A 68,263-nucleotide genomic window follows, 5' to 3' on the forward strand; every position below is an offset into this window, starting at 1 on the left:
TAATTAGCCTCCAACTAATAAAAATAAATGAAAAAAAAAAAGAAGTAAAAAAAAAAAAAGAAAAAAAAAAACCTCTATGGAGGGGGGGGATAAAACCTACGGATGAGGTTAATAGCAGATTAAACTCAAACAGAATCAGTGAGATGGAAGCCAGAAGTGGAAAAATTACCCAGAATACAGCACACAGAGAGAAAAATCTTCAAAGTATTGAGAAAAAAAAATTTTGTCAATTTAGCATTCTACACTGGCTAAATTATCACTCAAAATAAGGGTGAAATAAGACATTTCAAAGTCACTACTTTGTCACTACTTTCGGGAAGAAGAAAATTCAAGTCAGAAGGAAAGTGAGTGAAGGGTGGGCTGACATGTGACTCCACAGCAACCACACAGACTGGAGGTGAGAACAATGTGGACACAGGCCTGAGGCCAAAGCTGAACTCCCGTTAGTGCAGGGGAGGTGGGGGGGGGGCAGTTTTACTTTAGGCTGTGTTAATCTCACGTGTTACAAATTTAAGTGTATTTATGAAAATGATAGAAAGAATGTTTAACTCCAAAAACAAAGGGAGTTGAGGGAAAGAGGAATAAAGATAACATGATCAATCAGAGGAAGAGCCCAAAGGGAGAAAAAAGCAGCTAGACAAAAAAACAAAACAATACTGACTGACAACCAGAGTGAGAGGCGAAAATCAGGTAAAGCATATCAGTACTTGTAACAAAACACCATCAGAGACTAACCTAAAAAACGGCTACACATACTATTTACCAGAAGCACATCTAACAATATAAAATGTAGAAAGAATAAAAGGAGAATGAGGGGAAAAGATATATGAGGTCAATACTCACAAAATAGTGCCATGCCTAGACTAAACACTGAAAAAAATTAAGGCAAAAAGCATCATTAAGAATAAATAAGGTACCATATAATGATACAAGGAATAATTTATCAGAAAGCTATAATAATTCTAAATCTGTTAGCATTAAAAATAAAGCCTGAAAAGACATATAAATCCCAAATTGGCAAAATTTCATGGAGAGGCTGCTAAAGTGGAATTTTATCCCACTTCTTTTAGTAACTTATACATCAAGCAAAGGGAACATTAGAAAAGACATAGAATATTTGAATAACACAATTAACAAACTTGATACAATGGAGGTATGATCTTATGCATGTGTGTATATTGTTGGATATGTATATATATGTATATATGTGTGTGTGTGTGTATATATACACACACATACATATCTCCTTGTATCCAATAATTCCTATTGAACCACACACATGGCAACCAGAAAGTCTTTTATTCAAATATACTCAAATATATTTATATTTGTATTTGTATTTTTTACATTTATTTTTTTACAAATAAATTATATTTGTATTTGTACTCAAATATACTCAAAGATCAGTATTATGCAGATCATCTTCTCTGACCATAATAAAATAATAAAGAAATCAGTAGCTAAGGGGGAGTCCTTCCTCAAAAATAAATAAATAAATACCAAGAAAGAAACCTAGTATACATTTGAAAGCTGTTAAAGTAAGCATACTTTTCAGTAATCCCTAAAGCAAACAATACAATGGATATCAGAAAATCAACAAGGTGAAATTAAAAATACTACTTATTAAGACTTAATGGGGGACTTCCCTGGTGGTCCTTTGGCCAAGAGTTCCCAATGTAGGGGCCTGGGTTCAATCCCTTCAGGGAACTAGATTCCACATGCCACAACTAAGGGCTGACTTAACGGACATAACTAAAGTGGAACTTGAAAATGTATAACCTTAAACACTCATTGTCAGAGAAAAGAAAGACTAAAAATTGAATTCAGTACCCAGCTGAAGAAATTAGAAAAAGGATCCTAACAACAATCAAAGCAGTAGAAAGAATTAAACAGAAGAAAACAAAATAGAAATAGATTAGCAGAATGAAAAGTTTTTAGAAAAAGATTTGTATTCCTAGAAAAATAAAACTTAACATATCAGTCTTAGGATGAAATAGATGTGAAATAACTAGAAGCAAACAAAACAAAACAAAACCCTACCCAGAAAAATTGCACCAGGCCTAGACAGTCAGAATACTCAGGTATTCTGCCCCTACAAGCTGCTCTGAGTTTGGAGAGGGTCTGCCCTGAACAGAGAAAGTTGGGTGTGAACAGTTTGTAGATGAAACTTCAGCAAATGTCCACTGAGCACGGACTTAAGCCTGGGGCCTTGGACATAGCACTGAACCAAATCAGGAAAGCTTCCTCTCCATGGGGAGCCTGCATCCTGGGGGGGAGAAGACAGGTCCTAGACAATAAGCAACAAGTGATTTCAGGGCAGGCAGACACCAGGGTGCTGTGTAGGAAAGAGCAGAGTGGGGGCAGAGGAATAGTACAGGCGGGAGAGTGGGCCCCGGGGGAGGGTCAGACAGCAGGACTCTCCCTGCCCCCCACCCCACCCCGTCTTGGAAACCAGGGCGTGAGGCTCGCAGGACACACAGCAGGCCTGCGGGGTTTGCAGTAAGAGGGGGGCTGTGGGCCAGGCCTCTGTAGGCTAACTGCGAGAGGGAGGGAAAGGCTGGGATGTGGGTGAGGAAGTGGCCCAGGAGTGTGAAAGGAGGGCGTGGTGCGGGAGGGGGATGCAGCCTCACCAGGAAGGGCCGCCAGGATGCTGCAGGTGGGGGTGCTCTGCTGGCTGCGGGGCGGGGGGTGCTTAGGACCTTGAGGGTGCGGGCACAATCGGCCTCTGCAGTGGCTGGGGGGCCTGGGGGGCCACGGAGTGGTGGGCAGTGTTCCACCGGAGAGGTCTGACCCTGTGCCAGGCACGCTCATGCTTTGCCCACATGAGCTTCCACAGGCCCTGGGCTTTCGAACCTGTATTGGGAGGAAGTGGGGATGGGAGAACCATGGGTCTTTCTGGAACCTTAGCCCTGATGGAAGGGCTGTGGGGTCTGGGGACTCCTTGCCTTCAGGGACTAATTCAGGAGGGCAGAGAGGCAGGGCTGGGCTAGGAGCTGCTGAGGAGCCTGGTGTCTTATTCTCAACAAAATAGCCTGTCCCTGGGCTTCCTGCTCCATCAACCCATCAGGCTGCAGGGCCAGGAGGACATTCTGTGGGAAAGGTGCTTCTGGGGGTTGGGATTTCTGCCGTTTGCCAGAGTGGTGGTGGGTTGCGGAGTGGTGCCAGCTTGAAATTTGTTCATCATGTGCCCATTCTTTGGGCTGGGTGCTCTGTGGACCTGGCCCTGGCAGGGCAGGCCCAGTTGGGCCTGGAGACCAGGGTGTTGGTTGCTTCTCAGACGTGAGGTTTTCTCCTGAAAGCGCGGCATTCATGGTGCTGGGTGAACCAAGTACAGTGGGCCCCTAGGGAGGCTGAAGGGGTCCCCATGAGGTTGTCTCTGTGGACAGGTGGGTGTCTGGCCTCTCAGGTCAAGGGCAGGGTTGCAGGGAGAGCCCAGAGGCCTGGGGCTGCTCTGAGGCTGGTTGTGGGGAGATGCAGCCTCCTCCTTCAGTCCCATCACGACTCGGGGACTCTGGTGAATGTGGCCACGGCCACACAGCTGCCACAGCAGGAGCGGGGAGGGACACGGGGAGGGGCAGGAAGACGGTGGAGACAGTGGGGCCAGCAAGCACTCGTTTCCTCTCCAGGGTTGGGCCACATGCTTCCCAAGGTGCTTCCTGCAGATAAGTGGGCTTCCGACAGCCCCTTCCTGCTTCCCCACTCCCCTACCCCTCCCATCCGCCCCAGCCTCTGGGGACCCTCAGCTCCCTCACTCAGGCCAGGCCTGTGGCCTTGGGAAGAGCCTGAACATCCTGAGGTCACACTCAGGCAGGGAGGGTCCGCCTAGGCCTGGGAAGAAAGCAGGAGCAGACTGCAGACAGCGCTGGACACAGTGGGGTCAGTGGAGTCCTGGGAGGCAGAGATTTTTCGTGGAGGGGTGGTGGCTGGGGAGGGAGAGAGCCCGGTTTCCCTCAGGGGTCAGGGCTGGTCCTGGGGAAGTGGGTCTCGCTCTGGGGTGACCAGAGGCTGTTCCAGGGGCAGAAGGGCGGGTACTGTGGGGCTCTTTGGGGTGGGGGTTGTTCTCCAACGGGGTGTCAAGAACTGGTCTGTGTGGGGGTAGGGTGCTTCTAGGATGTCAGGGAAGGGTAGGGAGGTTTTCTGTGTGTGTGTTGCGGGGGGGTGGTGCGGTTCATTCAAGTTTATTCCTGGGAGGCTCAGCGGATCCAGGGCTGCTCTTGGAGAAGGTGGGTGAGGCTGGGGTATTTTCTGCCAGGACCAGAAGCTGTTCCCAAGCTGGGTTGCTCTGTGAAGGATAGCAAGTGTGTCTTGTGAGAAGGGGAGCGGCCATGGGGGTCAGGGCCTGTTCTTTGGGGAGGCGTCCAGCACGGTGGGGGAGCTTTGTGGGAGTCAGAAGCTGTTTCTCGGGAAATCAGGGCTGTTTCAACGTGAAGGGATTGCTCCTTGCTTTTTAAGAACCTTGAGGGCTCGGGTTTCCCAGCTCTGGGGTAGTTCTGTGAGGCTGACGAGTATTGGGGGGGGGGGGGTAGCTAGTGTGCTCCAATGGGGCGGTGGTGCCTGAGCTAGTTTCTTTACTGCGCTCCCCTCTTCTCCGCCTACTCATCACCCCCTCCCGCGTTGCCACGACAACGTGTAAAACTAAAATTCACTTCCCGGTTGCAGGTGGAGACTAGTAGCGCCCCCTCCCCTAAGCCCTTCCTCTTAGGTCGCGCCCCCATCTTGTTGTCGCTAAGGTGACCGGGAGGGGGTGACAGGCGTCGGAGCTAGGCGAACCAGGGGACCTGGGGAGGGGGCTGGAGGAGGGGCGGGCCTCAGAGTCCGGAGCGAACTCCCCAAACTCCGGGAGCTGTGAGCTGCGCTGAACACAGTTCGGCGAGGTTCTAAGGGTTAAGTTGGAGGGTTAAATGGTTCTGGCTGTGGGAGAGACCCCGGTGCTCTGAGGTCCCTACCGTCCCACCCCCAGGATTGGGACCGGATTGGTCCCTGTCATCCCCGGGTCTTGAGTAGGGTGGGGAGAGGGGGTCGGTAGAGTGGGGAGAAGCTGCCACCCCCGGAAATTAATTCTCCAGTTTTTCTCTCCCCTTCCTGCCCTGCCTCTGGTCCCAGTGCCCAAAGCGGCCCCCATCCCAGCTCCAAGACCCCCTCCTCGCCGCATCTTCCCCGGTGGTCCACGGATGCTCTTCCGCAGCCGAAGGGCGGCGCGGTCCTCGCTGCTCAGCCACTCCCCCCACACAGAGGCCTAGGAGTCCCCAAACCCCCAGCACAGCCCCCAGGGTCCCCACCCTGCTGTGCGGCCCTCGCCTTTCGCACGGACCCCACTACCCACCCCGGAACCCCAGACAGTCCCCTTCGCCCTCGCCGGCCCTGAGCGTCCCGGCCCCCGCCTCCGGCTCAGCCCCCTGCCACCCCCGCTTCCCTCCCGGCTCAGGCCCCCTCCCCCCGCCGCCCCCGCCCCCGGGGAAGGCAGGCGCCGAGCGGAGCCGGGGCCGATGCAGCTGAGCCGCGCCGCCGCCGCCGCCGCCGCCGCCGCCGCCCCTGCGGAGCCCTCGGAGCCGCTGTCCCCGGCGCCGGCCCCGGCCCCGGCTCCCCCCGGGCCCCTCCCGCGCAGCGCGGCCGACGGGGCTCCGGTGGGGGGCCGGGGGGGGCCGGGGCGCGGCGAGGAGCCCCGGGGCGCCCAGCTCCTGGCCGCTAGCGGCCCCGGCCCGGGCGCGGGGATGGACGGCCCCGGGGCCAGCGCCGTGATCGTGCGCGTCGGCATCCCAGACCTGCAGCAGACGGTGAGCCTCGCCGCCCGGGTCCCGGCGGCACCCTAGCCCGGCTCTCGCGGGCCCCCACCCGCGCGCCGCGAGCGGTGCGCAGGAGACCCCGGCCCCGGCCACTCGCCCCTCCCCCGCGGCCTCCTCCCGGACCCTCCCCGCGGCCGGGCGGGGGCGGGGCCCGGGGAAGCACCGCCCCCGGGGCGAGGCCTCGCGAGCGGGGCGCAGAGGCGGGGGTCCGCGGCCTCCGCTCCCGCGCGGGGACTCGGGCGGCGCCCCGGGCCTCCGTGCCACGCGCTGGCCGTGCCGCCCGATCAGCTCACGACCGCGCTCCGCTGCAGAAGTGCCTGCGCCTGGACCCGGCCGCGCCCGTTTGGGCTGCCAAGCAGCGCGTGCTCTGCGCCCTCAACCACAGCCTCCAGGACGCGCTCAACTACGGGCTCTTCCAGCCGCCCTCTCGGGGCCGCGCCGGCAAGTTCCTGGACGAGGAGAGGCTTCTGCAGGAATACCCGCCCAACCTAGACACGCCCCTGCCCTACCTGGAGGTGAGCAGCCGCCGGGGACGGGCAGAGCCCCGAGCTCCAGAGGGTGCGGCAGCGAGGGGCACGGACGCGGGGAGTTAGTGTATGCGGGGCGAGTGAGGAGTGAGCCGCGTGCAGGCGCGCGGTCAGCAGCACGTGCGACGGGGTGTGAGCGGGCGTGACTGCCCAGAGCGCCGCGTGGAGTACGCCCGCCGCGGGCTGTGTGCACATCTGTGTCTTGTCTTCCTGCCACCGCCCGTGCAGTTTTCCTAAGGACAGTCTAAGTCTTCCTCTTTGCTCACCTGTTCATGATGTAAAGGCCGTTGAGCACCCTGTGAGCAAGAGGGCCAGATCCAGTTTGGAGGTGGGGGTGGCAAGTGCAGTGGGCTTTGGAACAAGCGTTATGGTCTCTGAGCTCAGCTGACTGGGCCTCCCTGGTGGCACAGGCCAGTAGGCACAGTTCTGTGCAGAGAAGGGTGTCTAGGAAGGTAGGCCTGGAACCTGGTCTTGGAAGAGTACTGAGGTTTCCAGGGAATCCTGGGAGTGGGGGTGAGACAGGAAGGGCGCAGCAGGCAGAGGGACTGCTGGGCGTGCAGCACACCTGTCCTCGGTGCAGGTCGTGTCCATGGTGTGTGCATGGGCTGGTGAGGCCGGCCGGCAGGAGCTTTGTTGTGGGGGCGATGAGCCGTGGGGCCCTGGCCACACAGCAGTGGGCAGGACTCCATTCTGTGCCTGCTTTCACTTACTCAGTCCAGGTGGGTGCCTTTTTCTGCCTTGTCTTTACCTGAGCAGTTTCGATACAAGAGGCGAGTTTATGCCCAGAACCTCATTGATGATAAGCAGTTTGCAAAGCTTCACACAAAGGTAAGGAGGCAGCCACAGCGAGGGGACTCCAAGGTGACCTTCTGCACTCCCTCCAGTCCCCTCCCCGCCATGGCCAATGCTCCCCTAGCTCAGCCGTAGCTGGATTTTGTGATGTCAAAAATGTCCTTGAAAAATTCCCTTTTTGAGGCCTTCCCAGAATGGCCACTCCAGCTTGGTTGGGCTGGCCAGCTTTGGCTCAGGCTGCTTTCTCCTGTCATCAGGGACCCAGTGTGGGTGTTGGGGGTGGCTAGAGGGCCGGATGCAGACTCTGGGCACCATGACTTTGGGGTGGTTGGTCTGGTGATGGGTTCCACTCAGGTCAGACTCTCACTGACCCCTCTGGTGGGTCCCTGGCTAAGGGGTGGAGTGCAGTAGGGTGCAGTGTCTTTGTGGGGGCTATGTGAGCGGATGTGGTTGTTGAGGGGAGCTGGGTTGGGGTGGGGAGAACAGGGCATCTGGGACTTAGTGGTCATCCAGTGCTAGGCACTTGAAATTAGGCATCTTGTTATTTTTTTTTTTCTGGGATAGACTATTTATTAACCCATTTAATAGATGAAGATACTGAGTCGTAGAGAATTTAAGTGACTTGCTTATAGCTCTGCATCCAGTGATGTTGGGATTGAACCCAGATCTTCTGACTCTGGGCCCCTAGGCATACCTATGGGGTCTTTACTCCTGGGTACTGTTGCTAGGAGGGTCTGACCCCACATGCTCTTTGGGGGGCACCTCCCTGCCTTTTCTGAATGTAGGAGGGGCAGGGTGGGTACCCTGGCCCTTTCCATAGGCAGACTCCCTGAGTTCCCACCCCAGGCTCCTGTGGGCCAGTGGACATTTGCTTGCTGGACACTTCGTTGACAGTCTCTGGGGACTAAGAGAGGGACCTATGCACTCACCCCTGTGCCCCCGTGACCCCCTTGTGACCCTGGAGTCTCCATGCCAGACTCCTCTGCTGCCTTGGTTCTGTGGCTAGGCAGAGACTCCCTCACTGGTCTTGGTCTAACCCATCACCCTGGATTCCTCCCATAGTTACCTCTCCTCCAAAGCTGACCTCAGTGACCTGCAGGGCACCAATGACTCTTGACCTTCAGTGAGTCTCACTTGTTTTTAGGATGAGTTTCAACTCCGTGCCACAGTCCTGGCCTCTGACCGCCCCCCAGCACCACATTAGGCCTCCCCCCCGCCCCCCCCCACACACCCCCACACTGGTGGGGCCGAGGTCTTTCCTCTCAGCTTTGAACATCCTTCCTCCTGTCTCATTGTCCTAACCCGCCAGAGGGTGCCCCCACGGCACCTTGTCCTATTTCTGATGCGTTTTGTTTCTAGAGGGCCTGGGTAACTGGGGCCTCAGGCCAGGGTACCTTGCCTGCTGCAGGCAGCACTGTAGCACCAGCGGGAGCTTAGTGAGGCTTTGCTGAGTGAATTGACCCATAACCGGGTGAGTGAAGGAAAAGCAGTCAGAGTCACGTCACAGGAGGGGACACCTGGTAGGAGAGGAGGGCCCTGGAGCTGGAATCTGTCGTGGGGTGAGCATGTGAGAAAGATGCACTGGAGAAGGAGCAGGCTACCTGGGGAGCAGAGGTGCAGGCTGCCCCGGGCTGGCTCCTGCCCATGTGGCTTCAGGCTTTTCCAGGCTGGACAGGTTGGGGCATCAGGGCCAAGAAGAGAAGCCAGGGCAGAGGCTGAAGCTGAGGGAGGGAACTGGGGGGGAAGCTGGGCTTGGGGGGCGATGAAGGATCTGGAGCAGCATGCGGATCCAGCGGAGCTGGAATTGGGGCCACAGTGGGAGTGCAAGGTTAGGGTAACACGGGAAAGGGAGAAGGTCATGGTGGAGGCTGATGGGTCAGACTGAAGGGTGTGGTAGTTCCCTGGGGAACGTGGGTGATGGTCAGATGATGGTCGTCAAGTGTGGGCTGATCAGGATGGCTGGCTCTTCCAGGCGAACCTGAAGAAGTTTATGGAATACGTCCAGCTGCACAGCACAGACAAGGTGGCCCGCCTGCTGGACAAGGGGCTGGACCCCAATTTCCACGATCCTGACTCAGGAGGTGAGAAGCAGATCAGGGAGGGGCATGGTCTGGGAATGGCCAGGACTGTGACCTCTGCCTGTCCCTTGCACCTAGAGTGTCCGCTGAGCCTTGCCGCCCAGCTGGACGATGCCACCGACCTGCTGAAGGTGCTGAAGAACGGCGGCGCTCACCTGGACTTCCGCACGCGAGACGGGCTCACGGCCGTGCACTGTGCCACGCGCCAGCGGAACGCGGCTGCCTTGACGGTCAGTGCAGGCCCAGCCCTCGCTGGAGCGTCATGTGACTCCGGAGCGGAAAGAGGCTGGCATGGCATGAATACTGAGGTTCTTGCCCTCAGACCCTGCTGGACCTGGGCGCCTCACCGGACTACAAGGACAGCCGCGGTCTGACGCCCTTGTACCATAGCGCCCTGGGCGGGGGGGATGCCCTCTGCTGCGAGCTGCTCCTGCACGACCATGCTCAGCTGGGGACCACCGACGAGAACGGTTGGCAGGAAGTCCACCAGGTAGGCGGGGGCACGGGGGCAGGGCCCCGGGCTCGGCCTGTGGGTCTGGGCCGTGTCCAGGGCCCAGCAGTAACCTCCCCTCCCCCAGGCCTGCCGCTTCGGGCACGTGCAGCACCTGGAGCACCTGCTGTTCTACGGAGCTGACATGGGGGCTCAGAATGCCTCTGGGAACACAGCCCTGCACATCTGCGCCCTCTACAACCAGGTCGGTCTGCACGCTTGCACACATGTGTGCACACAGGTGACACTGTACAGTGACTACGTGTGTGTGCATGTCTGACCCTATGTATCACACCACAGTTGCGTGTTCTGCCTCTTGCAGCGAGCTGTGGCCTTGAAGGTCTATGTGTGCCTATCGTTTCCCTGAACACATGTGTCACACATGTGTGTTCTGAACAACCACATGTGCATTGTATGCATGTGGACCCTCTGTGCTAGCTAGGACCTACACACTTACACCTGACCTGCCCCCCCCATGCTACACGTGTGTGTGTTGAACACGTAGCCCTGGGCCCTGTGTGTGCATGTGTTGTCACCCAGCTGTGACCCCTCCTCCAATCTTCCCCCAGGAGAGCTGTGCCCGTGTCCTGCTTTTCCGCGGAGCCAACAAGGATGTCCGCAATTACAACAGCCAGACAGCCTTCCAGGTACGTGAATGTCTGCAGGAGCGTGGGGCTCCCCGGGGCACGTCTCTCCACCTCTGTGTGGCTTGGTCTTTCTGGACCTTGGTCTATTCCCTATAAAGCAGTGAGGGAGCTCTGGGCCCAGGGGCGCCCCAGGGTGAGGTGGGGGAAGGGGGTGAGCCAGGGCAGTGCCTGGCTCTTATGAGGGGTGCCCACTGAGGATGGCTCCCTCGGTCCCCCTTCCAGGGAGAACAGAGGAGGGTCAGAGGGCTCTGGGGCTAGGGGAGAACAGGTGTGGGCTGTGCCTGTCCATTCAGGGGCCTTCACAGGTCACGTGGGGAGACCAGGTGTGTGGGGGGGCCATTCCGAGAATGGGCAGGGTGGCCAGTGTGTTCCAGCTTTAGCTCTGAGAGTCTTGTGTCCCAGGAGACCCCTCAGTCCCACACAGACTGGGGTGGTGGGTGAGACAGGGGCCAAGGTCTGAGCCTGGGGCCCGCGACTGAGGATGACCCCGCTCGGGCATTCAGGGAGCCCCCAGGGCTGAGGGGAGGTGAGTCTGTGCTGCTGAGCCTCCCTCCTCCACCCCGCACCACCCCCCCCCCCAGGTGGCCATCATAGCGGGGAACTTTGAGCTCGCGGAGGTCATCAAGACCCACAAAGATTCGGACGTTGGTGAGTTCTGCCCACCGAGGGCCCTGCCGATGTGGATTTGTGGGGGTTGTTGGGGCCCACTCGGGCAAGAGTGAGTGGGGTTGTTACAGGGGAGCCCCTAACCCGGAGCCCTTTCTTCCTATTCTCCCAGTGGTCCCATTAGTGGGCTCCGTAGGCATAGGGAATGTGCTGAGGGGAGGGCCTGTGCAGGTGGACAGAGTCAGGTTAGGGTCACGGTTAGGTGAAGGCTGTGGATTGCGGTTAGAGTCAGGTCAGCATTAAGGGTATGGTTCTAATTGTTCAATTCAGTCACTCGGTCGTGTCCGACTCTTTGCGACCCCATGGACTGCAGCACGCCAGGCCTCCCTGTCCGTCACCAACTCCCGGAGTTTACCCAAACTCATGTCCATGGAGTCAGTGATGCCATCCAACTATCTCATCCTCTGTCGTCCCCTTCTCCTCCTGCCTTCAATCGTAATTGTTACTACTGTGGATTTAGGGATCAGCTTAGGTTGGAAGCAGGAGTAGAGTTAGGTCAAGGTTTGTTTTCCTGTGAGGTCGTGTGAAGGACCAGCAGGGGACATGTGGCAGTGTAGCTCCACCGCAGATGCTCAGCATTTCACTTCAGCTGGAAACGTAAAACAGTTTAAGTGGCCCATAGTCAGCTTCCTTGCATGACAAGACCACCTGTGTGCTTGTGTGAAGACATCAAAACGAAGTGGTAGGGATGTGTCTGGGGAAGGGGGCAGCCATCTCAGGCAAGGGGCTCTGAGCTCTCGGCAGCCAGCGCTTTGGGGGGAACCAGCACGTGCCGCAGAGGGAACCCAGGAGCTGCTGTCTAGTCTGAACCTCAGGGGCCACCCTCTCCCAGGGCAGTGTTGGCTGTGGGTCTGCCCAGGAACCTGTCCTGCAAATCCTGAGCCTCCCCTCCCCATGTGGAGTGGCTGGGGGTGGGCCTCTCCTCCTGAAAGGAGTATTTTCTGGCCAGAGGCTGCCCCTTCCAGCCACCTGGCCACAGAGCGAGCCCCATCTCTGCTCCCTCTGTCCTGGGCAGACAAAGCTTTCTGCCCACAGCTCTCCTGGGAACAGACTCCTAGGCTTCCCTCTCTGTTGGGACTGCAGTATCTGATGCCTCCATTTTTACAAAGTTTAAAGTGACAGTGGACAGCAAAGGGCTAAGGCTGGTCCCAGGGTCTGAGTCCTTGTTGGTTCTAATGTGAGGTTATGGTAGGCTACGGTTAGGATAAGGTCAAGTTCATGTTTAAGGAGTCTTCGTATATAGTCTCCCCTGAACAGACCTGCCGGCAGTGAGGCTTGGTTGTGAGCCCCTTGTTCCCAAGCAGGGTCAGGGGTCTGCGACAGTGGGCAGACCCTGTACCCCCCAGCGGCAGCAGCTGATGCATGTTGAGCACGTAACTGAGCCAATGAAATGGTGCTGGCTTGCGGTCCAGGTCCTGCTTGGGAGAGAACTGTGGTGAAGCCTGAGGTCTGAACTGGGGTAAGAGGCAGAGCAGGCGCTCCAGTTATGGTCTGGTTGGGGCTGCTACTTGTTTTGGAGGAGGTCGTCAGCCTGGGACAAGCTTGGTTTCTGGATGTGTGGGGCTCTATCTTCTGCTTGTGATGTCACCTTGGGAAAGTGGCTTGGGACTTCTGTGCCTCAGTTTCCTTAGGTAAAATAAAGTCTTTTGTGGTTCTTTACTCCTTCCCCCACTGACCTTATGCAGTATTGGATTCCATGGGTCTGGACTCTGGCAGGTAGCTTTGGTCTAGCTGGTTGGATGGAGGGTAGGGGCTTGTCTGTGGTCCAGGCTGAGTCAGGAAGGCCTCAGCTACCCCTCATCTTCGGACAGAGATGCTGGGGCTCCTGGGGTCACCATTATCAGCTTCTGTCTGGCTGATCCAGGGTGCGCTTACCTGGCTGGGGTCAGGCATTTGTGGCTGAGCTGAGGGGTCACGTCATTTAGTCCCATTGTTGGCACCAGTTCTGCTGGCCACGCACCCTTACCTGCTCAGAAGTCACACATACACTCAGATGACACAGCCAGATGCGCCTGAGTTACAGGGGAGTATATTCTGAGCATTTATGATAACCCTCTCAACAGGCCCCCAGTGAGTGATTGCTGTTAGTCCATTTTTACAGAGGAGGAAACCCCAGGCACAGAGGAATTAATAGCAGAGCCTGTCTTCAGACCAGAGCGACCCAGAGGTCCACCCTTGTTCCCCCACTCCCTTGGCACACGCTCCCTCTGGGAGTCAGTGGTCACGTCTCACCTCAGCTTGGGGACCCAGGTGGGGCCTGTGCACAGAGGAGGAGCAGCAGGGAGGCTCTGCCCAGCCATCCTTCCTTTTCCTCTGGCACAAAGCCGCCTGGAGGGATCTTGTAGGCTGAGCCCTGTCATCACTCTTCAGGGGACAGGTCACCTGGAAGCCTCTTGGCAGCCCCCCTGCCACCCCTAGACTGACCCGCAGGAAGCAGGGACCGTGGCTGGGAGCAGCCACCTCTGCTTCCTCACCTGCTGCCTCGGGCTGCCTCTGTGTCCTCAGGCCCTCCGCCCATCTCTTGTGGATACTCTGAAGCACACTTCTCACTGACTTGTCCCAGAGTGCTTTTGAAGAGTGCCCTAGGGAAGTGCTTCTCACTTTGTAGTGTACATTTGAGTCACCCAGGGATCTAGTTAAATGTAGATTCTGACTCAGAGGGTCTGGGTGGAGCCTCAGATTTCCTAAGGAGCTGGAGGTGAGGCTGCTGGTCTGCATACCGGAGTCTAGAACAGGGCTTGGCAAACAATGCCCCCAGGCCAAGTCCAGCCCTCTGTCTGTTGTTTATTTTAATTGAGGCTTTAAAATCAAAGATTTAAATTTCAGTTAAAATCAGATTCATGTAACATAAAATTAGCTATTTTAAATTGAATAATTTAGTGGTATTTAAGACATTCACAACCAACTCTATTGAATTCCATAACATTTTCATCATCGCAAATGGAAACTCTGTATATATTAAGCAATTATTCCACATTCCGCTCTCTCTCAGCCGCTGTCAACCATTAACATACTTTCTGTCTATATAGATTTACCTATTCTGGATATTTCATGTAAGTGGAATGATGCTTGGTGTTTGGCTTCCTTCAACAAACTGAAGCATGTTTTCCAACTTAATCCATATTGCAGGATGTATCACTACTTCATTACTTTTTATGGCTGAATAATATTCCACTGTTTGTATCTGTGACATTTTGTTTATCCATTCATCCTTTGGTAGACATTTAAGTGGTTTCCAGCCATTGGCTCTTGTGAATATTGCTGTATGGACATGTGTGAAATGTATTTGTTTGAATACTATTTTCAGTCATTTTGGGTGCATACTTAGAGTAGAATTGCTGTGTCATACGATAATTCTATATTTAATTTTTCAAGGAACTGCTAAATTGTTTTTCACCATTTTACATTCCCACCAGAAATGCATGATGGTTCCAAATTCTTCAAAGCCTCACCAACACTTGTTATTACCTTAAAAAAAAAAAAATTATAGCCATTCTAGTCCAAGTGAAGAGGTATCTCATTGAGGTTTTGATTTGCATTTTCTTAACAGCTATTGATGCATCTTTTCATGTGCTTATTGGATGTTTGTATATCTTCTTTGGAGAAATGTCAAGTTCTTTGATCATTTTTAAATTGCTCATAGAATACATTAGAAAGTGTTCCTTCCTCTTCTATTTTTTTGGGAAGAGTTTCAGAAGGATTTTGCTAATTCCTCTTTAAATGTTTAGAAGAATTCATTAGTGATGCCATCTGATGCTGGACTTTTCTTTGTTGGGAGATGTGATTACTGATCCAATCTCCTTGCTTTTTATAGGTCTGTTTATATTTTCTATTTCTTCTTGAGTCAGTTTTGGTAATTTGCGTTTTCCTAAAAACTTGTCCATCTTATCTAGTTTATCTAATTTGTTGGCATACAATTATTCATAGTATTCTCTTATATTCCTTTTTAATTGTGTAACATCAGGTAGTAACACTTCAATTTTAATTTCTGTTTTCATTTATTTGTGTCCTCTTCTCTAATTTTTTTCCTTAGTCTAGTTAAAGGTTTGTCAATTGTATTGATATTTTTTAAGGAACAAATTTTGGTGTCATTGATTCCCTGTGTATTTCTAATCTCTATTTTGTTTATCTCATGCAGTCTTTACTATTTCCTTCCTTTGGGTTTGGTTTGCTTCTCTTTTTCTAGTTTTTTAAATAGGTTCCTCCCCCTCCCTTTTTTTTGAGACTTCCCTTTTTAATGTAGGTGTTACAGCTATAAATTTCCCTTTTAGTACCGCTTTTGCTGCATCTCATAAGTTTTGGTATGTTCTATTTTTGTTTTTATTTTCTCAAAATGTTTTCAATTTTCCTTATGATTTCTATTTTGACATATTGGTTGTTTAAGAGTGTTTAAGTTTTCACATATTTGGGAATTTTCCAGGTTTTTTTCCTCCCTGCTGTTTATTTTGAGCTTCATTCCATTGTCTCTGCAGAAAATACTTTTGTATAATTTCAGTCTTTTTAAATTTATTGAGACTTTTTTGGTGACCTCACAAATGATCTATCCTGGAGAATGTTTCACGTGCACTTGAGAATAATGTGTATTCTGCTTTTGTTTTGTGGAGTGTCCTATGTATATCTGTTAGGTCTAACTGGTTCAAGTCTTCTATATTCTTACTGATCTTCTCTCTAGATGCTCTATCCATTATTGAAAGCAGGGTGTTGAAGTTTTAAATATTATTGTAGAACTGTCTATTTCTCCAAATATATCAATGTTTGTTTCTATATATTTTGATGCTTTGTTGTTTGTTACATATATGTTAATAATTGTTAATCTAGTTGACAAATTGACACTTTTATCAAATATAATGTCCTCTGTCTCTCTTAATACTTTTTAAGTCTATTTTGTTTGATATTAATGTAGCTATGTAGATCTCTTTTGGTTACTATTTACATGAAATATTTTCTTTTATCCTTTTATTTTAAGCCTACTTGTGTCTTTGGATCTAAAGTGATTCTTTTGTAAAAACATATAGTTGGATCATGTTTTAATCACCATCTGCTATTTAAATAAAGTTTTATTGGAACTCAGCCACACCCATTTGCTCATATATATTATTTGAGGCTGTTTTCACACTGCAGTGGCTGGGCTGAGTCCTTGCAACAGAGACTGAATGGCTTACAAAATCTGAAATGTTTACTATCTTGTTCTTTACAGATGTTTGCCAACCCCTGGTCTAGAATATCTCTTTTACAATTTCTCAGGTGATAGTCAACTGCAAATAGTTCCATATAGTGGTAGTCTGGTGAGGTTTGTCACGTGTGGCCGGTTTTTTGTCTCTCTGGAAGCCTGTGCGATGGGCAGTTCCAAGAGCAGATCTAAGCAGTCCCGAGGCCTCATCTGGCTGACAGGAAGGGCAGGCTTTTACCTCTGAAGCTAGAGTTAGAGGCAGCTTGGTATGTGACCCTGTCCTCTCCCGCCCATCCCAGCTTCAGCCATAGGGTGATCAACTGACCTGTTTTGCCTGGGACTGAGGCAGTCCCTGGGACAGAGGATTTTCCTTTTGAAATCTGGAAATACCAGACAAAACAGGACAAGTTGTTTCCCTAATCTGGCCACCCAGAGTCTCACCTGTTCCCCCCCCCCACCCCAGTGCCATTCAGGGAAACCCCCAGCTACGCGAAGCGGCGGCGGCTGGCCGGCCCGAGCACCCTGGCCTCGCCTCGGCCCCTGCAGCGCTCAGCCAGTGACATCAACCTGAAGGGCGAGGTGCAGCCGGCAGCTTCTCCTGGACCTTCACTGCGAAGCCTCCCCCACCAGCTGCTGCTCCAGCGACTGCAGGAGGAGAAAGACCGGGACCGGGATGGGGACCCGCAGAATGACGGCAGCCCTGCCACAGGCAGGGGCAGCCAGAGCAAGATCAGGTAGGAGGCGGTGGGCCTGAGCCGGGAAGAGCCAGCACGGGGCGGGCGAGCGGCGGGGACAGGCCTGCCGGTGTGGCTCTGCAGGGTTGAGCTGAGGTTTGGGTGGGGGCCTCCCCGGGTGGGAAAGGGAAAACGGTGAGGTCCCCTGGCCTGGGGCAGGCTCCCCTACACTGAGCTCTGGAGTCAGACTTGTGCTGAGGGCAGTGGATAGCTGCGGGAGGATGCTGGGAGGAGAGGGTCTGGTCAGACCTGTGGTTTAGAAAGGTTCATGCCATGCCAGGGAGGAGGACGAGGGCTGGGATGAGGCAGGGTTGGGTGAGCTGTGCTAAGAGGTTAGGGGCTGGCGCGTCCTCTCCACGAGGGCTCCAAATCCATAGGCGGACCCCAACCCTGTTCCCAAAGGAGAGTCTTGGTGTTTTCCCAACTCCTCTGGCCCTGTATAAACACAGGTTTCCATGGTTCTTCTCTTTACCCTTCACTGTGAGTGCTGGGATCCTGAGAACCAAGAACTTATAACAAAAAGCCTGTGCAGGAGCCCCACTAGACTCTTGGGCTGGAACCCTACTGAGCCGAGAAGTGGGAGTGAAAGGTGGTTACTGGCTCTGCAGACAGATGGTCGGAGTCCAGTGCACTCCTTGCATCCACTGCCTGTGTGGCCTTGGGCACATTAGCCAGCCACTCTGTGCCTGGGTTTCTCATCATTTAGGCATGACTGGTCCTACCCAAAACATTTCCTTTGGGAAGACTTCTGGAGCCTGGCAGTGAAGGCTCCCTCCTTGGACCCCTGGCCCACAGCACAAGCCAGCGCCGCTGATGAAGGCCTCTGTTCTCCCCGCACCTTCAAGGCAGGAGCTGTCTCTCTTGTTTCCTGCAGTTGCTCCTGAGCCAGTCACATACAAGGTGCTCCAGAGGCATGTTGAATGAAAGAGTTACATAAATAGCACTTTGTTTTCACAGTGACAGCTGGGCTGAACAGTATAGTGTGTATCATCTCACTTAACCTTGACCTTGTATGAGGCTGTACTCTATTTTACAGATGAGGGTCCTAACACTCAGGTGGGGTAAATGACTTGGCCAAGGCCACACAGCTAGGAAGCAGCTTAACTTGCCCCCAGGTAGACCTCATTCCCAAACTTGCTAAGTGTGAGCATTCAGCAGAGGGCTTGGGTTGCAACAGGAGCTTATAAAAGCCATTTCTTCCTCTGCTGTTGTCCCTGCTCATGCAGTCTTGACCTTGATGTCTTCTCTGTCTTTCTGTGTCCCTACCCAGACTGCAAGGCTATTTGCCCTGCCCCGAATCACTTCAATTCTCCCCCCAAATTTTGCATAGCCTGTGGCTAAAAGAACAAACTTTGCTATGTTTCACTTCTGCAGAGGCTACTCCTGAGTTGGAGCTGTGTGGAAGCTCTGCTTTCATTTGGTTCTTGTATATTCACTCATCCTTTTAGCAAACACAAACTAAGACTTGCTCTGGGTGGGGCTCCAGCTCACTGCTCTGTGGGGAGAAAGAATTTTTATTACTCTTTTTTCGACAAACATTTAGTAGGTGCCTAGGGTGGTGCCAACTCGGAGAAGGCAATGGCATCCCACTCCAGTACTCTTGCCTGGAGAATTCCAGGGATGGGGGAGTCTCGTGGGCTGCCGTCTATGGGGTTGCACAGAGTCGGACGCGACTGAAGTGACTTAGCAGCAGCAGCAGCAGCAGGGTGCCAGCTGTGGTGGGGGCTAATAGCAGAGAGTTCTAAAAGTCTCAGGACACTGACAGCTGGGGCCCAGGGCTCAGAAGCAATTAAGTGGGGAGTGATCCAGGTAAGGGAGCCTCCCAGTGAGCGGCCAGGAGGGGGCTGAGGAAGTTTGGCGCACTCTGGAGGGAGAGGGCCTCAGTGGGAGATCACCTTTGGTTGCAGGAGAGGAAGTGTCTTGAGTTGGAGCTGCTGTCGGTGGGGGTGGCATAGAGGTGGGGGAGGTGGCGCCCCCTCTTGGCAAAGCCTGGCCTGAAATGTCAGAGTCCCCACCAGCAAGCATCACAGAGCAGGGCAGAGAAGGCTGTGTTCGAAGCTGAGGGGTAACTTCACAGTCGGCCAGAGGAGCAGGACTGGGATAGTTGAGGTGCTGGGAATGGCCAGGGCAGAGAAAGGAAGGCACCAACGTATTACTGAAGTGCAGCTAATTCTCGCCTCCCAGAGCCTGGCTATTGGCGAAGACTGTGGACGTGGTCCGCCCAGGTGCTAGGGAGACGGTGCAGGCCTCTGAGTAGGCAAAGGCTGAGGACTGAGGCCTCGGGCTTGGTGCCCAGGCGCCCAGCGTGGAGAGGGTATGAGCATCCGAGGCGGATGTCCGGGAGGAGAGGACCCAGGTCCAGAGGGGGATTCGGGCGCCCAGCATACGCGGCGGTCACAGTGTGAGGTGGCCAAGGCCCTAGCTGGAGGTGGGGGGGAGGGAGGATGCGGACCCGCCGGGGAGCCCCTCCTGGAGGCTAGGCGAACCCTGAACCGTTTCTGAGACGCTCTTCTCCAGTCCGAAGCCCCTTCGGACTTCCTCTCCTGGCCGGCCTCGCCTCCCGGTTTCCCGGCGCTCCTCCGTCGGACCGACCCCTCCTCAGCCTTCTCCTCCGCGCACCGTAGTCCTCCTCGGCCCGGTGGCCTCTCCCGCGTCCGGGCCGCGGCGACCGGGCCGCAGGGGGAGAGGAGGGAGCCCGGCCCGCCGCCCGCAGAGGGAGGAGCCGGGCCGCGGAGGAGGCGGGGCGCGCGGAGCGGCCGCGGCATGGAGCGAGCCCGGCGCGCCCGGGAGCGCAGCCCCGCGGCCCCGGAGCCCTGAGCGGGCGCGGCTCGTGCGCTGGCGGGAGCGGGCCGGGCGCGGCGGCGCGGCCCATGGAGCGGCCCCGGGCCGGGCCCCCGGCGGGCGGGCGGGCGGCGGCGGGCGGCGGGCGGCGGGCGCTGCGGCGGCGGCTGCGGTGAGGCCGGCGGCGGGGCCGGGCCGCGCGCCATGGAGGCCCCGGGCGCCGGCTTCGCGTGCCCGCTGCCCCCCGGCATCGCGTCCGTCACCTACGTGTTCGTCTACAGCCCGAGCGGGCCCGGCGGCCCGGGCGGCCCTGGCCCCGCGCCCGGCCCCGGCCCGGCGCCCCCCGCGCCCCCCGCGCCGCCGCCCCGGGGCCCGAAGCGGAAACTTTACAGCGCAGTCCCCGGCCGCAAGTTCATCGCCGTGAAGGCGCACAGCCCGCAGGGCGAGGGCGAGATCCCGCTGCACCGCGGCGAGGCCGTGAAGGGTGAGGGGGCGCGGGGGGCGGGGTCGCGGGGGGCGCGGCGCCGGGCCTCCTGGGGTTCGCGGGCGCCACTCTGGGCGCCCGCCCCGCTTCTCGGCGACCGTGGAGGGTCTGTCATCAGGGGTGTCCCTGGGAACTCTGAGCCGCCGCGGTCATTATGGGATGTCTGTGCCACTGGGGATCCCTTGTGTCACTGTGAAGGGAGGGCTGTTTGTCTTTCCGGGGCTTCTGTCATGTGGGTTTCTCTCCATCCTCTGTCATCTTGGGCTCCCCAAAATGTCACCACAGGGGCGCCTCTTCTCATGGGGGTGTTTCTGTGTCGTTCTGGGGGCTGGTGGTGTTGGGGTTCTCATGTTCGTAGGACCCTATCCTGTTACAGAGCTTCCTTGAATTATGGGGTTCCTGTGTCACTTCTGGGACTTTCTTCATTGGAAACGCTTGTGATGTGTGGAATTCTCTGCCATTCTAAGGGGTATCTCTGACAGTCATGTGGGTGCCTGTAATGAGGGGATCCTGTGCTGTGACAAGCTCCTCCCATTACGGGGTCTCCCTTATCACTGGGGTCCTCCCCTCAATGAGTGCCCTCTGTCCAGGGAGCCTTAGGAAGAAGCAGTTGGGTTGGTCAGCTCTCCATGGTCCATCATGGGGCCCAATCTCCTGGCCACAGCACAGTGACCCTCAGCTCTTGGCAGTGACCCCTGGGATGGGTACCAGAGCAAGGATGAGAGTTGGTTCAAGAGCAGGGAGGAGAGCGGGCAGAAGCAGGACTGTGGCCCCTGCCTCTGCCTCCTGTCCCCCCTCGAGTGTGTCCATCTGTGCATCTCTTTGTCCCTCACATGCCCATCCTGTGCTGTGCCCATCTGTTCTTTTCTCTCTTCCATGTGGATCCCAAAATTTTCCCAGGGAAAAAGCCAGGCAGATGAAGGGAGGGAAGGGAAGAGAAGGAGAGAGAGGTGAAGGTTGGGTGGTGATAGTGGAGATGGTGGTCGGGGGCGGAGGGCGGCCAGGTGGGCTCTGGCTGCGCCCCTCTGCTCTGACAGCCTGTCTGGCTTCTGTCCCCCCAGTGCTCAGCATTGGGGAGGGCGGTTTTTGGGAGGGGACCGTGAAAGGCCGCACGGGCTGGTTCCCGGCTGACTGCGTGGAGGAGGTGCAGATGAGACAGTATGACACCCGGCACGGTGAGTGACCCCTGCTTCCCCTGGATGGCTCCTGAGGGTACCTCTTCTTCCAGCTTCCCATTGCTCTTGCTTGGAGGCACATCCACTTTATATTCACAGAGAAAAGACTAGAACAAATTCAAACACACAGAAGTAGATGCAAACTCATGTACATGACAGACATGCCACATACCCCACACTTACCAACACACACGTGTACATCTGGATCCTGGACAGCTGTGGAGACACTTGTGACATGCCCACAGAATGCACTCGTGTGAATGTGCACCAGTCTGGGATCCCCCATGTGGCTCTCATGATCACAATCCTCCCTAGACAAGGTTCTTCCATCAACGCTGGATACTTGGGAGTGTGTGACTGCTGTGTGGCTGGCAAGCAAGTAAAGAGGTCAGTGTGAGAAAAGAGGCGTCATTCCAAAGTGGACAGATTGTCCAAGTGGGCAGTGCAGGGAGGCCTGGGCCAGCCAAGAGGAAACGAGGCCAGCTGGGCCCAGAGGGGCTGTCATGGGTGCCCCGGGGCCAGGATGGTCTAAAGGCAGCAGGTGGGGGATGACTGCATCCTTAGCCGGCAGGGAGGATGTGGGGGCAAGGGCCGTGGCTCCTGGGGCTGGTCAGCAGCCTCCGTGTGACCCAGCTGGTCACCTGTACCTCCAGGAAGGAGCCCTCTGGGTGCTGGGATCTGAGGTGGTCCTGCCAGTAGAGAGGAGAGACTGGTCGTTTCAAACCCCAGCCAGAGCTGACTGCAAGCCCTGGAGGCTGCTCGACCCATAGGTATTTCTGGCCCCAAGAGCTAGTGGGACAAGGGAGTCCCCTCCTGAGTGGTGGCTCATGGTGGTCACTAATGGTGTGTCTGGACCCAGGGTGCACACATCTATCTTTCTGCACACGAGGGGCTCAGACCCAGTGTTGCCATGCTTCCTTATCCTGGCTTGAGAGTTTCCCCAGGGCAGCCCGCCCCGTGTGGCCTGGGCCTCTGCCCTGGGTGGAACGTGGCCGCCGATCCACTCCTGGGCAGGATCGTTTACTGTCATCCTTGGCTGCTCACCACCTCACCCTGATGGCTCTCCTGTGGCTAGGAGCCTGGAAGGGACATGACACCTTTTAGTCTGCCCAGGTGGGCAGGTGGGGTGGTGTGTTGAGGTGGAAAATGATTTCAGCAGTTTGGGTGCTGGTGCCAACTGTGGATAGGAGAGGGGGGAGGAAGCCTCCAGATCTGCCTAGGGAGGAGCCCTCTGCTCCCCCATAGGGTGGGGAATGAAGGTTCTGGTTTGAGAGCTGAGTGGGTCCAGGAGCAGCTGGAGCTGAGTCTGAAGCTGGGGAGGAAGGGAGAGAGGTCTGGACTGGACTCAGAATTTGAGAACAGCTAGCGTTTCTTGGGTGCTCGGCATGTGATGGTGCTGTGTTGGGAGCTGGGATCACGGGCTGGCTCTGTGCCGAGTGAGGAGCAGGTGTGCGCCCTGCTCCCCAGGCATGTCGTGTGGCTGTGACGGCGTGAGCCCAGGGAGGCTCCCTGATTTGGCTGAAGGAGTCAGAGAGGGCTTTTAAGCAGAGGGGTTGTTTGAACTGAGCCTTGAAGGGTGGCTGGGGCCCGCCAGGTGGTCAGCTGACGGGGTGAGGCAGAGCCTGTTGGCCAGTGTGGCATGGCCGGCTGCATCTGCACGTGCTGGCACCCAGCGTGCTCCGAGCAGTGTCAGGATGCCTGGCTTGGTTTTTCACTCTTTTACATTTAAGAAATCACTGATTCGTCCCGGGAGGCCTGGGAGGTGGGGACAGTTGTTGTTAGTCTGTCTCTAAGAGGATAGGTTCCACAGTCCGAGGAGCAGAGTCTTGTTTGCAGGGTAGGCAGTGGGCTGCCGGGTCTGTGCTGTAACTGCCACACTTGACGGGCTCTGGTGTGAGTAAACCTGAACGGGGCAGGGGTGGGGGCTGGAGTCAGGGGTCCTGGGACCAGGAGCATTAGTTCGTGGTGGTGTCACAGGAGGAGTCTGGGGGCGGGGGTTGCTGTCCTGATTGTGCCGTTCATTTAGGGTTAGGTGATGGTCCAGGCAGGACAAAGCAAGGAAGTGGAGCTGGGGAGGGCAGGGCTGGGTCAGGGTCATGGAGAAGGGAGAGGACACAGAATAACCTGCTGAGGGGGCTGTAGGCTTCTGGGCAATTGTGGGGCCCCTGGAGGAGGGCTGGGGCTCTGGGCTTTGCAATCTGAACATGTCAGAAGGTACTGGGTAGGTGGGAGCGTTTCATAGGTTGGCAGGGAGACAGGCCTGCCAGGCTGCCTGCTGGTGGGTGGGAATCACCTCTGTCCTCATCTGCAGGCCTGGTCCAGCTGCTCTGGACAGAGTCTCTGGTCTGGGACCCAAGGGCTGAGTTCTGCCAGAGGTGAGAGGGCGGCCCAGGAACACAAACCTGCTTCCAACAGGCCCAGATCCAAAGAAGGATCTGTTTCTGAGACTGGAGCAGGGACTTAGAGGCCAAGGAGAGGACACTGCCAACACGTGTGGGCCAGGCGACACCCATGGTCAGCAGAGCGTGGCTCCCACGGTGCCCATCTGGGTGAAGGGAGCAGGTGCAGGCAGGGAGGGTGAGCTGGTGGGGTAGGGTGGGGCGGCCCTGGGTGTTCTGGAGGCTGGTGTGGGACATCGCTGGTTCCTCCCTCCTCCCTCCTTTCCTTCCAGTACGTGGGAGACCATGCTCTGTGTTTTCATTTTAGCTGGCTTTTACGTGTCTGGTTAATAAAACTGGAAAATGGATTTGCATTATGTAATAAATATACTGTGTTTGGTCAATAAATATAAAAATAGGAGGCCAGTGATCTGCAGAGGTTCTATTTTTTGGGGGGTGGGGGCGGTTCTTCTGCAGGCAGGCACTGTGAGCATTTCTAGAGTTGGGTCAGTGTGGAGAACGGTGTGGTGGAGGGGAGAGCGGTCTGGGCCCCACCGGAGCTGGGTGAGGCCTGGGGACAGCAGGGTGGTGGGAGCAGGTGTGCTGCAGAGGGGAGAGAGACTAGAGCACTTGGGAGGGAGCCAGTGACATAAAACCACAGGCCGTCAGACCGGAGGGGGCTTCCAAGGAGAATCTTCCTGCTCTGTGAGGAGAGGGCCAAAAGGGACTGTCAATGTGCAGAGAATCACACAAGTTAGCAGAAGGGTGCTGAAATCCCGATGTCTGTGGGTTCTGAAATCCAGATCAGTGCTTTTCCCGACGTCTGTCTTCTGACGGTAACAGGAGCGCTTCTTCCTCTCCGGCCACTGCTCCTTCTGTCCTTTGACTCACCCACCCATCCTGTCATCCACCTACTCATCCAGCAACCCCCCAGCAAGCCCCCACCCCGCTCTCTCTCCCTCCATCCGCTTATATATGCATTTACTGTTTGACCCGTCCTTCTGTCTGTCCCTTGTTCCGTCCAGCCGTCCACCAGCCAGCCAGCCAGTCAGTTGTCTACCGCTTTGCCCTCCCAGTTAGCACTCAAAATACCTGTCATGCACCAGGTGCCACGCTTGGTGCTAGGGCCACAGAGAGAAACGTGGCATAGTTCTCGCCTGCAGGGAACTCGCAGTCAGCGGAGGAGACCGGCTGTCAGAACTGCAGGTTTCCTCTCGGCTCTCCTTCCCTACTGCCGTCTCTTAACACCTCTGCCCCAGCCGCCCAGGCTGCTCACTGTTCCCTGAAAGCCCCGAGCTGGCACCTGCCATGTGACTCTGCCCTGAACACCCCCACCCCCAGGAGGCCCTTTGCCCACGTAAGGAGGTACTCCCTTATGCCCTCTTTCCTTTGTTCAACTCTCCCTTCACGGTGAGGCCTTCACGTGACCACCTAGAGCTGCCGTGTCCCCATCTGCTTACTTTTTCTCACTGATCGCCAGCGTTCGACATGTTCTGTGTGTGCCTCCTCTATCTCTTCAGCTGTACAGTTTAGACTGTAAACTGCGCAGGGTAGAGGCTTCTTTCTGTTCTCTGCTGTATTTGCAGAGCCTGGCACATAGTAGGAGCTCAGTACATAGTTCTTTAATGAATAAGTTACTCTTGAGAAATGCTAAGCTGGTAGAGAGGGAAGGAGGAGCTGAGGGATGAAATCTGAGGTGGTGGTGGAGCTGGAGAGCTGGAGCAGAGGTCCTGGGAAGCTGGAGGAAGGAGTGGGTGCAAGGGTGCTGGAGAGTCCAGCGCACAGGCCGTGGGAGAAGTCAGTCTGGAGCAGAGAGGATGTGACTAGAGGTGTGGACTGGGACCTGCTGGCTTGCAGGACGTCAGCAAGGCCGAGGTGGGGTAGCAGGTAGCTGGCCAGCTCTGCAGGGAGAGCATGATGGGGTAAAGCTCTGTGGGAGGCAGTGAGAGCAGGCAGGGGGACCCGCCCCCCAAACCTGGACCCCTCCCTGCCCACTCAGAGAAATGATCTGGAGCAAAAGCCCCGTGAGAGTGAGCATCCGTGTGGTGAGGGACACACTAAGACACAAGGCTGCCTCCGTGCCAGAACATGAGAGCAGGTAGCGTGACACTTGCACTTGCACACACAGACATGCACACGCACAGTCACGTGTCTGAGCACACCTGGACGTGACTGCGGGTCACACAGACATATGCCTGTTTGAACGCAGCGCTTGGACACGGCTCCAGGCCACACACGTGCGCGTGCTCACCTTCTGTGCCCTGAGTTTTGGGGCTTGTTGGCGCTCTCTGTAGTTGCCCTGGCCTTGTCTGGCCTGCTCTGTGCAGCCACTCAGGAGAAGGGTGAGCCACAGCCCCTGCCCCTTCTAGACCCTGAACCCTTTCCTGCATGGTCCCCTCAAGCCTTCTTACCTTAGGACCGCTGGGCCCAGTACCCCAGGATTTGGACCCCTATTTCCATGTGGGCACAGCCAGGCCAGGGGCATGTGTGTGGGCAGAGGCTGCTGGCCCGCACAGGCGAGGGGGGTTCAGGCCAGTTGGAGGATGAGACCCTCTGTCAATTCCTCACCCTCCCCTCAGAAACCCGGGAGGACCGCACAAAGCGACTTTTCCGCCACTACACCGTGGGCTCCTACGACAGCCTCTCTGCACACAGGTACAGGAGGGGCGGGTGGGCAGACAGGCCACGGGGTCAGATGGGGGGAGGCCTCGAGGGGAGCAGTCAGCGGGGAGGGGTGGTGGCCCACCCATGTGTCTGCTGCCTCCCGGGTCAGCGCAGGGACGACTCCCAGAGCGGGCGCTGCCCATGGACCCTGTCTGGGGCACGTGTGGGGTCAGCCTGATCCGAGTATTTTCGGCAGGGTTCTCCTCACCTCTCCGTTTTCCTTCATCAGCGACTATGTCATTGACGACAAGGTGGCTGTCCTGCAGAAACGGGACCACGAAGGCTTTGGTTTTGTGCTCCGGGGGGCCAAAGGTAATGACGAGGGGGGTGCCCCACTGGCGAGGGTGTCCTTGCAGCTGGGCCCCTGCCCCTCTGCTTGCCTCCTGCCTGGCCCCTGCCCCCCTTCCACTGCCCGCTCCCTTCCTGTCTCCCTGCCGTGACTCCCTATTCTGGGTTTGGGATGTTGGTAGGAGGCAGCAGTTCTGTTCCCTCCCTGATTTTCGGGGCCTCTGTTGAGTGTGTCTAATGGAGTAGGGGCCTTTCTGGTGGGGTGTGGGGTGGGCCTCTCAGAGGGGTGCGTCCGGGATTGCTGGGCTGGCTCTTCTTGCCCTGAGCAGCCCTGTCTGCGGCCCTCCGGCCCAGGCTGTCCACGGGAGGTTGCTGTGTTGCCGCTGCCTCCCCTTGGACCGCCCTGGCGGCGCCAGCGTTGACCGCCCCCGCCCCGTCCCACAGCAGAGACTCCCATCGAGGAGTTCACGCCCACGCCGGCCTTCCCTGCGCTCCAATACCTCGAGTCGGTGGATGTGGAGGGCGTGGCCTGGAGGGCAGGGCTGCGCACGGGAGACTTCCTCATCGAGGTGAGGCTGGGCCTTCCCCGTGCGCCCCGTGGGTACTGGCCTCGAAGCCCGAGAGGCCTCACTGGACTCCCCCTCCCCGCCCTGGCCCTGACCGTTCCAGGTGAATGGCGTGAACGTGGTGAAAGTCGGACACAAGCAGGTCGTGGCTCTGATCCGCCAGGGCGGGAACCGCCTCGTCATGAAGGTGGTGTCAGTGACAAGGAAGCCGGAAGAGGACGGGGCTCGACGCAGAGGTGAGTGCTGGGGTTCCGCTTCTGTCCCCTGACCTTAGACCTTTGATCCCGGGCCTACGCTCCTCCCCTCAGCCAAGACTGCTGACCTCAGGGGCCTGAACCTAGGCGAACACCCACGTGCGTGGCCTGGGCGCACATCCCTGACGTCAGACGGCCAACCCTGTCCCAGCTTCTGACCCCTGACCCCAGGTTGCCCTCCTGAGATCCCTGCCCCGTCCTTCCCGGTGTCCCCCAGCCCCTGGCATGGAAGAGCTCTCCTTCCTAACGCTGCCAGCAGCTGCCTGGAGGCCGGGGTTGCCATGGCAACTGTGAGGTTGACGCCGCCGCCGCCGCTTATTGTCGGAGGGAAGGGGGAGGCGGCACCTGCGGGAACAGGAAAAGCGTCTTCTCCCCGCGCCGGCGCCGCCCGGGCTGTGTCGCCCGCCGCCCCTGCCCAGGCCCTGGCCTGGCTGCCCACACCCCGGCCCCCTGAGGGGCAGTGGCCTCCGGGGCCTGGGGGAGCCCTGGAGCGGCAGAAGCCCGGCTCGCGGGAGACCCCTCCCAGCCCCCACCCCATGGCTCTGGGGTCCCCTGCTCAGCCCTTGAAACTGCAGCCTGGGTCCCGGGCCGGGGCCGGCCGGCCTGTGAGCTCCCTGGGGCCCTGACTGCCTCCTGAGGCCCCAGTGGCCCTGGCCCAGCCTGACCTTCAGCCCCGCCGAGCTCCCAGCACCATGAAGAAGTTTGCGTCCAGCCGCAGCCTCAACAAGATCCTGGCTCAGTGTGACTCGTCCTCCCGGGAGTACGAGGAGATACAGGCGGTGGAGCGCAGGTGGCACCTGCACCTGGCCACGCCACGCTGCCTGCTGCTAGACAGGAGGTCCAAGGCCTCCCTCTTCTTTGCAGCCCCGCCGCCCCCTAAGAGAGCCCCCAGCACAACGCTGACCCTGCGCTCCAAGTCCATGACAGCAGAGCTTGAGGAGCTTGGTGAGCAGCGGGGCAGGTGGAAGGCAGATAGCCCAGGGTGGGGGGCGGGGGCGGGGGGGAGCTGGCCAAACTCAGGCAGAGACAGAAGGGAGGACGGATGGACAGACGGATGTATGAATAGGTCAGAGGTAAATGTGTGGGTGCTGGAGTGCTTGGGGAATTGGGCTGAAGAGGGACTCCGGTGGTGTGTGGCTGGACTGGGGGCCGAGGGGCAGGGTGACAGGCCTGGAGACGGACAGTGGGGTGCCCAGGTCTGGGGGCGGGGGGGCAGGGCCTGGCCGCCACTGTGTTTGCCTGCATGTGCATGTGCTGCCCCTGGTCTCCCACGCCTCCGGTGTGATTTTGCTCCTTCATTTCATCCAAGTGAGAAGGGGGCCCTGAGCTTTGCTCCAGGAGCTAAATGTGTGGTCTGTCTGTGCCTCCCTAACCCTCTTAGCACCTACTTATGCATTCGCTAAGCAGGGTAATTACAGTGAGCTGCTGACCTCACAGGGCCGCGTGAACGTTGCTGGTACAATGATGGAACAGGCCCTCATGAGTGGCTGGAGGCAAAGAAGAGTGTGTTGGGGCTTTGATGGGCGTGTGGGGGCCACAGTCCCAGGACGACCATCAGTAGCCTCATCATTGGCATGTTCAGATAATACATGACCATGTTCTGACATATGGACAGTTAATAATGGTCATGCCCTGACTTATATGACCATGAATATCTTCTTCATCGCATGTTCCAATATACATGACTGCTAACATGCTCTATCCTTCTATAATCTGGACTCAATCCTAGTCTGGTTCCAGCCATAGCAGGACCCTCACTCTGGTCCTAAGATGAGCTGAGACCCAGTGCTGGACACAGGAAGGGGCTTGATCATGGTTCTAAACTGAGCCCCAGCCCTGGTTTCAGGCTTGGTTCTGCCCCAGCCATAGAAAGAGCCCTTACCTGTCCCCGAAAATTATTTCTAACTTTGCTCATGGACTGATCCCTGACCCTAGTCCTTTGCTGAGCCACCCTCTTCCAAGCAGGTACTCTTGACTGCAGTTTAGTTCAATGTGGAGGATGGCCACCAAGATAGATTGAGCTGATGTGGTCAGGACCTTCTTCTCCCTAAATAATCTGAATAAAGCAAAACTTTAAAAATAGATAGCCAACTCAAAATGAAGGGGAGAGGAATTTCCCAGTTCTCAAAAATGAAGAGAGAAATCAGAGCCAAGAGTGTGAGAGGAAGCTGATGCTTCCATAATCCATGAGGTCTTGGGACAGATACAGATCCCGAGGGCGAGGGATCAGGGCTCTGATGCCCCTACAAAACCCAAGAGATGTGGAAAAGCTAAAACCAAGCCCCAAACTGGAATTAGCATCAGAAAAACTAGGAATCATAGAATAATGTGAAAGAGACAATTCAAGTTGTTTAAACACCAAATTCAACAGAACTCATAAGGCAAGAATAGGACAGTGAGAAAAATAAGCAGATTTTAAGAGGATTCCTAAAGAACTGCTACTGAAACAAAGTTTAGCCACTGAGATTTTCAAAATCCATGCTTGGGGAATAAGTATACTGGCCTACCCGAAGGAAGAAACTAAATTAAATTTAAACTGAATTAAATGATAAATCTGAGATTACCCAAAATTCAGCACAGAAAGATAAGGAGGTGAAAATTATCAAAAAGCAGAAAAGAGATATGGAGGACAAACCAGACAGCCTAAATAAAGTCCCAGAGGGAAAGGGTAAAACCATTGAGGAAGAGGCAATATTTGAAGAGTAAATGACTAAGAATTTTCTAAAATCAAACAAGGATACGAGACTCCAGTTTGCAGATGTCTGAGTCTGAAGCAGAGAAGTGACAAGTTCTGGTAGTAAAAGTCCACAGCACCGCAGATGAAGGGGAGAATCTTAGCTGCCGGAGAAGGATGACTGAGAGAGGAACGGGGGTCAGGCTGGCAGCAGAGTCATCGTCAGCAACAGCAGATTCTGGAAGACAGTGGAACAGTAACTTCAAAGTCTTGAGTCAAAATGCTTTTCCACCTGGAATTCTGTGTCCAGTAAACTCACTCAAGAGTAAGGGAGAGAAGTGGGCGGACTCTGGGCCCCAGGGTCACAGGGTCTGAGACTAGTCATGGGGAGCTGATCCATCACACTGTTTGAGGCTCCAAACCGATCAATAAACCAATGCCAGTCGGCAGTGGATCTGACTAGACCCCACACTAGGCTCTGGTGGGTGGTTCCCAGAAGTCTCCTGCCAGAGGCCCTGTTCAGCTGCGTGTTCAGAAGGGACCCTCCCCGCTTTGCACAAAGAGGTGCTTGGACAGCCTGAGGTCTATCATCCAGGGACTCAGGGACTCTGCCCTGCTGAAACAGAAGAACTGTCTTTTGCTTTCTGGGCTGCTGTTGTCTGCAGAGACCAGTGAGTGGAAGAAGAGCCTCCTTCCTCTCTGGTCTGGGTGTTTCCTCTGCTTCCTTCTGACAGGGTGGCTCTGTAGACCCGTCTTCCAGAGGGAAGGGGCTCACTCTTGTGGCCTGAGGTCAGCATCCTTCCACCAGCTTTTCCTGAACAGAGTCTGGGGAACGGGAAGGGACAGCTTTGCACAGAGCCTCCATGCACACTGCTGAGTGAGGGGTCGCAGTTTTAGCTGAACTGGACCCAGGCCCTTCCTGTGGTTCTGTTCCAAGAAGGGCCTGGGTGGACAGGAGCACAGGAAGACCACTCCTGCCCCAGAAGACAGGTGTTCTGGGGAGCCAGCCCACTTGTTGACCTTCTCTAGACAGATATGGTTTGAGAAAGCCAGGCTGGTATCAGGGTCTTCTCAGGTACCTAAGCAATCATCCCATGATTCACTGTGCTTTTAAAAGATAGAAATAAGGCCCATGGGTTCCTTGCCAGCATAAACACATTACTTTTATGTCACAACATCAAGGGCGGATAGGGCCCTTAGGTGTCCTGCAAACTATTGAGAAGATGACTGAACAAGTGGAAAGAAATGAAAATATGAGGCCGCAGAAGAAGCAGGTGGCAAGGATGGGGCCCAGGCCAGGTGGTGCCTTGCTGTTCAGAGGGTCCTCAGGAGGAAGAGGAAGGGAGGTGTATCCTGGGGGTGCTGTCCCAGCAGAGGGGGCTGAGGAGGCTGGCGGAAGTTGGGTTAAGAGGAAGGGGTAGGGCAAGGACTCTCCCTGTGAGAAGAAGGGAGGAGGAGAAGGAGGAGGGCAGGGTGACCTCTCGGTCCCCACGTGGTCAGTGCCTAGCTCCGGCCCAGGACATCCTGGGGCAGCAGAGGTCAGTGGGGGCCCAGGCTAGATGGGCCCCGAGGGGCCGGAGCACCTCCAGTTCATCCTCTTTCTCATGAGAAACCTGGAACTTCTGGGTTCCTTTTTCTTTTGGGATGAGAATGTCAGGGCAGGTGCCATGCCAGGGCGTGCTCCCTGACTGGCCGTGGTCCGGCAAACACACTGACCTGCCCGTTTTGGAAACATGCTTCAGGAATGCTCATGGGCGACCATTGCACCGTTGCTGGTGTCTCAAGTGGGTTTTTATGAGGTTTTGCCTTTTTTCTGAACCAGTGTTTGACTCAACCAAGTATGATTTAGTCGTGCATTCACGTGTGCATGTCTGCATGTGTGTGTGGATGTACACAAGCATGTGTTTGTGAGCGCGTGTGTGTGTGCATGCACATAGCATTGTCCCTGCTTGTGTTCCCACCTTGAATTTCCTGTACCAGCCTGGCATTTGGGTAGATGTGCCACTCACAATCTAACGGGGATATAGGCTGGGAGGGAGGGGATGGGGGAGGGGGGTGCGAGTGGGGGGTGGAGCCCAGGTGCTGAGGGACAAAGTTTGCCTCTCACCCCATTTACTCTGTTTCTTGATTCCAAGCCTCCATTCGGAGAAGGAAAGGGGGTGAGTCATCTGCTGTGCCCCCAGGCCCAGCTTTGCCTGACCCCTGGCGAGGGAAGGTGTGTCAAGTCAGGGGGTCTGGAAGCCTGCGCTGTACCCTCCTGTCGGCCTTCTCCCTGGGGAGCTGCTAGGGGCACAGTAGAAGGACCTGGGAAGGGTCAGACGGGCTGGGCTGGGCTGGTGAGCGTAGCCACAAGCCTTGGGGGCTCAGGCGGGCTGGGCGGCAGTGTGAGGGCACGGGAGTTGGAGATAGAAGAGCCCCAGGGGAAGCCACGACCTGTGCCAGGCCTGGAGTGGAGGAGGGGCTTCAGGGGGCCCAGCAGAGAAGCTCCCTGGGGTGACAGGGTGGCTGGGCCGGTGGGGGCAGGGTACGGGGCACTCAGCCCCAGCTTGGGTGGTATTCTCGGGCTCCCGTGCCTGTTTCTGCCCTGATCTGTTGTGGGGTTCAGGCGAGTGCTGACCTCCTTTCAGGGCAGGGATCTGGGCCCCACAGCTGGGTGGCCTTCAGCACCCTGTTCCTCCCATCAGGGTGCCCCCCCCCCGCCCCCGCATCCTTGAGCCTCCTTCCTGCACGTCCGTGTGTCCAGCCTGGCTGGGCCTGGGCACTGAGTTCCCGCGTCTGCCGACTCCACCTGTCAGGTGGACGTGAACCTGCGTCTGCGGCGCAGTCATCCGTGCCAGACGGCAGCCTGCGAGGGCTCGGTTGTGTGTGCCCCCGCCCCCCCCTTTCCTGGGTCTGCTGGGCGATCCCTGTGCTTGGGGCGCACTCACCTGTCTCAGCCCAGGTTCCCCGTGTGACCAGCCATCTTGCCTTCTTGAGTTTTCCCGCTGTCTTTGCCCCAGTCCCAGGTGAAGTGCTTTCCCCAGGATATTTTCAGGTAGAAAACAGATGACCTGGTCTCCTCTGGGGACATTTTCCTCACACCTTTGAGGCAGACACATACGCTATTAGGAATGTTTTGGTTCTGCCCTCAGCTCATTAGTGGGGCTCCCAGGGTGCTCTGGTGTGGTCTGTGTGCTGCTTCCAGCTGTAGGGAACGTGGTGGCGATCGTCAGCTCCGAGGGCCCCTCATCCCATCTCGGGTCCTGGTTCAGAGAGATGCGTCCCCAGCTGCGTCCCTGCCGTGTCCGATCCCCACACCCAGCGTGCCTGCGGGCGGTGGGAGTGAGCAGTTCCAGGGCCGCAGGCCTGTTTCCTAGTGGCCTTCATTTCTTTTTTCTTTAAGAATCTAAAGTAATTTATTTAAGAATATATATTTTTCTCATTTTGTTGGGCATTGTGGTCAACCTCACCAGCTTGTAGTTTGCAGAATTCTTGGTTCTTTTCCTTTTGAAAATAAGTCTTGTCTGGCCTTGGGCCCGCTTGCTGGTGGCCAGCAGTGGTTTTGCTTTGCTAACTTGCTTTGTGTCTCTGGAACTGAGTTCTTCTGGACCTAAAGATGCAGCCTGTAAATACCCAGCTCAGGGATGTGCCCTATGTGTCACATGGAAATATTTTCTCTCTGCTCATGTCGTTATGTCTGCGGTTTTTGGATAATCTGGTTGTGATGTCTGACCTCTTGTTGGATCTATGATTTGGGGCACCTCCTCTCCCCAGAGCCTCAGATTCTTCCTGGTGAAGTGGAGACAGTAGCTGTGTCTTCCGCCTGTGGTTGTTGCAGGATGTAGTGTCTTCTCACCCTGGAAGTCACCAAGTGAAAAGTGAAAGTAAAAGTTGTTCAGTCTGTCCAACTCTTTGCGACCCGTGTCCATGGGGTTCTCCAGGCCAGAATATTGGAGTGGGTAGCCGTTTCCTTCTCCAAGGGATCTTCCCAACCCAGGGATACGAACCCAGGTCTCCCACATTGCAGCTGGATTCTTTACCAGCTGAGCCTCAAGGGACTTAGCAAATGGTGGTGATGGGGATTCAGCTTCCAAAGGGAAATCACTCAAATTCATTACAGAAGCAAAAGGAAGGCCCCTCTGACCCCCACTGCCCCTGGGGGTGCTGAGAGCTGTGCACAGGCTGAGTGGGCTGGTCTGCAGATGAAAGTGTGTTTTGCTGGTGACTCCAGCGTTTGTTGAACTTCCATGTTATTTGGGGCCTAGGCTGGACGCTGAGGACATGCGGGCACGCATGACTGTTTGCTCTCTTCTCCCCACGGGCTGTTTGGGGAGGTGAGGTGCAGAGACAAGAAGGACTGTAGAAAGTATATCCTCAGTGCTTGCCTTGAGCCAGGCACAGCTGCAGCACTTCGGCCGTATGTGCTAATTCTCACAGCAGACGCTGAAGCGGGTACCTTTTTATGCCTGTTTTATCGGATCAGGAAATCCAGTGACAAAGAGGCTAGGTCAGGACAGTCAGGATACGGGGCGGAACTGGACATCTCAGAGGAGTTCATTTCCGCCCCGTGGCAGTTGCTGAGCAGTGCTGGGAGGACGTGTGGTTGACTACCGCGCTCCCGCTGGGGCCCTTGGGGCATCAGGGGACTAGTCATAACCAGATGTGTGCTCCTGTATGGGGGCTGGGGCTCGGAGGTTTGGAGGCCGAGTGATAGGTGGGTCTCAGCGGGGCTACGGACAGGCCGGCCAGGTGGCAGCTGGGTAGACGGTGGCGCTGCCTCTCCCTCTGCTGTGTCCCACGTCCTGGCCCTACATGGACCCTCCGCAGTCATCCAGACACACTTGTTTAACAGAATTTCCAAGTCATGTTGTTAATCAAAACTACCGCTTTCAAAAACATTAAATAGCTTGAAGAAAAACGAGCAAGCAACGCTTTTCTTTTCATGACAGATTTGAAAAGAATGCCTCCCGAGGGCACCTGCTTTAGGCCTCAGCCCCAGGCTGGTCCTTCTCCCTCCTAGCTTCTTGGGCAGCTTTTTGAGGTGCTGCTGGAAGCCCCTCAGCATTGCCTTTCCCAATAGCCTCTTCTTAGCACCTCCCACCCTAGATGGAGCTGCTTTTCATGTTGTAGGTTCTGGGGCCTCCTCCTCTGCATAGAGCTATGCTTTAGGTCTCTAGCCTGGGGCAGTGAGCCACCCCCTACCCCCACCCTGGTTTTGGTTTGTGCACATTCCTTATGGACGCCGGCTGTGCACTAGGGTCTGATCTGGCGCTGCTGCTTCTCGGTGCAGTGAGGGTACAGACAGGAATAACGCAAGGGCAACGGGAAACTGGGAAACTCAGGAAGTCTCTGGCTCTGAACAGGACTGCCCCTGCTGTGGTTCTCCCCCTCATGGTCAGCCAGGCTTTCTTGGAGCGGCGTTCATGGGGTCACCTGGAGCCTCCCTGAGCGGAGAGGCCAGGCTGGAATGGGGGCTGGTTCTGGCGTGTGCGGGGCTTAGGTGGGACACAAGTCCCGGGCCTCCTGTCGTGGGTCAGGAATGCATGCCTTGGGGAGTGAGGGCCAGGCCAGGCCGGGCCGGGTGGCCTCTGTCAGCAGCCCCGGGAGATCCAGCTTTGGGGGAGGCTGTGTCTGGGGCTGCAGAGGGCTGTGGCAGGTTCAGGGGCCCCGCGGCTGAGGTGGCACCTCTTTGGCTGTGCAGAGAAGCTGGACGAGATCCTGGCAGCCGCCGCAGAACCAGCACTGAGGCCGGACATCGCAGATGCGGACTCGAGAGCGGCCACCGTCAAACAGCGGCCCACCAGTCGGAGGATCACCCCTGCTGAGATCAGTGTAAGCCTGCCTGGCAGCGGGGGCAGGGGGTGGGCGGGGCACAGGGGCCGTGTTCCCTCCCCGCTGCTTGTGCATTTGGAGGGTGAGGGTCCCTCATTTGGACTCCACTCTTCAGGGGTGGGGGTGAAGGACCCCAAAGCCTCTTCCAAAGACACTGGGGGCCATCTGAGCCCCCAGAACAGCCACAGTTCAACGCGTGCTGAGTTCTCACCCTTCTGGCTGTGGTGCTTGATGCCTCCTGCCTTAGGCATGCTCTGTGCCCTCTAGAGCAAGGACCCCAGCCAAGCTGAGGTCACAGCATGGTATGTCTCTGTCCCCCACCGCCCACTTCTGGGCTGTTTCCACCCGCCACCCCCACCCCCCCCCGAGCCTCACCGAGGCCCCCTGCCTGCTCTGGCCCTGTCTGCGACAACCCTGCCCAGGGCTGCCTGGGCACCACAGCTCTGCGCTGCTCCTCGGAGGCAGGACCTGGCTCTGGCCTCTGCGTCAGCCACCATGGGCACCAGGGCTGCTGGAATTAGCACATGGGGGGTCTGATCTCAGGCTTAGGAGGAGGATGGGTGGGGCTGGATGGGGAACTAGGGGCCCCGGTGCTCTAGAACCTCCATATACCCCTGCCCCCTCCAACTCCAACAGTCACTGTTTGAGCGCCAGGGCCTCCCAGGCCCGGAGAAGCTGCCAGGCTCCCTGCGGAAGGGGATTCCACGGACCAAGTCTGTAGGTACGGCTGGGCTGGGGGCTGCATGGGGCTGGAGGACTGGGTGGGGGCTGGAGTGGGTCTCTCCCCACCCTTCAGCTGAGGTTGACCGTTTGTCTCCAAGTCCTGCCTCTCCCTGGCAGCAGCCCAGGAATCTCATTTGTTTGTGGACATATATGGGGGCGAGGGGGTGTTAGTCCTTCACCCAACCAAGAGATACTTTGCTGAAAGATGCCCCTGAGGCTTCTTCCTGTCCCTCCCCACCAGCGGGCACCCCCGTCCTGCCCTCCCACAGACACCAGCGTCCCTGTCCCTGGCTGTCCTGTATCCTGCCTGGCTGTGCCCCCTGCAGCCCGAGCACATGTCACATTTCTGATGCTAAAGCTACTGTCCCCTTGAACCTACCTCCTCCTCATCTCCAGCGCTTCAGCTACTGCTCTACGTCTCTCTGCTCCTTCACAGGCAGTTTTCTCCAGAAGTCCCCCTACTTGTCCCTGTCTCCCCACCTGTTTGTTGGCCTGAGGCAGGCCAGCCTTGTCCATACTTAAAACTGAAATTGTTCCCACCGGGGGATTCCTCCCAGTGGACACACTTGATTTTCCCGCTCCCTCCTCCTTGAAACTTTCCTTCTCTAGGACTTCAAGGACGGTTGCCGTCTCCCCGTCAGCTCTCAGTCTCCATCTATCCCCTGCAGGACGTGGCTCTTTCTCAAGGCTGTGTCAGCCTCTTTGCCTTTGGCACCTGTCCCCATGGGGTCTCATTTCCCATCACCCTTGGCCATCTCCTCTCCTGACCCTGGGCTGGATCATCTAAGAAGCCCTACCCACCATTCCTCCTTCTAGGTATCTGGTCCCCCTTACCTCCCCACCTGTCCATCCATCCACCTACAAACATGTCCAGTTTTCTATCCATCTGTTCACCCACTGACCTGTCTACTTGTCCATCCCTTTGTTCCTGTGTACCCCACAGTGCCCAGCAAAGCAAATGCCTTGTCAGTACTTACTCCAGCACTGTGTTCACATGCACTGGTTCATTTAATACTTACAGTAGCCTTCCTGAGATAACACTCTCAGTACCTCTAGATTGCAGATGAGGAATCTGAGGCAAAGAGGAAAAATGACATGACCCGGGTCACACAGCTGCCTTGCCTGTCTTCTGTTCACTCATCTGATCAATCAGCTGCAAACTGATTGCAAATCCAGTCCCTTATTCACCCCAGGGCCCCTGCTGATAATACTCTAAGCTGATGCTGGGCAGGGTCTGGGGACTCAGTTGGGGGAGGTGACATGTCTGCAGATAGCTCAGCTCAGCAGTTGCATGGTAGGTATGCAGGCATATTTACTAGAGAGGACCAGTCATGCTTATGTGTTAAGGAAGGCTGGGGAGTATGTGTTTGGGCTCAGACATGCAGGACGCCTGGGGGTTTCCGGGAGATAATGGGATGAGTTGCTGACAGCGGTGGTCCTTCAGAGACTGCTGTGGTCATTTCTGTAGGTGGAAGGTTGGAGAAGAGGGCACATGAGACTGCAGCTACTTTGGAGCCAAGAAGCACGTTCCCCTCACCTCCCTGGGCATTCTGTGTTTTCCTCCTTATTCTCTGGATGCCCCACCGAATTAGCAGTGGTGTGCTTCCTCATACACCTTGCAGCCCTACCTGGCCAGGCCTCACTGTCTTGTGCCTCAGTCTCTGAAGACCGCAGCTTGGGTCTCCCCTTGATCACCTGCCCCAGCTTCACCCTCTGTTTACCCTCCAGTCCACCTCTCTGGCCAGAGGGGGTATTGCCTCGCATCTGCTAGCGTTAATCCTCTGTGGGCTCCGCGTTGCCTCCGGGCCCTAGTCCATCCTCTGCTGTTTCATCTGGGGATGTTTCTCTGTCTCCTTCTGACTTGGCTCCGACACGCACTGTTACCCACCTACCCTCACTCTGGCTGGATGACCTGTCCCTCAGCCCCACTCAGCCCCAGTACTGACCCCTGCAGGTCCAGATCTAAGCGCCTGTCCTTCAGGTTGTGAGCCTCCCAGTGGAGACTGCCAGCTTTTCCTTTCCTGGACACTCCTGAACTCGCTCACAGGGAGCTTGTCTTTAATCCTCCATGCCCTAGCCTGCCACCTGTCATTCACTTGAACACTGACTGAGGTGTCAAGACTCTGGGGCTCCAACCCCTTGTCCTGTCTGTGTGACCCTGGGCACACGTCTCAGTCCTTGAAATTCAGGGTCCTGACCCGTAAACACGAGGACCTCCCAGTCCCTACCTCCTAAGGCCACTCTGAGGTTCACCCAGAAGGCTGTACTCACATGCAGATAGTAGCTGTAGGTCCTGCATCACGAGGCTGGTGCACAGAGCGTGCTGGAGAAGTGCCCGCAGTTATTACTTGGGCAGAGGGCCCCACCTGCTCTGCATCAGAACAGAGTCCCATTTTCACCCCAAGGCAAGTGACTTGTTTTCACCCTGGGTTAGAGCGTGGTGTGCCAAGCCTTCTGCATCCTCCAGGAGCACTAGCTTGTCCCGCGTGGCTCCGGCTCGTGCACAAGGGGGTGGGTGCTGAGCTGCGTTTATACGCCACACAAGAAATGTGGCGGGGAGGAGACCCAGGCCGAACCTGGCCCAGAATCTGTGTCCAGCAGTGGGGGCGGAAGGCAGACCTAAAAATGATGATGGTGATGGTGATGACGATCTTAGCTGCCTTCCTGGGGTGCTTCCGGGGGTGCTCAGCCCTGTGCGATAAGCTTTAAATGGCTCCACGTCACACTTCCGTAGGAGCAGGCAGATCTCCAGCCATGAGGAAACTGAGGTTAAGAAACATCAGACAGTAACTGGCAGAGCTGGAATTCAAGCCTTATTGTACACAAGAACTCCCAGCCCCACCCCACGCCCCTTGTGCTGTCATGTGGACACAGGCGGACAGCGCTGTGTGGGAGGACTGCTAGAGCGCCACGGCGGCCAGAGGGGGCGGTGGGTGGGGAGCAGGTGGTCTGCACAGAAGTGGCAGAGCCCTGAGCGAGGCCAGGTGTAGATTCCCAAGGAGTCTTCCCAGAGCCCCGTGTGTCAGCTCTGAGGGCCGCTCTCCCACTCTTCTTGGCCTGGGCTGTTTTACGCCTGCAGCCTCACTGAGCACACCTGCGGCACAGGTGTCCACACTGTACGCGGGGCACTCGGGAGGTCCTGCCAGGTTCTAGCGAGGCGGCAGGACAGTGGGGGCCCTGCGTGCTCCAGCCCTGCTCTTGCACAGACCCTGATGACATCGGAGTGAGGCAGGAGGTAGGGTTCATTTTAACTCTGTGTTGCCCATGAGAGAACTGGGGCGTTGAGGGGCTCAGGGCCTGGCGTAGGGTCACACAGCCAGTAAGGAGTCAGACTGGAACGTGGGTCAGGGGCTCAGCCTGCCATCTCTCCTCTGCCCAGCCTTTCCGAATTTCTGCCACTAGGGCTATGGCAGTTCACGGGGTCGCAAAGAATTGGACACGACTTAGTGACTGAACGACAAGGGCTGTGGCGGTGACCTCCTGGCAGCCTCCCCCAGCCCAGTGCCCATCGGTCGCTAAGATGGAGCCTCTTTGGACCTGTCTCTTCACAGAGCACCACTCACCCCGGCATCAGCTCTCTCTTCCTGGCCACAGTCCTGCTGCCCCCTTGCCTGCAGTGAATCACTCCTGCTTGGGAGAGTTCCCCCTCATATCTGACTGTTTCCCTTCCTCCAACCCCGGGTGCCACCAGGGCCTCCTACTGACACCTGCTTATTCCGCTGCTGGGGTGGGGGTGGCGCGGGGCTGCTGTCTTTGGGCCCTGTCCATGGGTCAGAATTGGAGTCTTCTCTCAGAGCCTCTGCCGCTGGGCCTTCCTCTCCCCTGTATTTGAACCCATCCCTCTCCCCAGTCCGCAGGAGCCCTACCAATCCGACACCCGGCTTGAGGTGCAGAGCCTGGCCTTCCGGGACCAGTCCAGACTGAGGACGTTGCTCAGACCCCCTGCCCTGGGCTCTCCGTGTCTCCCCGAGTCTCCCTCCGCTCTGTAACCCTAGTGCCCACGCCCACCCTGACTCGTCCTCCGGCGGGCAGGCCAGCAGCTCTAGCAGATTTTGAAGACGCCTTTGCGCCGGGACCTGGGTTGCCCCCGGGGGTGGGGGGAGGGCAGGCGCCCGTGTCCGCAGGGGCCTACTCGCAGGCCTTGGCCCTCGGGGCCACGGCTGGGCTCACCAGGGCCTCTGTCTGCAGGGGAGGACGAGAAGCTGGCGTCCCTGCTGGAGGGGCGCTTCCCGAGGAGCACATCGATGCAGGACACGGTGCGCGAGGGCCGTGGCATCCCGCCCCCTCCGCAGACCGCGCCGCCGCCCCCTCCCGCCCCTTACTACTTCGACTCTGGGCCGCCCCCTGCCTTCTCGCCACCGCCGCCTCCGGGCCGCGCCTACGACACCGTGCGCTCCAGCTTCAAACCCGGCCTGGAGGCACGCCTGGGCGCGGGCGCCCCGGGCCTGTATGATTCAGGCGCGGCCTTGGGTCCGCTGCCTTACCCGGAGCGGCAGAAGCGCGCGCGCTCCATGATCATCCTGCAGGACTCGGCGCCCGAGGCGGCCGACGCCTCTCGGCCCCCGCCAGCGGCCACCCCGCCGGAACGCCCCAAGCGGCGGCCGCGGCCGCCGGGCCCCGACAGCCCCTACGCCAACCTGGGCGCCTTCAGCGCCAGCCTCTTCGCGCCGTCGAAACCTCAGCGCCGCAAGAGCCCGCTGGTGAAGCAGCTGCAGGTGGAGGATGCGCAGGAGCGCGCGGCCCTGGCCGTGGGCAGCCCCGGCCCGGGCGTCGGCAGCTTCGCCAGGGAGCCCTCCCCGACGCACCGTGGGCCGCGGCCCAGCGGTCTCGACTACGGCCCCGGAGACGGCCCCGGGCTGGCGTTTGGCGGCCCGGCCCCAAGCAAGGACCGGCGGCTGGAGGAGCGGCGGCGCTCCACCGTGTTTCTGTCTGTGGGTGCCATCGAGGGCAGCCCTCCGACCGCGGATATGCCCTCACTGCAGCCCTCCCGCTCCATCGATGAGCGCCTTCTGGGAACCGGCGCCACCACCACCGGCCGTGACCTGCTGCTGCCCTCCCCAGTTTCTGCTCTGAAGCCATTGGTTAGCGGCCCGAGCCTTGGGCCTTCCGGCTCCACTTTCATCCACCCGCTCACCGGCAAACCCCTGGACCCCAGCTCGCCTTTGGCCCTGGCCCTGGCGGCTCGCGAGCGGGCTCTGGCCTCCCAGGCGCCCTCCCGGTCCCCTACACCTGTGCACAGCCCTGACACTGACCGGCCCGGGCCCTTGTTTGTGGATGTGCAGGCCCGGGACTCGGAGCGAGGGCCTCTGGCCTCGCCAGCCTTCTCCCCCAGGAGCCCAGCCTGGGTTCCCGTGCCTGTGCGGAGGGAGCCCGAGAAGGTGCCCCGGGAGGAGCGCAAGTCCCCGGAGGACAAGAAATCCATGATCCTCAGCGTCCTGGACACGTCCTTGCAGCGGCCCGCCGGCCTCATCGTCGTGCACGCCACCAGCAACGGGCAGGAGCCCAGTGGGCTGGGGGCCGAAGAGCAGCGCCCTGGCACCCCAGAGCTGGCCCCGGCCCCCACGCAGTCCGCTGTGGTCACAGAGCCCCTGCCGAGCCCCCGGGCCCAGCCCCCCGGCAGTGCCCCCGCTGACCCCGGGCCCGGCCAGGGCAGCTCCGAGGAGGAGCCGGAGCTGGTATTCGCTGTGAACCTGCCGCCAGCCCAGCTGTCCTCCAGCGACGAGGAGACCAGAGAGGAGCTGGCCCGCATCGGACTCGTGCCGCCTCCCGAAGAGTTTGCCAACGGGGTCCTGCTGGCCACGCCACTCCCCGGCCCAGGCCCCTCGACCACCACGGTGCCAGGCCCGGCCTCAGGGAAGCCGAGCACCGAGCCGCCGCCCGCCCCGGAGTCCGCGGCGGATTCGGGGGTAGAGGAGGCCGACACGCGCAGCTCCAGTGACCCCCACCTGGAGACCACGAGCACCATCTCCACCGTGTCCAGCATGTCCACCCTGAGCTCGGAGAGCGGGGAACTCACGGACACCCACACCTCCTTCGCTGATGGACATACTTTTCTACTCGAGAAGCCACCAGTGCCTCCCAAGCCCAAGCTCAAGTCCCCGCTGGGGAAGGGGCCGGTGACCTTCAGGGACCCGCTGCTGAAGCAGTCCTCCGACAGTGAGCTCATGGCTCAGCAGCACCACGCCGCCACCGCCGGGCTGGCCTCTGCTGCCGGGCCTGCTCGCCCTCGCTACCTCTTCCAGAGAAGGTCCAAGCTGTGGGGGGACCCCGTCGAGAGCCGGGGGCTCCCTGGGCCCGAAGACGACAAGCCAACTGTGATCACTGAGCTCAGCTCGCGCCTGCAGCAGCTGAACAAAGACACCCGCTCCCTGGGGGAGGAGCCAGCCGGCGGCCTGGGCGGCCTGCTGGATCCTGCCAAGAAGTCTCCCATCGCGGCAGCTCGGTGAGCAGGGCAGTGGGGAGGGTCCTGTCCCGTCCGCCCGACCCCGCCCTCCTCCCGTCCTTCCGTGGCTCTGTCCCCCCTGCCGCCCATCCCATCCCCTCTGTCACCTGTCTGTGACACCCTGCCCTGTGCTCTCCTGTCCACCCCTCTGTCCTTTATCTGGCCTTGTCTGTCTGAGACCCAAGGCTCTTTCAGGGACCTGAGATGTCAGAGGTGCTCTTCTCTGCATCCCTGTTGGTGCTGGCAGTGAAGGCTGGGCATGAGCACCTCCACAGCCCCCTGAGGCTCTGTGCCCCCGGAACCCCCAAGGACTCTCTCTCTCTCTCTCTCTCGACCATGGGTGCCTCTACCGCTAAGGGCCCTCCTGTGGCCCACGCTAAGGTTGTCGCTGCCCCCCAGCCCCAGCTGTCTGCCTTCTTGGTTCCCTGCGCAAGACGCTACCCACCCCTCCATCCTCTCTGTGGCCATGTGGCTGTCCCATGCAGTTGGCACCGTCTTTCCTCACTTCCTTTTGAAACTTAAGAGTACACTGGATCCTTTTCCTGCTAAGACTTACCACCAATTTCCTGTTTTCTGCCTCAGAAACATTTCTGTCTCTCAGCACTGCCTCAGAGTCCCTCAAATACCGATTCCTGTGCGTGATTTTCAGAGTGCATTAAGAAGCCATTATTAGATGGAAAGCATCCTCTCTCTGCACCTCCATCTGCTTCTTCCCTGTACCTTACCCGTTCCTCTGGCCACCCCACCCACCGCCTACACAAGGTGGGGACTTAGAGAGGCCAGTGGTGCTCTGGACGTGGGGAAGGGGCTGGGGGGCTGCTCTGGCTCGGAGTCAGCTGTCACAGCCTCCAGGCTCATCCCTTGGCTCTTCCCTTGAGGACCTCATTCCCAGGAGTCTGCCCCAGAGAGGACCTCCTTGGGGCTGTGGGCTCCGTGGATGCTGGTAGGAGAGCTGGTCTGAGTCAGAACTGGTCACCTCCAGTCAACCCTTGTCTGCTTTTGCCTTCTGCGCCCTGGCGGCTCTCCCCCACTTCTAGCTTTGTGGAATCACGTGGGGTACCACCTCCTGACTCCTCCTCCTTGCCACCATGTGACTAACCTAGTGAGTCTTTCCTGCCAGCCTTGGAAGGCAGAGTCCACAAAGCAGCGAGGGGATCTAGGTCTTACTCACAAGGGCTTGTCCAATCTACCTTTTTCCCAGCTAAGGACTCAAAAGATAGGTGGGGGCTTGGGAGACTAGTGATGCTTCTCCTAAGTGGTTTGGGGAGCTACCCTCCAGCTCCTGTCATCCCGGGCTGGCTCTGGGGCCCTCCCCACTTTTCACCTCTTCCAACTCGCAGTTGAATGTGAAAGCCTTATTCCTACCAGGACAATGTTTAAAGTGCCCTTAGAGAGGGTGTTACGGGTGTGGCCTGGGGTGTCCAGTTGGAGTGAGCAGCCCAGGCCTCTCAGGAATAGAACCCTGAAGGTGGGGGTTCCCTGATGCAGCCTGGACCAGCCCCCATCTTCACTCTCTGCTTCTCCTCGCTCCACCAGCCCCTCCACTCCTCTGTGCCCCTTGGTCCTGATGAAAACTAAGGCCATTGACAGTGGGTAGCACCATGCCTGGCACAGTGCAGGCCTTAATAAAACATCTGCCAAATGCAAGTGCTGTCTTTTGTGATCTGAGGTCTAGGCAGGCAGCTTAGGACAGATGCCACAGAAGGAGAGACACTTGGTTGAGGTTTGCTGGCTGTTGAGACCCAGAGCTGCGCTCAGGGCAGCCCAGGTCCCATCTTTGCTCCGTGGGCTCCTGTGGGGCTGAAGGACGTGGTCTCTCAGCTGAACCTCCTGCCACGCCTCCCATGGTCGTCTTCAGCATTTCCCATTTGTCGTGGCAAGGCTCTCTCATCCAGTGGCTCCAGGTTGCATCAGGACCTGTGTGTGTTTCCTTTGGATGTGGGGTTTGGGGCAAGGCCAGCTGTTCCAGCTTTTATATTCCATCTGCTCTGCACGCCCATGGCAGAGTGAGCCTCTTTCTCTCAGGAGTTCCTGCAAAATTCCAGGCTCCCATTGGCTTCATGTGGGTTCCCTGTGTCCCCTGAAATGGTCACTTGAGTCAGGGAGATGCAGGGCTGCTGTTGGCCAGGCCTGCGTCAATTGCTGTCTTAGGGGTCAGGGCTTGTGGTCAGCCCAGCTACTGGACAGGTACTAAAGTGGGGGTGGGGGGTGGTATCCAAAGGGGACTCAGGTGATATTCCTAGAGGTACCACGTGCTAGTGAGCCTGAAATAGGGGACTCCCTCGTGCCACGGCATTCATCAGCTTTAGCAACTCACTTTGTTCCCTGACATCAGCCTGCCTGGGTCAGATGGCCCTGGATATCAACCCTCAGCAGGTTGCATCTGAGTTTGTAGTCTTGGACAAACCACTTAGCCTCAGTGAACTTCAGTTCATCCCTTGTGAAATAGTGAGGGTGACCAGGTACTCTGCCAGGCCAGCAGGTGGACTCTTAGAGTCCTTATGGGAAAATTATAAGCATGCTCTGCACTGGAAGAGATCAATTCACGTTACTTCGTCTTCACCGCCTTTCTGTTAGATGGATACTAATGTAATCTCCATTTTCCAGACAATACAACTGAGGTTCTAAGGAGGTCCATTCCAGCCAGTAGATGGTGGCATCTGACCTCAAGCCCTGCTCTTTGTCCACTATAATCTGGAGTCTCTGTCACTAAACCCCTTCTGGTGACAGACACGGTGTTAATGTGCAGTAATTCCCCTCACATTCCAGGTTGTCTGACTCTAGGTGAGTGACCACATAATTGTGGTTATCCGGATCACTAAGACCTTTTTTGTATAGTTCTTTGTATTCTTGCCTTGTCATCTAGAGCCAGACATCCTGGAGTGTGAAGTCAAGTGGGCCTTAGGAAGCATTAGTATAAACAAAGCTAGTGGAGGTGATGGACTTCCAGCTGAGCTATTTCAGATCCTAAAGGATGATGCTGTGGAAGTGCTGCACTCAGTATGCCAGCAAATTTGGAAAACTCAGCGGTGGCCACAGGACTGGAAGAGGTCAGTTTTCATTCCGATCCCAAAGAAAGGCAATGCCAAAGAATCTTCAAACTACGGTACAGTTGCACGCATTTCACATGCTAGCAAGGTAATGCTCAAAATCATTCAAGCTAGGCTTCAACAGTACGTGAACCAAGAACTTCTAGATGTTCAAACTGGATTTAGGAAAGGCAGAGGAACCAGAGATCAAATTGCAAACATCCATTGGATCATAGAGAAAGCAAGGGAATTCCAGAAAACCATCTACTTCTGCTTCATTGTCTACACTAAAGCCTTTGACCGTGTGGATCAAAACAAACCATGGTAAATTCTTTAAAAAGATGGGAATACCAGGGAATACCAGATTACCTTACTTGTCTCCTGAGAAACCTGTATGCAGGTCAAGAAGCAACAGTTAGAACCAGACATGGAACAACAGACTGGTTCCAGATTGGGAAAGGAGTAAGTCAATGCTGTATATTGTTACCCTGCTTATTTAACTTATATGCAGAGTACATCATGTGAAATGCTGGCTGGAATCAAGCTGGAATCAAGATTGCCCGGAGAACTGTCAACAACTTCAGACATGCAGATGATACCACCCTAATGGCAGAAAGCAAAGAGGCGATAAAGAGCCCGTTGATAAAAGTGAAAGAGGAGAGTGAAAAAGCTTGCTTAAAACTCAACATTCAAAAAATGAAGATCATGGCCTCCAGTCCCATCACTTCATGGCAAATAGATACAGAAAAATGGAAAACAGTGATTGGTTTTTTTTTTTCCTGGGCTTCAAAATCCCTGCGGGCGATGACTGCAGCCATGAAATTAAAAGACACTTGCTCCTTGGAAGGAATGCTATGACCAACTTAAGGCAGTGTATTAAAAAGCAGAAACATCACTTGGCCGACAAAGGTCCATATAATCAAAGCTATGGTTTTTCCAGTAGTCGTATATGGATGCGAGAGTTGGATCATAAAGAAGGCTGAGCACCAAAGAATTGATGCTTTTAAACTGTGTTGCTGGAGAAGATTCCCGAGAGTCCCTTGGACTTCAAGGAGATCAAACCAGTCAATCTTAAAGGAAATCAACCCTGAATATTCACTGCAAGGACTGATGCTGAAGCTGAAGCTCCAATACTTTGGCCACCAGATGCGAAGAGCCAACTCACTGGAAAGACCCTGATGCTGGGAAAGATTGAGGACAGGAGAATAAGGGGGTGAGAGAGAATGAGATGGTTGGATTGCATCACCAACTCAATGGACATGAGTTTGAGCCAACTCCAGGAGATGGTGAAGGACAGGAAAGCCTGGCGTACTGTAGTCCATGGGGTCACAACTGAACAATGATTTCCCTCATGCAGAAATGCACGTGTGTTCGTTCTGTAGACCAGCACCTTTGTTTATCAGCCGGTGTATAACAAGCAGCATATGGATTCTGAAGTCACTACAGTTGAGCCCAGTCAGTGCCACCTGGCCAGCCCGGTGGCCTTAACCCCTTGTGTGCCCTGCCCTTCCTTCCCCACTTCCCTCTGCGTTCCCTTCTGCTCCTGCTCACACTTTCTTCCTTCTTCCCTCCTGTGCTCTCCTTCTTGCCCTCAGCCCTGGGTGAAACCACGGCCTTCTGGAGTGGGCCCACTGCCTTGCCCTCTACTTCCGGCCACTGGCGGGTGGCTGAGCAGGAGATGCTATGGCCACATGCAGTCAGCCCCCTGTGTGGCTGCAGTGGCTGTGTTGCCTACTGGGGCTGCTGGGCAGCTCTTGCTTTGCAGCCAGCAGTGGCTAGAGTGTGGCCCTCATTTCTCACGTCATGACAAAACTGCTCCTGACAGTGTCTGTTGGAGACATGTCCCAAATGTAGGAAGTTCTGGGGTCCAGGTGGGGCTGTTTCCTTCTGGGACTGATCTAGCTGAAGCTCGAGGGCAGTTGCCACGGCCATTTGGTGGGTCACACCCCCGAGCCTTGTCGCCTGGCCCCCATGTGTTCCCTCCCAGGCCTGCCCGTCTCCTCACCAGAGAGTCACCACAAGGGAAGAGGTACTCGCTCGGTCCGCCTTCCCCACTGACAGCTCAGTCCAGGCTCTGTGTCCCTTTAGCCACAAGACACTCTGTGGCCTGGAGATCTAAAGAGATCTCAGAACGGGAAGGAGAGATTATCCCTTACGTCAAGGCCTTGAAGCTTCGTAACTTGTGGAGATGCATCCGGAAGGCCCATGGACTTGGCTGCTTGAAATTGTGATCCCAGACCAGCTCTCTCTCTATGCTTCTAGCTCTCAGTCTAGCCTGACGAGCAGAGCATCTTTGCAGAGCCCCACATCCGCTCTAAGCTCCCTTTGTCTTCCAGACCCTGTGGTTGGATCTGAATCCTGCCTGTGTCCTCAGGGCTGCCTGTCTCTGAGCCCCACAGCAATACTCAGTTCTGCTCTGGCTCTCAGTTTTATTCCTGTCTGACCCCGCACATCTGATTTTACCTAAAAAGATTAATGGTGAAATAGCTTTGGACACAAAGTTGACAAGGTTTCTTTTCAGCAGTACTTCTCAGAACTTCTGATGTGCGGTGTGCTGTGGTCTCAGACAGTTTCTTTAGGGAATCACTAGTTATCATCCCACAGAAGACGCACATTTCTGCTACGATGGAGAAACCCTGCCTGGGGGACCCGCTGTGAGCCCTGTCCTGCTCACATCCAGGAGTCTGGCTGGAGCCTGACGTGACTGCAAGTGCCTCAAGGCCAGCAGGACTTGCCCTTTTGAAACTGGACCCTGTTGTGTGCTGGCCAGTGCAGGACACAGGGGCCAGGATGTGCTCCGTCCTTGACGAGGTCCTCACAGGTTGTGGACCTGTGAAGTGTGAAGTGGGAGACGTGATCAGGGCCTCAGGAGCCATGAACTCCACTGGGGAAGTGGGAAGGGGTCACAGAGGAGGGGCCCAGGGTGTCTGGAGTGCGTCAAGGCTGGGGCCGTGAGCTGGTGCGGGCAGTGAGAAGTTGGGGCTGGAGTGAGAGCAGAGAGGGTGCCCCGTGATGCTCATAGCCCGCATCGTTTGTGCTCCTGCTGAGGGTCACTTCCCTCTGTGAGGCTCTTAGATTGCAGGAGGCCGCAGGCCTAGACCTGCCCTGCGTGCGTGTAGCGGCAGAAAGTTCCAGGCAGAGGCCAGGGCTGGGGTGGGCTTTTTCTCGCCTGTTGGCACCACTGGCTTGACCGGCAGTCAAGCCTGAGAGTGACACATCACGTTGCTCTGGTTTTGTAGCATCCCCCCCCCCACCCCCCCCCGCCCCATGCATATTGTGTTCCTGGCTTTGAGCTAGGTACCAGGAGTCCAGGCTAACAATTAGGAAGCCAGGCAAGAGGTCCTGAGCAAGACCATGGAAGGTCTGGGATCAGAGGTAGCTGGGGAATGAGGAGAAAGGCCTGGGTTAATGCTGGGAGTTGGTGACGTGTGAGCCATGCAGGTGAAAAGATGGAGCAGCTGATGGGGACCCTGAGGCCTCTGATGTGTGAGAGACTGGGGTGGGGGCGAGAGCATGTGTGAAGACCCCAGCAGAGGTCTGGAGCTCAGGAGAGACTGGCTTGGCCTGACATGTGGCATTCGTGGACACACTGGTTACAGCAAAGGGTGGACGTGGATGATGTGGCCTGGGAGAAAGTGCGAACTAATTGGGGGACCCATCTAGAAAGGAAGGGGAAGGGGAAGGGCACCTAAGAGGGAAACTGGTGGACAGGTCAGCAAGGGGATTCTGCTGACATCCTTGGCAACGGCGGGGGCTGGGGAAGGGGAGGGGAAGCACGACAGCAGACCTAACTGGTCCGGGCGTCAGGAGTGAGCCAGATAGCACAAGACTCAGACACTGGTGAGAAAGGTGTTGAGGGCCGTGGAGCCTGGCTAAGCTGTCTGGAGAAAGACCAGGAGGCACCCAGGGGTGCAGGTGCCTAGTGAGGCCCACGTGTTAGAGGCTGCATGGCTGGAGGCCCTCTGGGAGGCTGGCGGGGCTGTGACTGGGCCGTGCCATGGGCAGGGCCTGGCGGGGAGGCCCTCAGAAGGCTGAGAGTGGTGATGGACAGTGACGGCCATGCAGAGGTGGTGTGGAAACGTGGACTCGACCAGGGACGCACCGGGGGTCCTGGCCTGGGACAATGTGGGCCGTTCCCTGTTCCCAAGGGGAAGGGGAGGAGGAGCAGACCCCTGGCCGTGGCGTCCCTGGACACTTCCTGCCAGGCCCTGGGGCCTCGGGGGGACAGCCGTCGGAGCGTGACGAGCCCTCTCCCCCCGAGGCTCCAGGGGATCGTGGCCCTTCAGTCCCTCGCTCACACACCTCCTGGCACCAGCCCTAGCTCTGGCAGGTGCCCCCCTCCACACCCAGGATCTCCCCTTGGCAGGGTCTCCCTGGCGCTTCTGAGCCAGTGCGCCTTCATCCTTGGCCTCCAGCTCACCTCCTGCCAGGGCTCCTGACCCTGCTCCGGGAGCCGCCCGGGGTGGGCCACACAGGACCCCATCCTGAGACGCAGGTCCCTGGGCCCGGGTGGGATGTGTGGGGGCCTGGGCGGGGGGACGGGAGTGCTGTCCCCAGCACCGCTCCCTTGCCCTCCCTAGCAATCTCTGCCGCTTGGGCTCCGTCCAGCCCCTTGGCGTCCTTCCCCCTCCACTGCCGCCCTACTTTGCTCCGAAATCCAGGGGGTACCACGGAGGCCAGATGTGGGGGAGAAGAGGGTTTCTTCTAATGATCAATGCCTGTTCCTTGAGCCCATCACCCAGGTGCTCTTGGAGCCCCTCTCTGCTGGGGTGGGGAGAGCACGGTCTGGCCTCTTCAAGAGGCTCTGCTCTGGATCTGAGCAACTGGGTGAGGCAGCGGGGACAGAGACTGACGAGAGGGAGCCAGGCAGCGGAAACCAGGTCGAGTAGGACAGAACTGAGTCTCCTGTGAGAGGCTGACCTTACACCGGTGAGAGAGGAAAAGACAAGACCTGCTTTCAGGGAAGGAGTGATGCTCAGGATGCCCTCCGCAATGTGGGGCAGGCGTCAGTCAGGATGGCACAAAAGTGGGGGAACCCGGGGGAGGGGTCCTTAGCCCAGTTCAGGCAGAGACAGGGAGGTGGGCCGGCAGCTAGAGAGAAGCCCTTAGGCCGGCGCAGCACACGGGGTCACAACGCACCCCAAGAGTCAGGTGTCAGCTTAGCATCTGGCTCTCAGGGCTCTGAGTAAAGCCTGTGGGTGAGGGCCCCAGACGGGGAACAGGTCACAGGCGGGCCGAAACCCACCCAGACCCGCCCACGTCTGGTCTGCACTTCCCCTCGCCCTGCAGCTCCAGCGCGCTCCCTCCCGTTGCACCGGCCCACTGCCTCGAGCCTCCCTCCCTGGGTGTCTGGCCAGCGGGCCCCTGCGCCTGGCTGGCTCTGCACTGTGGTCCTGCTGGGCTGCGCCCTGCTCCGCGCCCGGCGCTAACTCTCTCTCTCATTGCTCTCTCCTGCCCATCTGCATGTGGCTGCTCTGTCTAGCTGCGCGGTGGTCCCGAGCGCCGGCTGTGTAAGTGAGCATGCGCATCCCATGCCTCTCACCCTCCTGCGCTGCCAGCCTGGATCTCTGCTGTGCTTGGCCTCGTGGGGCTCCAGTGCCGCTGCCGCCACCCCCTCCCCCAGGCTTCCCTTGGCCACAGCAGGGGACAGGGAGAGAAAGTGGGCGGGGGCGATGTGGGATACAGGACTGGGTTTTCCCTGGAGGAGTTCTCCCCGTCGGGCCTCCCACCACGGCCATGCTGGGGGGTGGAGGGGCTGAAGGCCTGGGTCCTGTCAGGTGATGCTGGGAAGTGAAGACCATCTGCGCGCGTGTGTGTGAGTGTGTGCTGCTTGTCACTGTCGTGGGCAGGCCGCTGCCGCTTCTGCCACTGCTGCTGCATGTGTGTGACATACGTGGCTGCTGCTGCGGGCTTTGCTCTGCCGCGAGGCCGGTGTCACAGGTGCACCGCTGCCTCACGCCTGTCCTGCACGCGCTGCTGCTCTGTGTGGGTGTGAACGCCGCCTGGTGTCTGTCTCAGACCTCATGGACTGTTCAGTCTTGTGCTGCCACCAGCCTTTATCACGACTCAGCCAGCCCTGCAGCCGGCCCAGGTCTTTCTGGGTCTCATGATAACAGAGTGGGGAGTGGTGAGGGGTATTGCCAGTCCTATTCTCTGGGGTATGGGTGGATGAGGTGGTGTCCAGAGCCAGTGTCTCACGCTGTCAGAAATGGAAGGGTCAGCCCTTTGCCCAAGAGGCTGTCCCTGCTCAGGCAGCCTGCTCTCCGAACCCCCATGGAGTAGAGGGGGCCGTTCAGTCTAGGACTCGCTGTCCCCCAGCAGGGCACTGACTCTGACTCTGGGGGCCAGGCCAGAGTAACCACAGGGTCCTATCTACCTTTCTCCCTCTGACCCTAAGGCTACCCCGCCGAGTCCCAGCCCCGCCCCCAGCGTCCTCCCGGCCGCTGGCCCCGCGCCCCTCCGACCGGCCCCACCTTGCCTGGTACCCCTCACCTGGCCTTGACCCCCTCTCCCTCCGCAGGCTCTTCAGCAGCCTCGGTGAGCTGAGCACCATCTCAGCGCAGCAGCGCAGCCCCGGGGGCCCGGGCAGCGGGCCCTCCTACCCCGTGCGGCCAGGCGGCCGCTACCCTGTGGCGCGGCGCGCCCCGAGCCCGGTGAAGCCCGCGTCGCTGGAGCGGGTGGAGGGGCTGGGGGCGGGGGCGGGGGGCGCGGGGCGGCCCTTCGGCCTCACGCCCCCCACCATCCTCAAGTCGTCCAGCCTCTCCATCCCCCACGAGCCGAAGGAGGTGCGCTTTGTGGTGCGCAGCGTGAGCGCGCGCAGCCGCTCGCCCTCGCCTTCGCCGCTGCCCTCGCCAGCGCCCGGCCCGGGCCCCGGGGCCCCCAGCCCCCGCCGGCCGTTCCAGCAAAAGCCCCTGCAACTCTGGAGCAAGTTCGACGTGGGCGACTGGCTGGAGAGCATCCACTTGGGCGAGCACCGCGACCGCTTCGAGGACCACGAGATCGAGGGCGCGCACCTGCCGGCGCTCACCAAGGACGACTTCGTGGAGCTGGGCGTCACGCGCGTGGGCCACCGCATGAACATCGAGCGCGCGCTCAGGCAGCTGGACGGCAGCTGACGCCCCCCGCCCCCTCCCCACGCCCCGGCCGCGCCCTGCGGGCAGGGCTCCCCTCAGCCTTCCCGCCCCACCCCCCGCCCCCCGCCCCGGGCTGCGGGCTCGGCCCACTCCCCAGCCCCTACCCTAACGGCGCCCGGGCCAGGAATGTTGCATGAATCGTCCTGTTCGCTGTCGCTCGGAGACTTGCCCTGTACATTGCTTAGCGCCCTCCCAGGCCGTCGAGCCCCACCCAGCACACGGTCAGGAAGGGCGCAGGCCGTGGGGGGCTGGAGCGGGAGGGGGTCGGGGGCGGGGTGCTCCAGCCTGACCATCTCCCGCTGAGCTCCTGGTGGCTACTTTCCCAGAGGGGGTGACCTAGTCCAGCATGCGAGGTCAAGACACACCTTGGTGACTCGGGGGGAGGGGGGGGACATTGGGGTTCTCGGTTGGGGGCCAAGAAGCCCCCCGTTTTGCATATTTTAATCCACTCTATATTTGGAACAAGAAAAGGAACAAATATCTCTGTCCTTAATAGCTTCCCTCCCCCACCCCCCCCCAGCCCCCGGTTCCGCTGCGGATGCCCAGTCTTCCATCTCTGGCCCCCCAACTGCCACTGCCACCCCACATGGGGCAGGGGACGCTCCAGCTGGTCTGGGGTTGGCCAGGGTCCTCGTGCCCGCCCCGGGGCCCCCCTGGGCCCCTCCCGGGCCCCTCCCCTCGCTGAGCTATGGTGTTCCCCACCGACCCTTCAGGTGCTGCGTGGAGGCGGGGCGGCAGGCAGCGACTCCTGCGGGCGCTCACGCGGTCACAAGGCCGGGGAGAGCCGACCCGGGGCGGTGTGGGCGCAGGGCCCCCTGGCACCTGCCCCCGGCCGGCTCCCTCACAGGGTCCCCCCTCCAGCAGGGGTCTAGCCTCCTCTCCACGCTGCTGGGCGACTACAGCAGAGACGCCTCCCTGCCTCAGACCTGAAGTCGCCAGTGCCGCCCTGTGTGTGTGTGCGCACAAGCGCGAGTGTGTGAAACTCGGGGTGCGACTGAGTGCGTTGGAGCCCCTTGTGTGCCTGACTGGAGGGTGGTCCCAAGGGGTCACTCTGGACTAGTGTGGGGGCTTCGGAAGCTTGCACAGGGTGCGTGCATGGGTGTGTGCCTGTGAAAGCACCCCGTCTCCACTTCCAAAGAAAGTCAGAGGTCGTCTTGCACCCTGGGACCTGCTGTTTGCCCAGCTTGTCCCTCCAGAGCCTTGCGGAGCCCGAGTGGGCCTTCTTGGTGAAGCCTTGCTGCTTGGGAGAGGCCCCCAAGGGCCCTTGGAGGCAACGCTCCACCCCCGCTGGGCTTCTAGGGGGGATCATAGGGGCACCCCTAGAGTCAGGCCACTGCGATCCTTGGGGAGAGGCAAAGACCCCAGTGGGCACCCCAGCCCCCCTTACTGTGACTCCTCACACTCAGCAATGACCTGTGGGGTGGGGGGCCCGGGATGTTTTTAAACCTAGGGTTTGGAGTCTGGACTAAGCTCCATCCACGTCACTCACGAGTTTCTGTTTATATTTCTAGCTTTTTTTAATAAAAATTAAAAAACCCAGAAAACAGAAGTTTTCACAGCCCAGGGGCTTGGCACGCCGGTCTGTGCCCACCTGCCCCACCCCGGCCCACCGGCCCCACCCCGGCCCACCGGCCCCATTCCCTGGGCAGATTCACACCCAGTAACCCTTTCACCAACAGACCAGGTCACACACACAGCAGCAGTCACTGTAACAGACTGCCACATACACACTCGTCTCACTCACCTGTGGGTTTTGGTTCCGTTCAGTTTGGGTTTTTAACTTTACAGGGTCAGTTCTGCTTCGCCCCTCCTTTTGTACGGAGCTCCAACTGGGGGATTCTCCCCCTGCTCCACCCCCGAGGCCTCTTGACCCTGACGTTGTGATACACCCCACAGAGATCTATGTTTCTTATATTATTATTATTGATAATAATTATAATATTATGTAATAAATTTATAAGAAATGAAACCATTTCTCAGTTGCCTACTTGAGGAGTTACTGGAAGCACAGACTTTGCCCTCCTCTGGACGGGTCACACAAACCTCCCTGGCCCTCAGCAGGCATCTGGCTGCCTGCACCGATGACATACAGATCCTGTCTCTGACCCGGTCTCTTTGCTGACCTCCATGTCCACATGCCTGGTTTCTTTGTGCCTCGCTCTCTCCGAGTCGTGCTGGACCTGAGCCCATGCTTCCTGAACCGGGAGCCTCTCTTTCTGATCACCAGCCCAGTGAGTGACCCTCCTGAGCTAGAAGTCTGGGTACCCGCTGTAGCCTCTGTCCACTTTTCCCGCTCGTGTCCAGGTGTCACTGAATTCTGCTGCCTCTGCCTTTGAACCCTCTCCTGCCTACCTGTGCTCCCCTGCCCCGACAGCTTCTGCCCAAGTTCAGATCTTCTGCCCTTGAGCCAGCTGCCACCAGCCACTGATCTGGCAAATCCTGTATGGTGCCTGGTGGGCTGGGTAGTGGCTCCCAGGAAGGGCAGGGGCACCTCAAACAGTGAAGGGGGAGGCATAGTGAGGCGAGTGGACAGAAGAGACCCAGAGGGAGCCGTGAAAGGTGGAGACTGTTCGACTGAGGGCTGACAGAGGGCCAGAAACCACGGAAGTGGGCCAACAGACCCGCTGGGCACCTGGTGGGGTTCTAGGAGGGCAGTGCATGCAGAGCTATTCCACTCTGGGTCGAGGTGGAGTGTGAACATCGCACGTGGCAAATGTAGACCTCGACTTAGGATGGGGCCTGGGTGAGGCCTCCAGGGAAGCGAGAAGACCCCAGGAAGGATAAGAACGGTGGATGGAGTGAAGCCTTGTGTGCAGAAGGGGAGTGGACTCGGGTGTCTTTACCCAGGGCGGGCAGGAAGGCAGAGCAGCTCTGAGAAGCTGGTGGATGTCGGGAAGGCCTGCTCAGGAAGGCAGAGGCCCTTGTGAGGCTGAGACGGTGACCACTGGCAGTGGGACCTTGAGAGAGGCTTGAGATCTGTCTAGAAAGCCCCACAATTTCTAATTTTCATGTTTTCACGTTTTTGGCTTCATTTTCGAGTTGGAAACTGTGGTTGTCCCACAGAAGTGGCCTAGAAGGAAGCGGGGACCTGGGAGGGTCTGAATGTGGAGGCAGAGCGGGGTCTCTGAGTCCTCCGTGCCCAAGCACTCTGGCAGCTGGGGGTCGGTCTCCTCTGAGCCGCACATGGTACCCCGTGTCCGGGAACCGGACCCGGAACTTGGGGCCAGTCCAGCAGGCATGGCAGTGGGATCATGGCATGGAAATGGCATTGCCATGCTGGCCCCGGGTCCTGGGGAGAAGATGGATATCCTATGGGTCAGAAGATACTTCAGTGCCTCAGAAAATGAGTCAGAACCTTCAAGACCTGGGTTTGGCAAGAGAAGCCTTGATCAGAGAAGCAGGTGGTGGGATGGCAGAGGGTCATGGCGCTGAGTGAGCTGCAGCCTCCCAGTGCCTCTGGGCAGACACTTTCTCACTCAGGACGGTGGACTCCCTGCCTCCTCCTGCCCCCTCATGACCTCAGAATGTCCCAGCTTTATCCCCTCAGGGGCCCTAAGCATCTCACCAGCACTCTGTCTGCAGCCTGGAGCAGAGAGCGCTTTGCAGGTGGCCCTCACTGCTGACCACCCTTCAGGTCCTGTGGACAGCTCAGGGCACTGAGGCTGGATGGATGAGGAAGGTCCTGCTCTGCAGGGAGAATCATATGCTGGAGAATAACAGGGTGGGTGGGAGTTAGCAGGATGGGAGAAGTGAGGCGGAGCAAGTGGGAGCAGGCTGGGGCTGGGCTGGGGGTGGGCACGGGACGGCCCAGGGTGAGGCGTGCAGAGGGAGCCAGGGCGGGAAGGAGGCTGGGGAAGCTAGAGGGGCTCACGGGGCTGGAGAGGGTGGAGCTCGAGAACTGGGAGAAGGAGCCTCAGGTTGGGGAGACCCCTTGCCCTGCCCGCCGTGCTGGGAGCTCCACCTTGGCCTGAGCCAAGCCACCAGGAGCCATTGAGACCCCATCCTGTAGTCCTAGAAGCCTAACTGTCCTGTACCTTCACGTCTCTCCTTTGCTCTTCAGAACAGTGTGGAGAAGGCAGATGAAGTCACTCTTCCATTAGATTTAACGACACAACTAAACCCTCTGCTCTGCATGTCTGACACTGTGGCTGGGAGCAGGGACTGGAACCTGTTTAAGAGTCAGAAGTGGCTGCTGCTCTGCAGAGTCACACAATAGTTTTCTTCTAAAATCTAGACACTGGATCTTCAAACTTTGTTATTGCATAATGCCTAAATGTTTTGAAAATCTGGGTACCCCTTTCCATTTTGAAGCTTTTATCTTACATTTTCATTTTATATTTTAAAAAGCTGTCAAACAAGTTTGCAAACGTTATGATTTTCAGAAAATTGTACATATTGACATTTAAAATAAATGGTTACATCATTCTGTTACATGATTCACATGAATCTAAATACCATTTCAATTTTATGCCCATCAAAATCCTGTAAAAACACCTGGATAATCTTTAACAATCAAAACTGTAATGTCACCCATTGAATTCCTGCTGCCATTTCTTGAACTATATTTTCATCAAAGTCTTTTTTGATTACTTTATCAGGCACAATCTATTACTGAGTTAAAATAAGCAAGTTCTCAGGTAGGTGAAATAGGACATTGCAGACCTTCGGATAGAGGAGGTGAGGCCACCTGCGATGAGAAAGAGACAGAAAGACGCCTTGGAAACTTAGGTGTGGGAGAAGAATCCTCCTGAAACTCCAGTAGCAGACACAAGTCCTGTGACACTCAGCTATGGGGAGTTAGAGACCCCTAACAGACACGCACCCAAGAGCCCAGAAACTGGTGGAGGGGAGACAGATCCCCCCCACACTTAGGGTGACATGCAGCAGCAGGGGTGAAAAGCTTGTGCCGCTCAAATAGTTGATACTCTTGAGATCTGATTGCATTTTTATCAGGGAAATAAAACCGCTTGCCTGACAGGAAGGGAAATAATGAATACTGAACTCAAGTAAGGAAATTAAATCATCCTGCTCCTCACCAGGGGGATAAGTCCTTGTCACTTCCTAGTAAATAAAGATGAAAGGCATGTTCTGGCTTTGTAATAAGAGAGACGAGACCTTCTGACCTGCAGGGAGAGTAGATTTGGGGACAGTCATGTAGAGAAAATGGTAACTTCCTGACAACGAAGTGCATGAGAGGATGTCTCTAGACATTGGAGAGGAAATGAGATGTCCTGACAATTAGATAAAAGAGACAGAGATGCCTGATACCCAGGGATGCGGAGGGCTCACATAGGGAAGGTGAGACATGCTTGTACTCCAGCAGGAGAGAGGAGACCCCTTGATCACTCAGAGAGAAGAGGCAGGACCTCCAGATACAGAGCAGAAGAGATGAGGCATGGCAGGTGGAGACAAGACCCCCCGACACTCAGGGCCTGTAAGACCTGCTTGTGCTCAGATGGGAGGTACGAGATTTCATGGCCCTCAGATGGTGGAGATGAGACTTCAAGACTCTCAGGAAGGGCAGAGAAAGACTTCAGACGGGGGGTTGAGATGGGAGATTCGGACACTTACATAGAGGAGAGGAGACCTCGTGGTGCTCAGCTAGAGAAGATGAAAGCTCATGATTCTGACAGGGAGACCAGGACCTCCTCCAGCAGGAGCCGGGAGACTGCCTGGCAGTCAGGTGGGGACACGGGGACCCCTGCATTTCAGCGTGTCAGTTGAAGCCGCAGAGCACTCACAGAGGCGAGATGCAACCTTCTGACACTCAGAGGATGTGAGACTTTTTGGTTCTTAGGTAGAGAAGATGGGACAAAGGCACTCTCCAGTCTGAGGTCTTTGGCCCTGAGCCAGAAGAAAAGAGAGATCCTCACAGTCAGGGGGAGGAGATGATAGCTTCCATCAGGAAGTAAGATATGTGTGACCTACTGGGTGTCCAGCTGAGGGGGATGTGATGGGAAAGTTACATGAGATGAGAAATTCAGTTAGTTCAGTCACTCAGTCGTGTCCGACTCTTTGTGACCCCGTGGACTGCAGCACGCCAGGCTTCCCTGTCCATCACCAACTCCCGGAGCTTGCTCAAACTCATGTCCATCAAGTTGGTGATGCCATCCACCCATCTCAAAATTAGAACATTCAGTTAGAGAAGATGCTCAGGTAGAAGAAGTGAGGTCATCTGACTATCTGAAATGCTTTGTACCTGGAAAGAGGACAGGAGGTGTCCTGACACTTGGGTAGGAGAGGTAGGTGGTGCCTCGTGACCCTCACGTAAGTGAGGAGTGATTCCTTCACATTCAGATAGGCCAGCTGAGAGCTTGTGCCCAGGCACAGGCATTAAGACTGCTGCTCCAGCAGGTAGAGATGTGGCCTCGTCACGCTCTTGCAGGGAAGGTCGAACTTCTTAACATCCAGGTAAGTGAGGTGAGCATTTTTCTGTTCTGGGATATGAGATGCTGTCTCCTGACAATCAGAAGAAGTCTTATTTCATGACATTCAGGTAACTGTGCTGAGAATCCCTGACACTCAGGTACAGAAGACAATTTTCTGCTTCGCGTAGGTCCCAGAAAGGAGACCTGGAGACATCCGGGTAGAAGATATGAGACTTTGTGGACAGAAAAGTGGGCTTCGTAGTTCTAAGCTAGGGAAAGTCAAAATGGTCTTCAGAAAATGTGCTGAGAGCGCACCCTTGGAAGAGGGAAAGAGTTTGCCTACTGCAGGATTAAGGTCTGTCAGTCTGTAGAGCCCGACTCCCTTGAGCTGCTGACGTACTGGACCGTCTTCTCACAGAGGGGCTGAGCTGCCCCGCGGTCTGTGAATTGGAACGGGGCCGTAGTTACAGTTTGCATGAGGGCTGGAGGAGGCTGTGCAAGACGTGGGGAAGTCACTTCAGCATGAACCGCTTGGGCTGAAGTGCTCCCGCCTGGCCTGATTTCTGGAGGGTGGGGGGTGGGACGTCACCCTGCTGATTGGTCGGAAGGCCATGAAGCTTTGTGAGGTCACTGGGCTTCCAGGCCTGGCTGGGGCAGGAGTTTGGCAGAGATGCTGCCAACTGCCGTTCTGCTGGTCTTGGCAGTATCTGTGGTCGCCAGAGATAACACCACGTGTGAGTAAGTGTCAGACAACTTGGGGGGGGGAGGGTGTCTTCTGAGTAACAGACCCCGCCCAGACTCCCTCCGTCTGGGACTCTGCAGGAGGCCAAGCCGCGGGCCTCAACATTCCTCTGGGTCTCACAGTGCCTGTGCCCCACATTGCCATTCAGACCTTCCCTGGTCCCACCATCTTCAGCCCAGAGCCCCCAGGGCCCCTGGTGTCTAGAGCTTCCTCCCAAGAGGAACTCTGGGGCTTCCGTAAAGCACAGGCCAGTTTCCACCACCGCCCACCCCCTCCAACCAGTGACCGGCTTCACTGCCTGTTGAACATAGAGTCCTGCAGACCCTGGGAAGCACCTTCCCCAAGCCCTGCGCTGACCCCAGAGATCCCAGGGCGTCCTCATGCAGCACCTCAGGGACCCCCACTCCATGTGTAGACTCCTAAGCCCCCAAGGTACCCTGCAATCCCAGAAACTCCCTCTTCCTCACCAGCAACACAGAGCCCTGAACGTCCACCTCCGACCTGCCCTGCGTGCCTCCCCTGGGTCACTTCCGCCTGCCCTGCTCTCCTCCTGCTGCCGCCCAGCCCAGCTCTGCAGCTCCAAGCCCCTCTGGCTCCTTCCTGAGCCTCCACCAGGATCACCCCCTTCATGCCCACGTTAGCTCCCTCTCCTGCCCAGCGATCTCCCACACTGCTAGGGCCCTTGGTCTGTCCTAGCTGCCTGTGGCCCCTCTGTCCCCACCTTGTGACCACAAGACCCAAGAAACTCCCCCCTCTGAACATTTGCTGGAGCCCATGGCCGCCTGTCCCGGTACAGCCCCCAGCACCGTTGCTCAACCACGCCCACCTGACCCCTACCCTGGGGCTGCCCCTGCTGGCCCGGAACCCCGTGGCTGTTCCCCGTGACCAGCCTCAGGCCCCTCTCCCCCTGCTGTGGAGGCGCCTGGAGGGCCTGCTCGTGACTTGAACCGTGCCCGTGGTCTCTCCTCAGTGGCCCCTGTGGGGTGCGGTTCAGGCAGAACCGGCAGGGAGGCGTGCGGATCGTCGGCGGGCAGGATGCCGCCCACGGGTCCTGGCCCTGGATGGTCAGCCTGCAGATCTTCACCTACCACAACAACCGGCGGTACCACGTGTGCGGGGGCTCCTTGCTGAACTCCCACTGGCTGCTCACTGCTGCTCACTGCTTCAGGATCAAAAAGTATGTGCGGGAACTCGCGGAAGGGGTCTTCAGGAAGGCTCTTCTCAGAACCGGGCATTCTCCAAGGGTCTCAGTGCCAAAGGTCCCTGAGGCTCTGGGCCTAGTGGCAACCAGACTGAGGGGTTGACCCAGACCTGCTGGGGATGGGGCCCTCTCAGGGTCATGGTCACCAGCCAGTCCTCAGCAAGTGTGACCTGGCTTACCTCTGTGCCCACAGAAAAGTGACCGACTGGAGGCTGATCTTTGGAGCTAAGGAAGTTGAGTGGGGGAGCAATAAGCCAGTGAAGCCGCCTCTGCAGGAGAGATATATTGAGAAAATCATCATTCATGAGAAATACTCTGCAAGCTCAGAGTCCAACGACGTTGCTCTCATTAAGATCACCCCTCCTGTTACTTGTGGGCACTTCATTGGACCAGGCTGCCTGCCTCACTTTAGGGCAGGCCCACCCAGAGTTCCCCAGACATGCTGGGTGGCTGGCTGGGGATTCTTACAAGAGAATGGTGAGTACGGACGAGGAAAACCCTGTCGATATGGTCTTAGGTGAAGGGGAAATACATGGATGCCTGCCTGAGCCCCACCCAGCCCCTAGCCCTGTGCTGTGAGTGGATCCTGTTACTGTCCCCTTTCATAGCCAGAAAAACTGAGAGTGAAGTTCCGTGTCCAGGGCCCCTCGCCAGTGGCTGGTGTGGCCACCAAGGGCGGCTGGGCGGCAGGCACAGAAAAGCGCCTTGGCATCTTTGGAACAGGGTCAAGGCTGTGCCAGGAGCTCCAGGGCTGCCTCTGGAGGTGGGAGTCATGCCTTGAGGCAGGCAGCACTTGGAGAAGGGCTCTGGATGGGATTTCCCTCTCCACGCCTCAGTTTTCCCATCTGTAAGTGGAAGGGCCAGGTCACATGGTCTCCAAGCTCTGCAGTTACTGCACGTGGCCCCTCCTGGCCATCTTTGCTCCCCACCCTTGGCAGTCAGTCCCACCCGGATGTTACTGCGAGTATCCTCTGTAGACCGCGACAGGGGCTGCTCCTGGGTGTGACTTTCTGCGGGTCAGCAACCTGGGCAGCATGTTTCTGCCAGTGGGGCAAGATCGAGTAGAACAGGCCTCTGTACGTGAGCTGCACTTTAAGCTTTCCGTAGGTGGGCACGTGAATTTTTACCAGTCGTGTCAGGGGTGTGAACATATGATTGAAATTGACTTAGCGGTCAATCTCCTTTGTTAATTGATGGAACATCTGTTCATTGATGGAAAATCTGGGCCTCCTAATTCAAGGCGGATCAGTCAGTTGGGCTTTAAACCTCAGTATGTTTTTTTTTTTTGTCTTCTACTCTTCTCTCTGAAAGTTGATTTTGGTTTCTGGTAGGACTGCTATCTGTGCCGCCCTAGGGGAAGGGTATCTCACAATCTCTTCCCTGACCTGGGGTGTCAACCTCTGTCTGGCTACTGGTGTCCATGGCTCTGCCGTGGTTCCTAGAGCAAGCACACACTTTCTTTTTGTTCCACCCCCTGGCCTGCCCTGCTCTGTCCACTTGTCCAACCTTGTCCTCAGCTTTCGGGGGTTCTTGCAGTCCCTGGGAGGCTGATCTCAGGGTTTCCATCCAACAACCCCTCAACCCCACCTCTGCTATCCTTTTGCTCAGGAGAACTGTAGGCTCCCATCTATATCCTGGACGTCACACAAGGCCTCTTAGTTGTAGAATCACCTTAAATTTAATGGAGTTTCTATCCTTTTTTGTTTGTTTGTTTTTGCAAACCCATCTCCTAAAAAGTGAAAGTGTTTAGTCGCTCAGTTGTGTCCGACTCTTTGGGGCCCCCTGGACTGTAGCCCGCCAGGCTCCTCTGTCCCTGGAATTCGCCAGGCAAGAATACTGGATTGGGTAGTCATTCCCTTCTCCAGGGGATCTTCCCAACCCAGCGATTGAACCTGTGTCTCCCAGGGCCAAGTCTTAAAGAAACCCACAGGCTCCTGTGATACTCCTTCTGACCTTTCTTTATCTTGACCTACCTCTTCCTTGAACTCAGATGCTTTGGGGCTGAAAGAGTACTTTTGGGAATCGGTCTCTTTTTCCATCAAGCTTTTAGTTTCTACAGGTTTTTTTTTTTTTTTTTTTTTTTTTTTGGGCATTTGCTATTTAAAGCCAAGGTGTTGAGATTGAGAAAACTCTTTTGTGTTTCAGGACACCTGTCTCTTAACAGTGAATTGCATGGCTTTCAAGGCTGTAGGCTCTGCCATGGATTTAAAGGGTCATCTTAATGGCCAACAAGCCAGGCTTGTTCCATGTTACCTGTACCTAAAGGGCAGTGAATGTATGAAACCCTCATTGCTGCTTAGATGGGAAGGGAAAATGGGGGCTAAGGAGGTTGGGAACATAAACGAAGCCTTGCAGACATGCGTTCAGCAGCCATCCACCGAATGCTTGCTGGTGCCCTCCCCAGACCCGGTACTCCACGGGCTTCCCTGCTGGCCTTATGCTCTGAGTCTGCCCCTTCCCACCTGTACTGCACACGGGGTTCAAATCCACTGGGTGGTGACTGGGCTGTGGGTGCTGCTGGGGCAGGGCTTTTGGGATTCTCCTGCCTATGGGAACACGTGATTCAGAGGGTACAGTCTCTTGGGCTCCTGTTCAGTTCAGTTCAGTTACTCAGTCGTGTCCGACTCTTTGCGACCCCATGGACTGCAGCACGTCAGGCTTTCCTGTCCATCACCAACTTCCGGAGCTTGCTCAAACTCATGTCCATCGAGTCAGTGATGCCATCCAACCATCTCATCCTCTGTCATCCTCTTCTCCTCCTGCCCTCAATCTTTCCCAGCAGCAGGGTGTTTTCTAGTGAGTCAGTTCTTCGTATCAGGTGGCCAAAGTATTGGAGTTTCAGCCTCGGCATCAGTCCTTCCAGTGAGTATTCAGGACTGATTTTCTTTAGGATGGACTCGTTTGAGCTCCTTGCAGTCCGAGGGACTCTCAAGAGTCTTCTCCAACACCACACTTCAAAAGCATCAATTCTTTGGCACTCGGCTTTCCTTAAGGTCTACCTCTCACAACCACACATGACCACTGGAAAAACCACAGCTTTGACCAGACGGACCTTTGCTGGCCAAGCAATGTCTCTGCTTTTTAATATGTTGTCTAGATTTGTCATAGTTTTTTTTCCAAGGAGCAAGCGTCTTTTAATTTCTTGACTGCAGTCACCATCTGCAGTGATTTTGGAGCCCAAGAAAATAGTCTGTCACTATTTCCATTGTTTTCACATCTATTTGCCATGAAGAGATGGGACCAGATGCCATGATCTTCATTTTTTGAATCTTGAATTTCAAGCCAACTTTTTCACTCTCCTTTTTCACTTCCACCAAGAGGCTCTTTAGTTCTTCTACACTTTCTGCCAAAAGGGTGTTGTCATCTGCATGTCTGAGGTTACTGATGTTTTTCCCGGCAATCTTAATTCCAGTTTGTGCTTCATCCAGTCTGGCATTTCACATGATGTACTCTGTATATAAGTTAAATAAGCAGGGTGACAATATACAGCCTTAACATACTCCTTTCCCAATTTGGAACCAGTCTGTTGTTCCATGTCCAGTTCTAACTGTTGCTTCTTAACCTGCGTATCTTGACCTTGATTTCTCAGGAGGCAGGTCAGGTGGTCTGGTATTCCCATATCTTGAAGAATTTTCCACAGTTTGTTGTGATCCACACAGTCAACGGCTTTGGCACAGTCAATAAAGCAGAAGTAGATGTTTTTTCCGGAAGTCTCTTGCTTTTTGTATGATCCAATGGATGTTGGCAATTTGATCTATGGTTCCTCTGCCTTTTCTAAATCCGGCTTGAACATCTGGAATTTCATGGTTCATGTACTGTTGAAGGCTGGCTTTGAGAATTTTGAGCGTTACTTTGCTAGTATGTGAGATGAGTGCAGTTGTGTAGTAGTTTGAACATTCTTTGGCATTGCCTTTCTTTGGAATTGGAATGAGAACTGACCTTTTCCAGTCCTGTGGCCCCTGCTGAGTTTTCCAAATTTGCTGGCATATTGAGTGCAGCACTTTAACAGCATCATCCTTTAGTACTTGGCCTTGGGCTTGGGCTCCAGGCCAGATGCAATGTTGGCTGCTCCAGCCACAGTGCAGGCTGGGGTTTTCTTAACCCCTGGTCGTGGCCTAGCATCTAAGACTATAAAGGAAGTTCTGACCTGGCCTCAGTGGTCATTTCAACCACTTGTGCCCCTGACAGGTCTGCCTGTGTGTGGAGGCACCACCATAGGTCTGTTGCCTCCATATCTGAATAAAGATATGAGGCACATGGGAGGGACTCATCCGCCCAAGTCCTGCAGGTCCTGTCCACGGCTGGATGGAGGATAGAATGCAGGGGGTGACCTATAGACAGAATAAAAGGTGTGTTCTGGACTTGAGTCTAGAGAGGAAAATCCTTGGTGTGAGTCCAAGTTTCCCTACTGTGACCTTGGGAAGTGGTATTCCAATCTCCTGATTGGAGAAAAGGGGAATAACAGTTTCTAGCTCATGGGGTGCCTGTGAGGAGTGAATGAGATGAAGCCTGTGTGACTCAAAGTAAGTGCTCAGCATGTCCTTGTTATAATTGCTAATATCAGGGCAAACTTCCATAAGCCAGAATCCACCCTTAACGTATATGACTCTTCAGCTGCATCTGTGCACAATCTGCCTCCTTCCTCTCTCCTCCAGTTCCATCTCCCAAGGCTCGTGTGCTCTATCCACTCCCTCCAGGAGTGGATAAGGAGAGGCCGGGGGTCTTAGGTTTAAATAGAGCATTTCAGGACGTTGGGGGGTTCAGTGGAGGGAGGAAGGCAGGGCTTTCCCAGAACACATCTTCTGTAACTACTGACCACTGAGTCGCCTGGCTGTAGCCCGCAGGACATCACCTGTACTGCAGGAAGCACGAGTGGACCTTATCGACCTCGACTTATGTAACTCGACCAGATGGTACAATGGGCGCATTCGTTCAACCAATGTGTGCGCAGGGTACCCTGAAGGCAAGATTGACACCTGCCAGGTAACTCTCCACCGGGTGCTCCTGTGGACACTTTCCTTTCGGACCCCTGAGCAAACCTCCCTGGTCCTGCCTTCCACTGTCTGCAGTAGCTGTGCGCTTGGGCGGTGACACACACAAGCTGCCCAGCAGAGACTTGGTCACCATATTTAGAGCTTTCTTCCACCCTCACACAGAGATCATATCATCCAAACACTTCCCAGAAGAGAACGTTTCCCTCTCTTCACCAGAATGCAAAAGGGTCAAATCCACTTGTATACACACGCTCACGTACCCATGTAAAACCATGTACACAGACACATGGGTTTGTCTGTCTCCCCTATCAGTGCGAGAAAACCCATGAAAATCCATACCCTTCTCACAGCCACAAAGAAGTTGTTGGCACCACCTCAAACTTTGCCATAACTGCCTGTGTTTATGGCAGCAGGAGACCATGTGACTGCAGAAATTACCCTCCCAGAGGCTGTGGCCCTTCTGGGCAGGGAAAGTGGCTCAGGCAGAGCGTGACTTCTGTATCCTTCTGGGCAGGGGGACAGCGGCGGGCCTCTCATGTGCAAAGACAGCGTGGAAAACAGCTATGTGGTCGTGGGAATCACAAGCTGGGGGGTAGGCTGTGCCCGAGCTAAGCGCCCCGGAGTCTACACGTCTACCTGGTCCTATCTGAACTGGATTGCCTCCAAGATAGGCTCTAACGCGGTGCACATGATTCAGTTGCCCACCGCTCCCCCTGCTTCTACTCCAGTAGCCCAAGCGAGCCCTGGCTCCGTCCAGCCTTCCATTCGCCCACCTTGGTTCTTCCAACACGTTCCTCGGCCACCTCCCTCTCAGCAAGCTCTTGCCATGGCCCAGCGCCCACGTCCCTCAAACTCCCCACCCTCAGCCCCACCTGCCCCCCCACGCCCACGCCCACCCCCACCGCAGCCTTCCACTAGGCCTCCCCAGGTTCTCTCCTTTGCCAAGCGACTGCAGCAGCTCATAGAGGTCTTGAAGGGAAAGACCTTTCTCAATGAAAAGAGCAATTATGAAATGGAAATCACAGACCTTCCAGAACAACATGCCTCCTCCTGATCTGAACCTATTCTCAATGGACCCAGTGAAGCCCTCACTCCTGAGGGAAAAAAAGATGAAATAAATGGATATAAATACAAATATAAATATATATACACTAAGAGATGCTTTCTGGACTTCTTCCTATATGCTCTCCCCAACTTAATCCCTCATCAAATCTACCCTGCCTCCATTCACCCTTGTATTGTGTTAATGATATTGACTTAAAAAAAAAAAAAAGCACAACGTGAGTTGTGAGTTAAGTTTTATTTGGGGCAAAATGAAGACTCTAGCATGAGAAAGAGCACTTCAGATAGCTCTGAGAAACTGCTCCAAAGAGGCAGTGGGGGAAGGTCAGTAACTATGAGATTTTTGGTGAAAGGGGAATACATGCAATCAAGCACATTTTTTTTTTTTTAGAGGTTTCTGCTGGTCCCCTGAAGATTACTGCTAGTCATGAGGAGCAGACATCATCCTGAAGGATTTTAGTGCTTTTCTAGATATGAGGAGATTGAAGAATTAGGTTCGTAAAGCCAGCTCCTGAAAATATCTAACTGTCTGAAGACCTGTCCTGTTAGTTTTCCTGGAGCACCGAGAGCCTCATTTCTGCTTACCACCCTGAACTCCTTTCCGAGG

At 56.5% G+C, this 68,263-nt stretch overlaps 2 protein-coding genes and 1 long non-coding RNA gene across 5 annotated transcripts; 2 read left to right on the plus strand and 1 right to left on the minus strand.

Annotated features, from left to right (window-relative positions):
- The first annotated feature begins 3,750 nt into the window (after positions 1 to 3,750).
- On the plus strand, positions 3,751 to 55,254 carry SHANK3 (SH3 and multiple ankyrin repeat domains 3). 3 transcript variants are annotated; one of them, XM_065946031.1, is made up of 22 exons: positions 3,751 to 3,876; positions 5,104 to 5,774; positions 6,095 to 6,298; positions 7,067 to 7,138; positions 9,075 to 9,183; positions 9,259 to 9,410; positions 9,503 to 9,670; positions 9,759 to 9,875; positions 10,240 to 10,317; positions 10,899 to 10,965; positions 16,617 to 16,887; positions 19,950 to 20,152; positions 21,214 to 21,327; positions 26,285 to 26,360; positions 26,599 to 26,681; positions 27,102 to 27,226; positions 27,327 to 27,459; positions 28,342 to 28,422; positions 35,832 to 35,962; positions 36,599 to 36,683; positions 40,874 to 43,127; positions 52,677 to 55,254. In XM_065946031.1, the coding sequence occupies exons 2-22, from the start codon at positions 5,487 to 5,489 to the stop codon at positions 53,269 to 53,271; spliced, it is 5,406 nt and encodes a 1,801-aa protein (XP_065802103.1). In that variant the 5' UTR covers positions 3,751 to 3,876; positions 5,104 to 5,486; the 3' UTR covers positions 53,272 to 55,254. The 3 variants fall into 3 exon arrangements, with proteins under 3 accessions (XP_065802103.1, XP_065802113.1, XP_065802107.1); XM_065946041.1 differs by having other exon boundaries at positions 27,105 to 27,226; XM_065946035.1 differs by lacking the exon at positions 3,751 to 3,876 and adding an exon at positions 3,942 to 4,223.
- On the minus strand, positions 25,487 to 27,265 carry LOC136175842 (uncharacterized). Its single transcript, XR_010664459.1, has 3 exons — positions 27,158 to 27,265; positions 26,578 to 26,629; positions 25,487 to 25,606 (listed from the first exon to the last, which is right to left on the minus strand). It is a non-coding gene; the product is annotated as an uncharacterized lncRNA (long non-coding RNA).
- A 5,070-nt stretch (positions 55,255 to 60,324) lies between the features above and the next one.
- Positions 60,325 to 67,648, plus strand: ACR (acrosin). The gene is made up of 5 exons (XM_065924662.1): positions 60,325 to 60,395; positions 61,370 to 61,576; positions 61,794 to 62,077; positions 66,438 to 66,583; positions 67,109 to 67,648. Exons 1-5 carry the CDS (start codon positions 60,328 to 60,330, stop codon positions 67,646 to 67,648), a joined length of 1,245 nt encoding a protein of 414 aa, XP_065780734.1. The 5' UTR covers positions 60,325 to 60,327.
- Positions 67,649 to 68,263: the final 615 nt, after the last annotated feature.

This window comes from Muntiacus reevesi, chromosome 1, assembly GCF_963930625.1.
Source record: "Muntiacus reevesi chromosome 1, mMunRee1.1, whole genome shotgun sequence".
NCBI classification, from domain to species: domain Eukaryota; kingdom Metazoa; phylum Chordata; class Mammalia; order Artiodactyla; family Cervidae; genus Muntiacus; species Muntiacus reevesi.

Excerpts from the sequence above, each read along its gene's own strand:
- SHANK3 (XM_065946031.1), top strand. The coding sequence starts at position 5,487 with ATGCAGCTGAGCCGCGCCGCCGCCGCCGCCGCCGCCGCCGCCGCCCCT. Across the intron at positions 6,299-7,066 it reads CGCCCCTGCCCTACCTGGAG|TTTCGATACAAGAGGCGAGT; the intron begins GTGAGCAGCCGC and ends TTACCTGAGCAG. Across the intron at positions 9,876-10,239 it reads TCTGCGCCCTCTACAACCAG|GAGAGCTGTGCCCGTGTCCT; the intron begins GTCGGTCTGCAC and ends ATCTTCCCCCAG.
- ACR (XM_065924662.1), top strand. The coding sequence starts at position 60,328 with ATGCTGCCAACTGCCGTTCTGCTGGTCTTGGCAGTATCTGTGGTCGCC. Across the intron at positions 62,078-66,437 it reads GGGATTCTTACAAGAGAATG|CCCGCAGGACATCACCTGTA; the intron begins GTGAGTACGGAC and ends GCCTGGCTGTAG. Across the intron at positions 66,584-67,108 it reads GCAAGATTGACACCTGCCAG|GGGGACAGCGGCGGGCCTCT; the intron begins GTAACTCTCCAC and ends CCTTCTGGGCAG.